This window comes from Microtus pennsylvanicus, chromosome 19 (genome assembly GCF_037038515.1).
Source record: "Microtus pennsylvanicus isolate mMicPen1 chromosome 19, mMicPen1.hap1, whole genome shotgun sequence".
Classification (NCBI taxonomy): Eukaryota; Metazoa; Chordata; class Mammalia; order Rodentia; family Cricetidae; genus Microtus; species Microtus pennsylvanicus.
Genome location: NC_134597.1, coordinates 8,972,462 through 9,033,409, shown reverse-complemented (window position 1 = coordinate 9,033,409; position 60,948 = coordinate 8,972,462). Strand labels below are relative to the sequence as shown.

The window sequence follows — 60,948 nt, the reverse complement described above, 5'->3', positions numbered from 1 at the left end:
AAATAATAAAAATATATGCATGCAACAACCATGGAAGTGTTGGAGTTTATTGAAATAAGAATTCCTATTCACTAAATTGTTTAAAGAAGAAAAGGTAAGTTAAACACAGGAAATATTTACAATGTGTACATACTCAAAACAGATTTCTTTCAGAATATAAAATGAAACGCTACTATTAGATACATAAGAGAAAACTCATTTGTAAATGATTAAATTTCAACAATACTTCCCATGAGAGAACAGCAAAACAGCACACACATAGACACACATATTGCCAATTGCATATATTATACATGTACTTCTTGAAGCAGTATATATATTTTTTTCTGAAACGCAAGCCAAATCCTGTTTTTGCCATAAAACTGATTTAAAATATCAAAGCATTAAGGATAACCATGGATGTGGAATAAATGGGAAGATTTGGAGCTCTGATTCTTATCTGCCTTATTCACATAGAATGGAGTGTGCTTTTAAAGTTGTATCTCCTAAGATACAGTTACATAACGATCTTTTAAATTTACTGTATTACAAGTGTCTACATAATAAGCCCTCATCTAGGTGGGCTTCTTAGAAATTTTATCCCTTTTCATTTAACGTATAGATTAGTGCTTTGCTCACAGTGCAAAGTGAAAAGCACTTCACTAGGTGCATTATTTAAGTACGGGTTTAGAGAGATTTCAAAGGTCACATAACATGCCTCTACTCCATTTCTTCTTTTATAGTATACTGTGGAATATTATTACTATACCTAAAAATTTACTCTCTCTGCTACCAAACTTTGATCCAATGGAAGGTATGAGTACCTGCTACATAATCAGATTCAGTCCCTCAAAATAGAAAAGAATGTGGTGGGCTTGGTGGTGCAGATTGGAATCACAGCTTTGGGGCTTGAAATCTGGAGCTGTTGCAGAAAGGTCTCAAGTTCAAGGTCAAAGCCTACCTGAGTTTCAGAGTGAGTTCAAAGCCACTATGGCAACATGGTGAGACCTTGATTCAAAATAAAAAAAAGGGGGAACAACTCTGTGGTAAAGCAGCCTGTGGGAGAGTCTTGCTTTAATTCTCACCACTACATACGCAAACAATAGTTAAAAAATAAAATGAGAAACAGCCACAAAGCTGGGTACTGTGGTGTATATCTTGGCACTTGGGAAACAGAGGCAGGAGGATAAGGAGCAGCCTAGGGCTGTGTGAGAATCTGTCACAATAATTCAACAAACAATTAAATAAAATAGTTTCTTTTTCCTTCATAGGAACAAATCAAGTTTCATAAGAACAAAAAATTAGCCAGAACTAGTACAATTCCAAAGTTAATTCCATTGCCTATCTAGAACACCGTGGGGCAAAGGTACACGTAGGACTGAGGGAAAATGGCTTCCTGTGTCTTTGTGGTATGCCTATAATGAACTTGTCCACATATGGAATCCTCTACCCTCATGGAGACTCTGCTGCTAAACCCATACTTGGCTTGTGTTTTAAAATCATAGAGCAGCATGAATCTGTGAATCAGGTTCTATTTCAGATTTTCCAGCCCCTTTGTCCTATAACTGAATGGAGTACTGACAGAATCTGGACTCAGACTCTACTTTCCACACTCATTATTTACACAGCTTCCCTCGTTTCCCATCATAACAGCATCCTAGACTAAACTTGGTCTCTTGCCAGCAGGACACTGTCAATGCCAAGGTCAGTGGTAACCTACGCTAACAGCGGTTTCTAGTGCATTGCATATGTGGACCATCCTTGCATGCAAGCTATCAGGAGACTCCAGGAAAGTGTTCATGGGGTTGGGTAGGGAAATGGGCTTGAGGATTATAAAACAGATATTCTGTAGTCCTAGGTTCTAGGCACTGATGGCATGATTAAGAAAAACTCAGGGTCAGAAATTGGGGTTCAACCTGAAGATCAGAAAAGGAAAACAGCCAGCCACTGGCTCTTACCTTGACCTCAATGTGAAATGCTGATCCTACCTCCAGGAATCTCAGAAGAAGACTGTGTGTTGAGAGCTATTTTTTCCTGTTTTATAACACTTTCTAGGGCTGGGATTAAAAGTGTGCACCACTATGATTAAAGGCAGGCACCACCCAGTTTCTATGGCAACTAGTGTGGTTGATGGGATTAAAGGTGTGTGTTATAAGCATATCCAGTGAACTGCCACTACCTGATGTATTTGAAAACTTGCAATTAGTTCAGGTTGTGCTTGACCAATAAAACATATTTTTTTCTGATGATTCAGGCAGCTAATGGGAAAAAAAAAAAGAAAGGTGTTTGTTTGTGTGTGACCATAACCTGGTCTGTAAGGCTGACTGGTGGGACTGTTTGACTCTCAGATCTTCAAGCAGTCTTTATTTACTAAAATACAAATGAAATGCCATTACAGTCCAGAAGTCAGAACACAGTTGTGGAGGTCACAAACCTTTGGACTATGTCCCCACAGACTTTTTATTGATGTCCTGCCATCAGTCTCTCTTGTTGTGTGACATTTTCCTGGAGACACACAAGTGTCTACACACTGCTGATAGGGCACCAACGGGCAGACTAAAGTACAATGTCATCCCAGTCCAACTTGGCAAACACATGAGTTTGTTAGGCTTGCATACAGAACACGGGTGAGGGGTTGCTTACAGGAGTGTTGGCGACCTTAAAACATACACTACCAAAACATCTCACCAAAGTATGAACAATGACTCTCCCACAGCTCTATAGATGGAGTTCCCCATTTCAGTTGGCTTCAATTTTCTGTAAACTCTGGATCCTCTTGAGACCATAAGACCCTGTGCAGGTAGGGCAGGGTTGCATATAGCAGAGAGAAGGAAATCGGCAACAGTGACCTATATGAGAAGACAGTCAACAGTTCCAGCACTGTCTCTTGCCTGGCGCTGCTTTGATGAAGTTATTAATTAACGGCCGTGAAACTTGAATGGCAGCAGTGTGTAACACCTGCCTTCCTGGGGGAAGACAAAATTCCTCCAAAACTTGGTACAGCGCTGTTCTAAAACAAATAAATCCCTCTCCTCACCAAATGGCGATCCAACTGTTTGTCCTTTTCTTTTCACCCCTAGAAGCTTTTTTTTTCTGTCTGGGTGGTAAATGGTATTAGCTGGAGAAAGGGGGAAAGGTACAGATGAAGATAGTTCTTGCCTTCACAGAATCCTGTTGGAGTTTCCACGTTACAGGATGACTTTTCTGGCCATAGTGAACCTTCGTAAGGTGAAAATGTGGGTGAAAAGATAGTTGCGTTCTCTGAACTTTATTTTTAGCTATCTCAGTTGAAATATTAAGCACTATTATAATTCAATAGTACATGCTAATGATATATAGGGCTGTGGATATATCTCCAACTGATTGGTTATGAGTACTATATATATCATATGGACAGTGTTAGTGATGGACGGTAAAGAAGCATGGTAGAAGGCATACAAGGACCAAATATGAAATTTATATCAAGTAATTAATTACACAGTGAAAACAAAATTTCTTCAATACAAAGAACTGCCAAAAACCCCTTCTGTCTCCTTCGTAAGAAAATAAAGTGAGTGTTTTTCCAGGGTCTTGCAGATATTTGTATCAAAATTTTTATTCCACAATCTCATTTTCTTGATTTTTGCAGCATAGAAATTACTTTTTAGAGGGAGCAATTAATGACCTCATTCACTTTCAATACTATGGCAGTATAATTATTTATTATTTCTCCTGGAACTACTACCATATATTATTCCATATTTTATTTCTCCCATTGCTTTTCATATAGTCCCCGCCTTATAAAATTGTCAGGAAAGATTTAATGCAGAAATAATAGTGGGATACAATGCCTCTACTTATTCATTTATGCTTATATAACTTCAGAGGTGCTCAAAAGGTTCCACAAATATTGAGTCATTAAAGTGTAGTGCCCCTGAGAGCTGCACTTGCTATTACCATTATGGTTTATTATTATTCAGACAAACCAAGTTTCCCCCAGAGTCCAGAACAACTCTTGCAGAAAGGGTTGGCTTTTTAACATCCCGCATCAGAGAGTCACGATTCAAGTTGTTAAAATTAACTCATTTTTTCCTAGGATTGTCTCTGGTGAGATGTCAGGCTTCATCTGCTTCAGGTATCATGGCTGAAATAGTGCTTAGTTGGCTCCTAGAAAATTTCTAGTTGAAATGCTATTTCTTCCCCTTTCAGAGCTACAAAGATGAGACAAAATGCTTTAGGAATTTAAAGTACTTGGTGCTTGAAATGAAAATTACTGAAGTATTTGCTTGACTACCATATGGAAGGTTGAGAGTTTAATCCTCACTACTGTGAAAGAACACACACTGACATACACGCTTCTATTCAAGTCTCTCCCAAGAACACGACTAGTCTCTGTAAAGCGAAGGCCTCCATGCTTCTTTAAATTGTTTCTTCTCAAATCTTGTTTCTACCATAATCACAGTCAGTCCCAGGATCAGCTCTAGACCTCATCATTACCAGTTTCTTGTATTAGTCATCCCCCCCCACACACATAATCTCAGTGTCCAATCTCCCCAGCACAATCTTTGAGCACCACCCACAGAGATTTGCAAGCCCCCAACTTTCTTATTTATAAATGAACATAGAGCACCTAGTGTTATAATTATAATTATGCTGACCTGCCCTGTCACCTGGGTACCCTGTCCCTTTAAGAGACAGACTCTGCCCACTCCCAATCTCCCCCCCCCATCTCAAGCCTCTTCTCTTCTTTTCTCTCTGCCTATTCTTCTGAAGAGGCAGCCTCTGCCTCCCTTCCTCCCCTTCTTCTCCCACTTCTTTCTCTGTTCTACTCTTTCTCTCTTTCTCTCCACCCCCCATACCGCCTATCCTCCCATACCCTCCAGTACCCACTAAATAAAACTCTATACCTAAGCTCTTTCCACAAGGCTTATCTGTCTGTCTCTCACTGGCTGTGGTCTCCTACCCTTAATGGAACCTGCCAGAGTCATCAGCTCCATAAATCCTAACACCCAGTCCCTACCATCATCCCCAATTATAGTGTCTTCTTGACTTTTGTATTTTTCTTCCTTTGTCATTTTCCCTTCAGAAACCAAATTTATAGTTAAATCCCTTTCTTCAATTACATTGGACTCAAATATATGACTGGAGAGGATCACTGAATGTGCCTAGGAGACAAAATATGTTAATTAGTTTTAATTTTATGAATTTAATTTCATTAGTTAATGAAACAAGTGATTGGGGCAATCAGTCACTTCCTTCCTGACTCATTCAACTTTCTCATTTCAAGTGAACTTATTACTTGTGGAATCTCAGGTCTGTTGGAGATGCACTGAGGATCTGAGTTTTGTAGAGAGAGCAGAGAATTGTTAATTTTTGTTTAAGGGGGAGATACCAGGCTTAAAGGACTCTTTTCTTAAAGCCTGGGATCTGCTTCCCCATCCACACTCCCTGCTGGAGCAAAATCTTTACTATAGCAAGGTGCTCACTGTCTTTGTGAAGCGCTGCCTCATTAGACTTATCAGACAATGCCAATGGGCAGATGATAGGATGTCAACAAGACATTCCTGCAAAGGGCAGCTGCCTTGTTAGTCCTTAACTGCTCTTTGCTTTGAGCTCACATCAATCCAAGAGCTGTAAAAATCCCTCACAGTGTCAGCATAATGCACCTGCATTATCTTGTTTGTTTATAATTCATAAATGACATACTAATTTTAACAAGCATGGTTCATGTAATATCAAGTTGCTTTTTCTACTCTTCAGTTGTCAGGCCAGTGCATCTCATGGTTTTTACTCTCTGAAAATCATTTACTAATATGGAGAACAAGCATCACAGCATTCTCAAGTAGAAAGCAGATCTTAGGCACCACATTGTTTGAATTTTATTGGTTGTGAGACCTAAGTTCAGTTGATTTATGAGATATTTCTATGAAAAATATTTTGTCAATATAGCCAATTTGAATCAGTTTTGATTGTAATTGTGAACAATTATAAAACTAAGCTTTAGTGACTCTGTTGCTTACACTGGATGGAACTAAATGATGATATATCTGTATCTCTCTCTCTCTCTCTCTCTCTCTCTCTCTCTCTCTCTATATATATATATATATATATATATATATATATATGTGTGTGTGTGTGTGTGTGTGTGTGTGTGTGTGTGTGTGTGTGTGTTACAGTATTAAAGATAAAATCCAGAGTCCCTTATATGTCAGACTAAGCTATACACTTATCTCAACACTTTTTCTAAACATATTCAAATGTAAAACTTTAAGACAACTCTGAGGCCATTTCTGAGGCCTTTCAGCAGCAGTGCTCCCCCCACCCCTGGGAACCAAGAACCTAACAACTATACATGCATGTACTGAAATGTTGGGAACTTTCCATCTCCCTGAGTCCTTGTGAATGTTCTCCAAATAGAACTCAGTTATTGGAATAGGGGCAAGATAACCCTTAGGTGTTGACTCAGTTCCTGATGTTTTGACTTAGTCCCTGGGAAGGGGTCAAAGTAACCTTCAAATGTTACTCAATTGATCTGGCAACCACCCTCCAGCCCTGATTCAGACCAATCATTGTTAATAGCCCTTTGAATAAGCCAATACTACTAGTTGAAGAACAACCCCTGAGTAACAACCCCCCCCCCTTGTTTTTATGACTTTTTGCTTTAAAAATGGCTTGTGACAGGCATTCAGGGTCGTTTGGTTTCTTGAATGCTGAAAGACCCTGTCACAACAGAATTAATTAAATCCTCTTGCTTTTACATCAACTGTGGTGTGAGAGTAATTTCATGGGGCGACTCCTCCTCAGTGATTGGACTTCAGGGTCCAACACAAATATCTTTCTCTGGAACATTTCTGATTTGTATTATTTGAACCTATTACTTTGAAAATTATATATAGCCATATAAAACAATAAACTATAAAGAATGATAAAGCAAAATTAGAATTATACATAATCACCTTACTGAAGATAGCCACTGTTATAAATGGGTATATATGCTTATGAATTTTGGTATTTACAACTTCCCCTTATGCCACATGGTTATGGCTATTGCTGTATTATTCCCTAGGTGAGATTCCTCCTGAGGTAAAGGAACTCTAAGATACAGGCTCTGGAATGGAATTACAGGGAACAGGTCATGGGTCTCCATAGGTGTTCCCAAAGACCCTAACTTATTCCCCAGAGGAGCTGGTGGAATCATTTCTGCCAAAATGGAATGAATGGCCAATCTCTACCAACTCAAAGGAAATTAAATTATTACATCCTACACAAGAAGTAAAACAAAACAAAATAATAAAAGAATTTTTTTCTCTTTCTCTGATTTCTCTGTTTTGAATCCTCACATCTTCAAGTCCAAAACCACGAAGAGTGAAGCAGATCAAGAATGTGAGTGGATGCTCCGCCTCCCATCCAGATCATATCATTTCTGATTGAATAAATGAGGCCCGAACTGGAATTAATCAGAAGCAGCTTTGAAGTCAGGATGAGACTGAAGTTTCCATTAAATGTTAAGAGATTTTTTATAATGAAAACATTTATTTATTTATTTATTTATTTATTTATTTATTTATTTATTTATTGGAATTGCTTGTATTTCTCCTAGTGACTTTTTGGAGTTTTAAAAGATGTAGTTATGTTTATGTCTCTATGACCAGATACCCAAGAAAAGAAAATCAAAGGAGGAATGAATTACTTTAATGGGCCACAGCTTCCAGGGTTTTAATCCATGATTGCTTAGTCCCTTAAGCTTGGACAGAATATCACAGTGCTGAAGGAGAGCTGCCCACTTCATGGCAAGCAGAAAAGAGGCCAAGGACACAAAACTCCAAGACCTAGAACCAACTTCCTCCAGTTAGGCACTGTTTACTAAACTTCTAGAACCTTCCAAAATAGTATCAACCGAGGACACATGGATCTTGGGAACATTTCAGATTTTGACTATACCAGCTATACCTGGGTATTTAAAATGTAATGGTTTCAGAGGTATTATAGAGTAAATGATCTCCAAAATAATTTCATTATTGAGTTACCTATTGTTCAAATTTCCTGGTTTATAATTTTGCTGATTTCTAGTTGTGCTGCATAGAAGTAAACAGCAGTCACCTGCAATAGTACATAGTCACATAAGCTATGCAGGTTTGCATTAGTAATAGATGTTATAGTAACATAAAGTGTAAAGTTCTGACAATGTACACTTTTGGGTTTAGGTACAACTTCCTGAGTTACAGGTTACCGATAACCACAACTATATGAGTGTTCGTTAACACTGCTTATTGGTCAGTTTCTCTATGTGTGACATCATTTTGCTTTCTGTATTTTAGGAGTGGGTTTGGCAAAACTTACTGTTTATCCAGAGATGACTACACTGAGTTTCTCTTGGGCTTCTCTATTAGTTATTTTTCTTGTTGCTGTGACGAAATATCTGGCAAAAGCAGCTTAAGGAAGGAGAGCCTTACTTTCGGCAACAGATGCTGTAAGAACATTCTGATAGGGAATTCATGGTAGCAGGGATTTGGGGTCACATTATGTCCACAGTCAGGACACAGAGAAATGAATGCTGGTGTACAGCTTGTCGTTTTGTTTTTGATTTTGTTTTTGTTTCCAGTCTGGGATTCCAGGCTGTGGAATGGGGCCACCCACAGTCGGGTTAGGTCTTCTATTCTCAAGCAAACATTTATGGAAACACTCATTTTATTTTGTTTTTTTCCAATGGTGTGCTCATCCATCTACATCAACTAGACTGCAGCCAGACTCTTGGGTGGAAGGAACATCAACTGAGCAATCGACTCCATCAAATTGGCCTGTTCTTCATTGTTGAATGATGGGGGAGGGTCCAGCCTAACTGAGCGACATCATTCTTAGGCAGGTGAACCTGAGTTGTATAAGAAAGGTGTTTGAGTAATTAATGAGGAGCCAGCCTGCATAGTGACTCGGGAGCCAGTCTGGGCCACTGGGCCAGTATAAGAATGGAAATACAGTTCAGTTGTAGTAGGCTTGAAGGACAATGGGAGTCCTCATTTCCACGCCTAACGTCCCACCACTGCATAACTCTTGAAAGAAATGGATTTGAATCTAGGTGTCATTTTGTAAATTTGGTCTTTAGTTTGGGCTAAAACTGTAATAAGCAAATAAGCACATGATTACATTACCTATTTCCTGAAATAAAAAGAATTGATCATAGTAAGAGCAAACACACAGGGTCCTATGCTGCCTTCATGTTCCAACCTCTAAGCTACAAAGTAACTTAGCCTTGCAAAATAATTACAGTTGAATACATCTGTTATTTGCAGGAATCTAAGTTCCAATTAATTCTGGCTACAGCCAGCTGACCTGGTTAAATGCCTCTGCAGCTCAGCTGGAATCCTATTAGAGTGAATGGTCTAAAACTTTAAATAGGAAGCTTATAAAGCAATTCGGAGAGGCTGCCTGCTGCCAGTATTTCTGTCTGTAGTTCTAGATAAACTTTAAAAAAAAATGCTTAATGTGGAGAGAAAATGCCATTGAGCACTTCTTCAATTTGAAAGTTAAAAAACAAGTTGAGTCTTTCTAGTACTTAAAAATCTTGGTAATGCATAGGACTGTTTTCTGTGGCTCACCTGCAGAAAGTCCCTCTTTCTGGGCTCCTTGTCGGTGCTCCTGGTGGCCGAGTGCCACCGACATAAAACGTGGATGTCAGGGAAATGTTATCTTACTACTATTTATGGAGGAATATATGTTTTAAGATATTTGCCTTTTTAATATCATGAAATGATAAAGGCAGGTTTAACACCCAGAGAGAACTGAAGAGAAAAAAAATCATATAATCTATTTCTAACAAAAGATGGAAAATACACTACACAGCTTATGTCAACTTTAGTAGGATTAGTAAGAAAAGTTATTTTCTCCACCATTCCGTAATGTACAGCCCTGCTCAGAAAACACTTGTTCAACTTATGAAGATAGACCAATGAGGATGCGCCATTGTAGATGGCCATCGGAAGGCTGGCACACTACTCGCTACCCATAAAGCATCAGCTGCTTGGAGAGCTGTTTGACGCCTTAGCATCTTCCTTACCTCGTATCCCTTTAAAACATTGCTTGAGCTCAGGCTTGTTCATCACAAGACGAATGTGAATGCGGTGAACAGAGGAGCGTGAACTACTTCCCAGATGGAAAGAACGTGGGTCACTTTATTTTTGTATACAAGATTGCTCCAGCCTCATTTTTTAAAGATTTTTTTTTTTTTAGATAAAATTCTAGTAACATTGGAGTTTGAATAAGAAGAAATGCATGAATTGGGAAATATGTGACAGACTAGAGGGCCAATGACAAAGGGTCAGAGTTATCTAGTCGGAACATGAGAAAGGAAAATAAATTATTTCGAGCTGAGGATGGAGCTCAGTGGAATGCTTGTCCAGCATGCATGAAGCCACAAGTTTAATTTTCCACTCTGCAAAAACAGTAAACGTGCCAAAAATTTATCTATTTGGAAATCCCCAGTTACATAACCATCCTAGTTGGCTACTTATTGGCTGAGGTTGTTATATTTATCTAAAATAAGCCTTTATCAGAAATGAGCTAACTTTTGTTTATATTTACATTTGTGACCAGGGGAGATCTTGCTTCTGTTTTCAATCTCAGTTAGAGTTCCCAACACCCTGTGTGAGGCTAGGGCTTGGCTCCATTCCCACCCCCGTAGCTGGTTTTTAAAACATTAATTGGTTTTTTTAAAGACATATGTTTTTAGCTCTCTTCATTTAAATTTTGGAATAGAAAATGTGCATTTTTTATTTGTGTATTACTGTAACATGCCACTTTGCCTTGTAGTTAGTTGCTGCTCAAAGGTCATTGGGTCAATCAAAATCTGGTATCAATATCTCACCATGTTAATTAAATTCTCAGTATTATAGTTAGGTAATATCAGACTGTCATAAAAAGGGAGATTCTGGTATCACGAAATACCTCCGCTTTTAATAGCTCTCACAGTGGTGAGATTTTTGACTTAAGTCAAAACCCATTTACCAAAGCAGTGCGTTATTTTCATTATTAGTAAGTTAAAATTGAAACCTCAAATCCAAAGGTTATGAAGTCACAGTGCTACTATTTAAGAAAGGAATGTATAAGTGTGGCTTTACAGGTAAGCTGAACCTCCTGATACACGTAGTACAAGATAATTTCCCCAGTTTTCCTTTTAGGATAACCATCAACTTTTTCTACCAAACTCAAATAGTCTCAATAAACAGGATACAAACACAAATATATTATTTCATCCATTGGAATGAGTGTGACTGATAGGACTCTATCACCGTCATCTAGGTGGCATGTTTGTAATGTTAGGGCCTTCTGACTTTGGATCACATTACAGATGCCACATTTGAAACTTTTTAAAATTGGGGGTGGGAGCTCTGAGGGTTTAAACGCCTACACCAGGTCTGGTGTTTTTCTCTTCCTACTGCCGGAAGATCAGGATGTAGTTCTCACCTACTTCTCCAGCACCATGCCTGCCTATATGCCCCAGTGTTCCCTGGCACGGTGATCATGGACTAACCCCCTGAAATTAGAAGCAACACCAATTCAATGCTTCTTTTATAAAACTTGCTTGGTCAGGTTTCATCCTAGCATAGTAACCAAAGACAATTACTGCGTAGTAGTATAACTACGCCAGCAAAAGACAAATAAGTCAACCACATTTTATATAGGGCTAAGTCTTACAAAAATGTGAAGCACACAAAAATTACCGGTATTCCATAGTCCCAGGGATCTAAAAGCACATATTTTCTGGAATTCTGTAGGTGGGACATCTCACTAGGTTGCCCAGACAGATCTCAAACACCCAAGATTGAGTGATCCTTTGGACTTGGTCCCCTGAGTACTGGAATGGGTGTACACTTCTATGATCAGATTTATTTTTATCTAGATATGAACTTACTCAAGAGTATTTTAATATTTTGAAAGCTATTGTTTGGAAGTTATGTTTTTAAGTTGATTTGACAAGTAATATTCAATTAATTTCATTTTAGAAAATTCTGTATTTGAAAAACAAAATAAAACCCACAAAACTAGCCAGGCAGAAAACAAGGAAGCAATTTTGGATTTTTAAAGATTTGTGTGTGTGTGCGAGTGCACGCGCCTGAGCTTGTGCACATGTGTCAGGTAAGCAGACTGCACGCACACGTGGAGATCATGCAAGGGCACTGGGTCCCACTCTACCACTCCCCACCTCTTCCTCTGGAGGCTGGGTCTTCCTGAACTTACAGCTTATTTTCTTGGTTTGGCTGAAATCTAGCAAGCTGCAGTGATCAAACACGATCCCGCCTGCTGGGATCAGATTCCAGTCCTTCGGGCAGCACAGTAAGCACTGTTTAACACTGAATCTCTCGAGCCCCAATTTCAGATATTTGAAAGTGTGTATTCTATAAACATCCTTAGTGAAAGAGACCATACGTGACCATTTTTAAAATCAATTTTAGATCATCAATGTCTCACTGATAGCTCATTTACATTTATTCTAAAGAGCAAAAATAATTATAAGACAAAATTGCTTTTGTTTCATTGGAAGAAACATTTTTTTTTTTACATTTAAGGTCAGGATTCATTTTGCAATTGATCTGTTCAGGGAGACTTTTAAAAATTCTGTAAACAGCCGGGCAGTGGTGGCGCACGCCTTTAATCCCAGCACTTGGGAGGCAGAGGCAGGCGGATCTCTGTGAGTTCGAGACCAGCCTGGTCTACAAGAGCTAGTTCCAGGACAGGCTCCAAAACCACAGAGAAACCCTGTCTCGAAAAACCAAAAAAAAAAAAAAAAATTCTGTAAACAGTGTGTCCCATTCCTAGTATTGGACTTACAAAGTAAAGATAAATTTTGCCAAGATTGTGATGGCTAACTTCTTACAGCACTGGATTCAAAGAGCAAATTTTGACTTACGATATCAACATAAAATATAATGCACTGTACAACTTTCTGAAATTTTTCTTTCCAAGACTAAACATTAAACACAGAAAACCATTTCTTAGAAAGTAAAAATCACACTTTTCATTGTCATTTGAAAAGCTACTTGTGAAGCATACATTTAAACTTAAATGTGCTCAATTACGGTGTATGAAAACACCTTTCTTGATCCTTAAAGCTGTCTGCAGATGTTGGCCTTTTGCTCCTCACTAAATTAAGGCAGACATGACGTCATGTATTGGGGTCCTAGACGACATGCTGTCTTGGAAACTAAAATTTACATCTTAAAAAATATAAAAACTTTGATCAAAGGAATTTACCAGAGTAAAAAGCTTCATCAACTTGTTGCTTCTTTCTCACTTCACTTTTTTTTTTAAATATCAGACTTAAAAAAACCAAAACAAACATCTTTATCTTCATTATCCTACCAACATACTTTAGGGCACATCTCACCTAACCTCAGCTCATCTATTTTTTACAACACTTTAAAAACTGTGCTTATAATAAAAACTCTATGCTGGGAAAGATATTTGAATACACACAGACCTATGTAAATATTTGAAACACTATTAAATTCAGTTTAAGAGAAGACATATTAGGTTCAAATACAACTTTTTCCTTTGTGATTAGGCAACTGATTTAAAAGTAGGCAACAGGGAAAATATTATCAACTGTGAATCCATTGGAAAGAAGTGGGATACGAGCTGAGCATTAGGCAAGATATAATGGAGGAGAGAATAAATGAATACAGAATTGTGTATAAATGTACGGGATGAGCAAAGGGCTGACGCAAGTTCCCAGTGGAAACTCAAAGGTGGACACAGGTGTAAAGTTAGGCTATGGTGAACAGATAATTAATGGTTTCAGCATCAGAGAAAGGACCTAGGCCTTTTTTTTTTCTTATAAAGAACAAGGGAAGAGGAGCAATAGAGATTCCATACATAAGAATCCAGAGATATTTTGGGTAGAACTTGAGTGATGTGGGATTCCCCTCTGTGTGCTGTGATTACCACTGATTAATAAAGAAACTGCCTTGGGCCTATAGCAGGGCAGAACACAGCTAGGCAGGGAAAACTAAACTAAATGCTGGGAGAAAAGAAGGGGAGGTGGAGTCAGAAGAAGCCACGTAGCCCCGCCAGAGACAGATGCCAGACGGAACTTTGCCAGTAAGCCACAGTCACGTGGCGATACACAGATTAATAGAAATGGGTTAAATTAAGATGTAAGAGTTAGTCAATAAGAAGCTAGAGCTAAGAGAGGCCGAGGAGTGATTTAATTAATACAGTTTCTGTGGGGTGATTTGGGGGGCTTATTGGGGAACAAATAAGCAGCCTCCATCTACACGTGAGGACAAAAACGGAAGCTAGAGCGGATCAAAGAAAGAGATGTCAAAGATGAGTGAGGCTCATGCTCAGATTCTACAAAGCTGAGGGGACTAAAATATCTGTATTTACAACACTTCAAGAGCATAAGCCAAATAATTCATTGATATAAATTTTATTTTTCATGCTAAAATGTTTTTTTACAAATTTTATTTTGTCATACACAAGTATAAGAGTAACAGTTACAAGTGAATTTAAAAAATAGCATTGAGGGGCACGTCTATTCTTTTGTTCCTATTACAACCACATTTTCCTACACAAATGGCAATCATAACTATAATTCAGAACTGAACTGTACAAATAATAAATTTAATAGATGTACCATGATGGAGACCACTAAAGAGCAAGTATACAGAACATATTTTACATTTTCTATTCCACGATTTGAATTGACGGTTAGAGTCTAGCCAGCCTCTGTGTAATGATACTCTGCATCTAGCACAGCCTGGCTTTGTTTCTCCTCATCCTGGACAGCACTAAGTATCACCCAAGACAGCTGATGCAGCATCCCCCAGACTTCTAGTTTCTAAAATTCTGAGTGAAGTGGGTCAATTTGGACTTCTACATGGTAGTAATATTACCTTTGGCCATTGGCACAATACTATTCTTTTGTGTTTTGCAGCATACAAAATATCCTGAAAACATTTTTTCCTAAACACATTTCAATTAATGTAATTAAACAGAAGGCAATCACTTCCTTCTAGGACAGTTAGACTCAACTATGAAAAGCTTCTCATAATCTTGCTAAGCTATCTCTGCAGTGCTTTGAGGGTTGAACACCAACCACTCTATGTTCTTCAACTTGGAGGTTGTGTTAAACGTGCAAACAAACTAGAAAAGGGATTGCATTAACATTTGAAAACATGGGAATTCCATTTAGTAACCATATCACTATTGATTTTACCCAAACTAAAGGTAAGTTTCAAAATTCCTCCATGAAACCTGTAACTAAGCAAACCAAAGACACACAATGTAGTTCCAATTACAAACTGCGAATGAATATTGCTATGTAAGGAAATCTTGGATATAGAATTTAAATTTTTGATCCAAGTATATCACAAATACATTCGTTTTAATCAAAAATAATACTTGAATAATGGTTCTTACCCAACTATCTCAGATATGTAATAATTTTTCTTAAAAAGTTAAATATCTCATTTAAAACCTAGTTTCACACACACACAAAAAGTGAGAGGCATAAAGCTGGCCCCTCTAAGATGTTCTCTGGGCCAAGCAACTGTTGTATTTCAGTGTTCTCAAACGCTTACCGAAGGGCACCCAGTTTACCTTGTGATTACATATCAACAACTTTAAGATCAACTCTTATTACTTGCCAAAAAAGACAAATAATGTGTTTGAAAACCTAAAGCTTGTATACTTTTAAAGTATATGAATGGAACAATCTTTTAAAATACGAAGCATTGTCTAAATGTCTATTAACTTAAGCACTTTAAAAACCAAAGAGAATGGCAAAGACTCAGCAACACACTTGCCGATAAAATATCCAACATTATTTCCCAATAAGGCTAAGAACCAAAAAGGACTCACTAGGGCCAAGTTTCAAGTCTTCTAAGACTTTACTTATCCTGTGTTTTGATGTCACCTCCTACCCCTTTGTACACTGCACTGCCATTTCATAAGTGCAAATTTCAAGATCTGAAGTGAGTTATATTTTACTCTTGTAACTTTTTTTTAAAAAATAAAATAACTACTTCATTAAGCCCAAGTAAACAGGAATCAAAAGAAAACTGAGCACAGAATAAAGTTATGGTCTATTAAATGTTACCTCAATATGGGCTTTCAAGCAGTTTCAAGGAATTATCTCATGTGTAATATTTTCACACTGGATTACATATCTCAAACAGAATAATCTTACTTATAAATAATTCACACTGAAAATGTTTTATTTTGATTGGAATTATTGAGGAGTATTAAATATTGAAACAAAAATTAAGTTCCAGGGTAGGCTTTAAAGTATTTAAAGTTTTAGAAATATTTTAAATAGCAATTTGAAGTTACCAAAATCTTAGCCCCTCACTATTAACTTCAAGAAATTTTATTCTACTTTTACATGCATTTGTGTGTGTTATTTATGTGTGCATACACATTTGTCCTGTATGTGTGTGGAAAACAGAGAACAACTTGAGGAGTTAAGATCTCCCCTTCTGCTATGAGATGTAGAAACTGAACGCAGGTCATCTGCCATGGCAACATCTTTATCCACTGAACCAGGTAACTGGACACTTCTAATTTTTAACAGCATTAAGTCATGGCTTCCTGATAGCTATTTTAAATAATAGGGCACAAATATGAGAGAGAGAGAACCTAGTTCTGGCCACAGAGAAAGTATTTGCTGAAATATAATTTTTAAAGCAACTCCTCTCAGCATCCTGCTGAGAAGTCATGTAAGAAAAGCAGAGAGGAGAGCGAGAGCAGTGTATTGTAAACACAATATCCACACAGTCTGGGAGAGTACCGGATTACAACAGAACAGAATTTACTTCCGAGAACATTGAGCAATGCTATAATGTCTTCATCAACTGTCTGGCTAGGTTATGAAGGTAGCCATAAAAATATACTCATACCTACCCTTTCTCCATGCCAGAAGTCAGACTCAGCACTGACCCAAGAAAAGCCAAAGTCACATTCATACTTCGACAGCTATGGTTTAGTTTCTCCAATACATGGGTTCTGTTGTTGATTGTTTCAGTTTCGTTAACTTACAGCTTTTTATCACCCTGGCTTACCCAGGAGTTACTTGATACCCCCTTGAATAGTCATAGGCCATCTGCATCTCTCTTCCTTTTATCTTTCACTTGGGTTTAAGTTCCAGCTGTTTTTTTTTTTTAATGACTCAAGCATCATCAAAACTTGACATTAAACCTAGATGTGTATACGTGACTGAAATTTTAAAAGTTATGAAAAAACTGCAATTGAATCACTCGGAGCAAAGTTGCTTCTGGTTGCTGCACTGTCCTGCCCGTCAGGCCTTCCACAGGCATTCTAGAAGAAGGTGAAACAGACTTGCTCACTTACACAGTGCAATCCCAGACTAAAACACACACAGAAGGAACACAGAAGGTGACTACTGCTACATGAGGCATATGAAGAAATGAATGGATGATGATTTTGTACACCATGTAATGAGGCATAAAGGGTAGGGAAAAGCACAACAGAAAGCATAGAAAGATTCCTTTACATTTTGTTTTTACACCTAGAAAGTCACAGAAGCATCAAAGTTAACTGACCAAACATTAAACTACATAGTTTACTGGTCAAGATGAGACACAGGCTTGGAGCTCTAACTACTGATAACAGTGATTTTCAAGAAATTGGATTAAAAATTTCTGGACAAAAGGAAAATCAGATGAGTCACAGCCACTGGTTACGTTAAAATGGGAGAATACAGATAATGAAGTGAGTTTAATTCAGAAAGAATAAGCCCAACAGGACATTTGTGCAATTTGTGCAGACTGGAGGAGAATAAATGTGGAAGGTGGTGGGGGAAGAGGATGACCAGCAAGCACAGGAAAGGAAAGCATCCATCAAAGACTGCTTTGACTAGAGAATGAATGACTGCAAAGAATGGTCTGGGTGTGACAGGAAGGCCAGCCTTGTAACCCCTGGGAATGTAAGACACACACACACACACAAAATGGACGCTGGAAATGTTCACTCACAGTGAGGAATATGGTATGGGAAAGACATAAATGTACTTAAGGGACAGGATTAAGCCATTAGAATTTATGTTTGATACTTGAGAACCAGACTGGTAAACGGTACACACCACAACTAAGGTAGGCACTTGGGGGTGTGAAAAGGAAAACCCAATTTCTTCAATGAGAAAACAAAGAGAAATTAATCTGGTGATGTGGTAGTTTCCTCTGTGTGTTGTGAATGCCACTGGTTAATAAAGGAGTGCTTTGGACCTATATATAGCAGGACAGAACAGAGCTAGGCAGAAAAAAGTAAACTAAATGCTGGGAGTAAGGAGGTGGAGTCAGAGAGAAGCCATGGAGCCCCACTGGACACAGATGCTGAAACTTTTCCCAGTAAGCTACAGCCTCGTGGTGATACACAGATTAATAAAAATGGGTTAAATTAAGATGTAAAGATAGCCAATAAGAGGCTAGAGCTAATGGGCCAAGCAGTGATTTAAATAATATGGTTTCTGTGTGATTATTCAGCCGAGTGGCTGAAATGACCAAGCGGCCCTTCTCCAACAATCTGGTATCATAGTTAGCTCCTATGATTAGTGTTAGGGTCTTAGAGTTTTCTGAGTGAATAAGGTAAAGAACCTTATGGAAAATGATACTCAAAATATGTCACAAGGTGAACACATCCATCATACTTGAAAACAGTGCTAGATGAAACTTAAAAAAGGAAGACTACATTAACTGCTAAAAGCATCAAATCAGTATGATTACAAAGACTAAAAATTTAAAAGCAAACTACAGGTTTTATTTTGATACCGCCATCAATGTTCAATGAAAGGATTTCTTGAATAATTTTTAGTAAAAAATAATTTCCCTCCATAAAGCATTCATAAAATTGATGATACCTAATCATTGTGAAAAATATTTATGTAATTTTTAATATGAAAAGCAAGATAAAAGTAAAGCATCAAACTGTTTTGTTATATAACTATTTTATGCCAGATCTAACAAGTAGTCAGAATCTACTGTTACTTTATAGATTTCTGAATTTCATTGCCCTGTTTTATTTTTTATGAACAACTTGCTTTACTTTTCAATCAGTACCACTTCATTTGACATTTATCAAAGCTGTATAAAAGCCATGCAGTTTATTTACAATATTGTACACAAAAGGAATATGATCACACAAAATTCACGAAGCACATACTAAGAGGTTCTTACAAAGTGTAGAACAGAATTTTGCATACTGTTATGGTTGGTACATATTATGCAACCATTAGCTAAAAATAAGACAAAAACATGCAAATGAGTAGAATTTCAACAAATTAAAGGCTAAAAACATTTAGCTAATAGTTAAGTTATCATATAGTCAAAAGACTACCATCATGTAAGAATGGGAATTTATAAAACAGGTTAGTTTTTAAAAGTCATCCATGACTTTCAGTAATTTCATATAAAAATCTTCAGAAGTTATTTTTCAAATTATGTTCATGAGTGAACTATATTATCAATAGAGCTATAGATTAAGTCTATGATTTTTATATAATTATTTATTGTATTTAGAGGAAGTCTCATTTTTCACCTTGGGAACGAATATAAGAAGAAAGCCAATCAGTTAACTTACAATCGAATAAGGGCTCCTGGTATGAGCAAATCATCAACACAGAACAAGAGTCCAGTAACCGCGTAAGGAGCAGATTCTGTCATCTGAGCCCTCAGTGTCCTAGGGTACACTTTAGACGTGCTCAATTCCAGAGTTCCTTCTAGGCAGTGCGTCCTCACAGACAGTTCTGAGCAAACCTCGGGTGTGTCCTTGCTCTTCAGGCTTTACTGTTGTGGCTGAAGGACATTTAGATACTCAGACTGGGCCAAATGGTAAGTTGTGTTCCTTCCACAGTCCACATACTGGTACCTCTCCTGAGATATTTGCTCAGAGTGTCCAAAGTACGTCGTTGTTACAGTTACTCTAAAAAGGAAAAGAATGGAAAGAATACTCAAGTTGTATGTAAAAATTATTCCAAGAAGATTATTTGAGGTTAAAAATCAAGCTAATATCAATTTATAGCTCATAAGTTAAAATCCTAAAACTACTTATCGCAAATTATAATGATCAGTTACCGATAATTTGGATTTGGTATTAATGATGACAATATGATAGACATGGGGTTCTTAGGAAACAGTTCTTCGCCATATCCAAAAATGGTAACTGAGCAACCCTGTCCAATTATCTGCATAGATAATATATAAAAATAGATAATAATATGTATTTCTTTATAAATATGTTAAACATATTTGTAAAATATATATTTAAAAATACAGGTAGTTATTTTGACTAAAAGTAGTTTATTATATGTTTAAAAAGAATCACATGATTCCCTCATGATAGGAAAAATGAAAATTAAATGTTAACTAATGACCAAAATACCAAATACAACCAATAATATTTTATGTACCTAAGTAACCCCTTATGGGAGAACTTGAGTACCAGCCTCGGTACCCCCTCAGGGCTCAGAATTGGATGTCTATGGCAAGCAAGGATCTGAGGGTAAAAAAATTTACTCAAGCACATTACCTCTGCATCTTCTTTACTTTTCATGTGAGGGGCAAAAGTGAAGTGAAAGGGTGCGGAAAAGAAGAAGCATAAGAAAAAGGAAAATAAAGAAGGAGAATAAGGGGAAGAAGTAGAAGTAGCGAGAAGAAGGAGAAGAAGGGATGATCTCCACAAAATTTCTAATTTTTACAGACATAGTTGGAAAATTCCACAGGCAAGGACAATGATAAGATGCATATCAAAATCACAAAAAGGGCAGGTAGAACCTGACAAAGCAGTACTCTGGAACAGGTGACATGATCCAGGAAAGAGCCAGCATCCAAGGGGAAGTACCTGACTTTCCAAACCATTAGATAAAGTTACTAAACACCCCTGAATCCTGGATTCACCCATTCTCCTCATCCACTCTTTGGTGATAACCAGCTTTGTGGACACCCAGATTTGGTTGTTAGCAAAGGTGAGGCATGCTCAGCACCTGTCTTTTATAGAAATTTCTATGTGGTCTATTAGCAGGTAGTTTTGTGGGATTGGCTCTATGTAAATTTGACTAAAGAGTGACTGTTATTGCTCTCAGGCCTCATGGTGTGGGGGAATGAGGTACGGTCATTCTGTTGCCTAGGCGGAGGTTACACTGCTGAGTTGTTCTGGAAATGAATCCCATTTTGAAGGGAAGAATCATAGCTTCACAAGGTTTCCACAGATATGACAGCAACTTTTACAACAGACAAGTGTTCTTGCAGTTCTGCAAGATGGGCGTCCTAGAAGTTGAGGACACTCATGGGTCTGCCTTTCTGAATCTGTCAGCTGTACATTTACTGCAGAGTCCTCTGGGCTCCAACAATACCAACCAACACATTATTCTTCTAAATCTGTCAGCTGCACATTTACTGCAGAGTCCTCTGGGCTCCAACAATACCCACCAACACATTACTCTTCCCTGGTGCTGTAAGTGTACTTACCAAGCAGAAAGGAACAGCTGTTAGCCCACACTCTCTAACCCTGCCTTCTTTCCATAAGGCCTGCAGGTTTTTGACTGTGTCTCTGAACAACCAGAGCTAGCTAAGTGAGAAAACATTTACATTTTACATAGCATTCTTGTAAGACTGAAGGCCCAGCTGAGATGGCTTTCATGGGGATACATCTTCTAAAAAACTTAATAAACTGAAGGTCTTAGCAAGAGCTATTTTTGCAAACATGACCATACTTACTGCATCATGAGTACTATGTTGTGTACTTTGATGGAGACCAGTGTACAGAAATCACTGTTAAAGAAATAAAAATGGGAAGAGAAATGTTATTATATTATTTACCAAATTTCCGGTAAACCTAATAAACAATGAATATCGATTTTTGTTTTATTTTTTTCCCTTTGAGATGGAATCTCCATACGTTATGTAGGTTCGCCTCAATAATCTTCCCTCTCTCATCCTCCTTTAAGAGCTGAAAATATGGGCCCATGTGTTCATTATTAAGAAGACATAAGAAGTGCTGAAGAGATGGCTTTTCGGTAAAACACTTGCTAAGCATGAGAACTAGGGTTTGGATACCAAGCACTCAGGCTGAAAGCCAGGAACGGCAGGATGCACTTGTAAATTCAGTACTAGAGACTGGGGACAGAATATTAGGTGCTTGCTGGCCAGGCAGCGTCACCAAATAAATGAACTCTAGGTTTTCAGTAACGGACCCTAACTTAAGATAAAAGTAGAAACTGATAATGGAAAAGACTCAACTTCAACCCTGGCCTCCACAAATGCATGCATGGGTGTGTTTATCCTCACACATGCAGCGCGTGCGCGCACACACACACACACACACACACACACACACACACACACACACACACACACTATTAAAAAGTCATCAGAACTACGAGTCCATAAAAACATCTCAGTACTCCTATATTAATATACCATGAATATATTGTAACTAAAAATAAGTAATAAACATATAATATATATTTTGCAATATATATGCAAAATCTTGGGAATAAAGATGACTTTCATGGGTACAGGTACATATGGACACATTATGCACACTGTAGACTACAAAGCAGCAAAGCACGCTTAGAGAGCAAACACTGAAAAAGTGCTCATTTGAACTGATAATGTTATAAAAATTCAGAAAGCAAAAGGTAAAGGAACTAAAAATCAACACTTACTACATGTAACTCATTTCCTCAGCAATAACTGTGGGCACCGTATAATCAATCTGAAAGCAAAAACAACAGAAGAGCCAGGAAAACGTCAACTGAGGAGAGGATTCAAACACTAAACATAATCAAAACTTTCCAAGAGTTAGAAATCTCTTCTTCAATGAACTTGGTTTATACTTATATGGGACATCTGTCCAAGTCTTTGAGGGCATCCCACCTCATTCCCTTTTACAACACACAGGGTGCAGAACCATTTAACTCTCTCAGACTGTCCGTGACTGAGGCTTACCTGCTTCATATCAAGTGGGCCAATATTAGTTATGTTGTTTAAGCGTGCCTTTCCAATAACTGTTTTTGAAAACTGAACTTGAGCAGTGATGTTTTCAACTTCAACGGAATAATAGTTATTGTTTGTTATATTTAGTGTGTTCTGTAAAAAGAAAGGAGGCAGAGAAAACATACATTATCTTTAAATAGGCACACAAATGTGAATTCAAAACTATAGATAAATGATTTTAGTTATGACTATGCCTCACTTATTAGGTATATTATAATATTAACAAAATATTAACATGTCAAATTAACAAAAATGTCAAAGAACATTTACAGAGATCATGTGTATATGAAACACAAAATCCAAAATTTTGAAAATCAGACACAGAAAATATATTTATTACATAAAAGTATGGAAAAGTAAATTTTAAAACATATTTTTTTAGTTTTAGCAGAAGTTAGACCATATGTAATTTTAAAATTTCATTTAAATGCTTATGCATTATATATAAGTATGCATTATATATATATATTTATGTGTGTCTCTACCAACTACATACTTAGTACTTAAAAAAATAAACAAACAAAAACCACAGTCTTGAAATGAAAATAATTGTTTTCAAATAGGATACCAAGTTTCAAGAAGTCCTGCAGACTTTGAACTCACTAGGTAGCAGCTAAGAATGACCTTGAATTTCTCCTCCTAGCTCTATAGTCCTCCTATTACAGGCATGAACCACCAAGTCTCGTTTTGTGTGGCAATAGGAACAGGAACTAAGTCAGATCTTTGTGCATAATAGGCAAAAGACACTACCAAATGAGTGGCATTATCAGCCTGTTTACATGAAAATGGCATTTTCCACTCTCATGCTTATAGAGATTTATACCAAATCAGCATGCAAAGAAAAAAGGTTAAAGTTTGTCACTCAAACTGGCTTCTACTTTCATTCTTTTGCCCTAACCTCCAGTGACAGTATCACGGACATATGCTACCATGGCCAGTTTTAGTTTGCATGTTTTAAATTCACAACTATTGTATCAAATTACTTTGGAAAATAGTCAATGAAAAAGTCTTTCATGCATAAAAATGCAGTGTGCTCTCAGCTGAAATCTGCATGAACATTCTACAGCAATCACTGATGCTTGACGCAGTTCCTGCATTTTGACACTGCACACCACATTTCTCCAGCACCTTTCTACTTTCATTTTTAATGATTCTCACTATTAACACCTTTCTCTTTAAGAAATTTCTTGCAACTTTAAAAATGTGTACAATGGTAGCTATAATGGTCTGTCCTGTCCCTTTAAGAGATAAGCCATGCCCATTCCCTCCCAGTCCACTGAGGCGAGCTGATCTTCAGCTTCCAGCCTGAGTCCCTCCCTTTCCACCTCTCTCTCAAAGAGGCAGCTTCTGCCTTGCTCCTTTCTCCTCCCTTCTCCCCTTCCCCCCTCCCTTCTTCCCTTTTCCCTCTTTTCCCTTCTCTTCCATAACCCACTCAATAAATACCCACTTTCTGTGCATGGCATGCCTATCTGTCACAGTCTTTCACCTGCCACGTGGCTTCCTACCTGGGACCCAACTGCCTTTGTAACCTGCTGTGGTCTCGGGACCTGCTGCCCACTGCCTGCCACCACTCAGGGACCTGCAGCATTTTACTTAAACCATTACATTGGTGCCATCTGACTCGGTAGACCCTCCTGCTCCTCTCCCAGGATCAGGATCCAGAACCGGGTAGTTTTTCCACAACCACATGTTCCATCTGCCTGAGCCCTTCGTTGCTCTCCATAGCTAAAAACATGACCAGACGACCTGGGGTCAGTCCTCCCGCACTAGAATTGCTCTCCATAGCTAAAAACATGACCAGACGACCTGGGGTCAGTCCTCCCGCACTACCATTGCACACGCTGGGCAGTGCATTAGACTGGGGGCCCAGCGTCCCTTGGATTTTTCTTTCTCTTTTTTCCTTTTCTTTTCAACCACTTATCAGGGGTCCCCATTGTGAGAGACTACTGGAAGAGGCCTCTAGCCTCTCTGGCTTCCAAGTTGCCCGGACTGGAGCCAGTCAGGCTTTAACACCCCACTTGTAGGTGTTAAACCATTACAGTAGCCTTAAACATAATAATTCTTTAGAAATAAAAAAAAAACCTGCCACCATAGAACGAGGAATTCCATTGTGGCCATCTAACTATGCCAAAAACAGGAAAGTTAGTCTTGATCCCAAGGATGAAATGCCTACAATTCAGATCCAGAGCCGAGGCCATTAAGGGCAACAATTCAGTTAACAAATAAAGAGAAATCAGAACGGTCCAGTATAAAGGGGAAGGAGTAAGACACCAGGACCTTCCCTTAAGAGGGGAAGAGCAAGACTAAAAAATTGTGGTATAGTGTCTTTTCTCCAGAAGTTCTTTTCTCAGGGTTAGGCTTTTGGATAAGAGTCTCCATTCCCTGAGGGCTTCAGGAAGAAGAAAGTCTGGCTTGCTAAAGAAGTCATTTTCCTTATCTCTGGCAAGAGGAACTTAAGGCCCTAGTTTAGTGCACACAGGTGCTTACCATCAAGGTCAAGATTAGCTTCCTGATTCTCTGATTTCAGGTCACACCCCAGTTTTACCTGACCTTTTTCTCCCATTTAATACTGTGCACAATAAACTGTGCAGTCTTTTTTCAGTTAGGTGCTGCTGGTCGCCATTCTGAGTCACCCTCAGATCAGTGTCCGTCTCCTCCTCCCGCACACCAACTGCACACATCCTCACTGGATGCCAAAGTAGGTTTCCAGAATTCATGTGTATCTGTCATGTAAAAATATCTGAGACTGCTTGACTACACATTTAAAGGTCTATATGGAGACTGGTTTATGTATTTTGTTAGCAATTGAATGCATATATTGTTGAGAGTTAAATCTTCACAGTAGAGGGCTGGAGAGATGGCTCAGAGGTTAAGAGCACTGACTGCTCTTCCAGAGGTCCTGAGTTCAATCCCAGCAACCACATGATGGCTCACAACCATCTATGGGATCTGGTGCCCTCTTCTGGCCTGCAGGTGTACATGCAGGCATAACACCGTATACATAATACATAAAATAAAATAAAGAATTATTTAAAAATTTAGGAAGAAAAAAAAAAGAAATCTTCACAGTAGAGTCAAGATCATGATGAACTACAGAAGTTTTCCTGTGTTTAGTAATAAAGATTGAAGCGTTTCATTGGTGCAGTGCTAGTGACTAGTGCTTTGGCGCTATGATACATACTGTCTTCAGTCCGGCTTATTTACATTAGATTATGGTTTTGTCCAACTGCAGCTGGCTGTCTTCCAATCATGCTGATGCAGCTAATGCTTCATAAAAGCTCAAAAAGGGCTCACTCAGGCCATCTCTTGACAGATAAAACACGTGCTGGGAGCATGACACACCCCAATTCTATAGAGAGAGAAGCCACACCTCTGCTGTTTACTCTGTCTTTTCATATGTCTATGGACCTGTAGCCCTTAAAATATCCTTTTGTAATGAACCAATAAATACAAGTATATTGCTGCCTTAAGTTCTATGAGTTGTGCAGACAAAGTAACCAAACTAAAACATAGGTTATGAGACTACCAACTGATAGTCTACCAGAATTTTGAGTGTCTGAGCCTGAAACTGGCTTGTGAAGTAAAAGTAGGACAGCTGGGACTGAATGTGTAACCCTGGGTCTGAAGGTTACCTGCAGTTGGCCACTGTCAGAGTGTATGAATTTAGAGGTTACTTGGCTGGTTTCTTCTACAGAACTGCCTGCCTGATGCTGAGGATAAATCCTCTATGTTGGGATCACAGAAGTCATGGAAGAGAGAACACAGTTTTGTTTTTGTCCAGGGCATCCCCATACATTCTTAGCTACTATAAATGGAAGTATTCATTATTTTATAAATTGCTATGACCAAATATCCAACAGAAAGCAGCTTGAGAAAGGAAGGCCTTGTTTCAGCTTCTATATGAGGGGATGATGGCAGATGCTTGAGAGCTGATAACATCTCACATTCTTAGTTAATATGCATAGAGTAATGACTATTGCTGCTTAACTTGCTTCTCCTACTGATTCAGCCCTTAAGATGGAACTGCCTACACCTGAGAAGGGTATTTCCCATCTTAATCAATTACAGACAATCCCTCCCAGCATTACCCAGAAGCTTGTTCACTAGATAGATGTTTCTAGATTCTGTCAAGTTGACAGTCAACACTAATACTCACACTCCTCATTTGAAGGGGCAGGAATAATACAACTCTGGTACTCTGAAAGGACCTCCAGCTTATGACCTATAGTCTGACAGCCTTTTACTTCAATGTCCTCAAGTGAAGCCTAATGTTCAACTTAACAGAAATTCTATTTCTGACCTAAAGGTCAAATTCCTTAATTTGATTATGAGGACATATCTAATACCGTGAGAATCCTTGAATAATTATTTAAAACACAGTAAGACACTATCATTTAAATATACTGGTATTTAAAAGCAAATAACATACTCATGAGAACTCTGCCAAACAGACCACAGCATACACTGGGCTTGAAGTCATAAACAACTATGATGGCACAAGTGATTATATAGCAAACCATGCTCTTCTTAGCCAAACGCTAATCTGTAAATGTAGATATAAGATCTGTAAAGTTTTTCTAAGTTTGGTGGATGTATAATCCTTTTCAAAATCACATTTATGGTAAACCCACAGGCCATTTTCACATATTCTAACTTGAAACAATCAAATCACCCCCTTTTTTTTATTTTTGGTTTTATGAGACAGGGTTTCTCTGTAGCTTTGGAGCCTGTCCTGGAACTCTTGTTGACCAGGCTGGCCTCGAACTCACAGAGATCTGCCTGTCTCTGCCTCCCAAGTGCTGGGATTAAAGGTGTGCACCATCACTGCCCAGCTTCAACTTTATCTTTAACAGGAACACTTCAAAGCTGTAGAACAAGAAGAAAACATACCCAAAAGGAGTAGACAGCAAGAAATAATGAAACTGAAGGCCGAAATCAATAGAATAGAAACAGAAAACAATACAAAGAATAAATTAAAGAGATGGTTCTTTGAGAAAATGAACAAGATAGACAAACCCTTATCCAAACTAACCAAAAGGCAGAGAGAAAATATCCAAACTAACAAAATTAAAAACTAAAAGGGGATATAGTGATAGACATTGAGGAAATCCAGACACTCAATAGGTCATACTTCAAAAACCTGTACTCCACAAAATTGAAAAATCTAAAAGAAATCGACAAATTTCTTGACAGATACCACACATCAATATTAAACCAAAACCATATAAGCAATTTTAACAGACCTATAACTCCTAAGGAAATAGCAGCAGTCATTAAAATTCTCCCAAAGAAAAGACCAGGTTTAACTACAGAATTCTACCAGAGTTACAAATAAGAGCTTATAAGAGTATTCCTTAAATTATTCCAGAAAACAGAAGTAGAAGGAACACTGTCAGATTCTTTTTATGAGGCTTCAGTTACCCTAATGCCAAACCACACAAAAACTCAAAAGAAAACTACATACTGATTTCCCTCATGAACATTGATACAATAATAAGAAGAAGAAAATACTGACAAACCAAACAGATCATCCACCATGCCCAAATGGGCTTCATCCCAGAGATGCAGGGATGGTTCAAAAATCTGCCAATCCACCAAACAAACAAACTGAAAGGAAAAAAACACACACATGATGTGATCATTTCATTAGATGCCGAAAAAGGCTTTGATAAAATCCAACACCGCTTCATGATAAGTCTTGGAGGGATCAGAGAAACAAGGAACATACCTAAAATATAATTAAAGAAAGTCGACAGCCAACATCAAATTAAATGGAGAAACTCAAAGCAATTCCACTAAAATCTAGAATAAAACAAGGCTGTCCACTCTCGCCTTATCTATTCAATATAGTACTTGAAGTTCTAGCTAGAACAATAAACAATGAAAGAAGATCAAGGGGGATAAAAATTGGAAAAGAAGAAGTCCAAGTGTTGCTACTGTTTTGCAGATGACATGGTAGTATATACATAAGTAATCCCCAAAATTCTGCCAGGGAACTCCTACAGCTGATAAGCATCTTCAGTGATGTGGCTGGATACAAATTAACTAAACAAACAAAAACTTAGTAGCCCTCTTACTTACACATGATAAAAGAGCTGAGAAAAAAATCAGAGAAACAACACCCTTCACAGTAGCCACAAACAATATAAAATATCTTGAGTTAACTAACTAGGCAAGTGAAACACCTACATGACAAGAGCTTCAAGTCTTTGAAGAAAGAAACTGGGAAGTTATTAGACGATGGAAAGATATCCCATTCCCATGGATCATATTTTAACATGGTAACAATGGTCATCTTATCAAAAGCAATCTACAACTTTACTGAAATCCCCATTAAAATCCCAACACAATTCTTGCCAGACCTTGAAAGAACAATACTCAACTTCATACTGAAAAGTAAAAATCCAGGATAGCTAAAATTATTATCCTGTACAATAAAAGAACTGTCAGCGGTATCACAATCCCTGATATCAAGCTCTACTACAGAGTTATAAGTAATAAACACAGCATGGTATTGCAATAAAAATAAACAGGTAGATCAATGGACTCTGATGAAAGACCCAGACAGAAATTCATACATCTTGATTTTTGGCAAAAAAGTCAAAATTATATAAAGAAAAAAAAGCACCTTTAACAAATGCTGTTGGCATGAAGAATGTAAATGTGTCCTGCACAAAACTGAAGTCCAAGAGGAACAATGATGTCAACATAAATCCAGTTACACTGAACTTCAAGGAAGAAAAAGTGAGGAACAGCTTTGAACGCCTTGGCGCAGGAGACAATTTCCTGAACAGAACACCAGTAGCATAAGCACTAAGAACGACAATTAATAAAGAAGACCTCAGGAAACTGAAAAGCTTCTGTAAGGCAAAAAACACTGCCTAAAGAACAAAATGCAGCCTACAGAATGGGAAAGATCTTTATCAACACCACATCCAACAAAAAACTCAAGAAACTAGACCTCAAAAACCAAATAATCCAATTAAAAAATAGGGTACAGATCTAAGCATAAAATTCTCAACAGACAAATTTCAAATGGCAGAGAAACACTTAAGGAAATGTTCATCATCCTTAGCCATCAGGGAAATGCAAATCAAAATGACTCTGAAATACCATCTTACACCTGAGAATGGCTAAGCTCAAAACCACAAATGACAGCTTATGCTGGAGAGGATTTGGAGCAAGGGGAACACTCCTCCATTGTTAGTATGAGTGCAAATTTGGAAAGCCACTTTGGACATCAATATGGAGGTTTCTCAGAAAATTGGGAATCAGTTTACCTAAAGACCCAATGATACAACTCTTGGGAATATACCCAAAGAATGCTCAATCATACCACAAAGACATTTGCTCAGCTATGTTCACAGTGGTTTTATTTGTAATAACCAGAACTTAGAAACAACCTAGATGCTCATTAACCAAAGAATGGATGAAGAAAAATGTGGTACATTTTCATAATTGATTATTACTAAGTTGAAAAAAAAAATCAGGAAATTTGAAGGTAAATGGATGGGACTAGAAAAAAATTGTCCTGAATGAGATAACCCAGACCCAGAAAACCAAACATCATTATGTACTCACTCATAAGTGAATATTAACTGGAGGAGGAAGAGAAGGCTGTTGTTGGTTTGTAAAGTAAATAAATTAATTAAAAAAGCAATGCAAATTCATGGAAAACACAGCAACAATGGGTCAGCAGCAAGCATTCTCTGAGCAGAGCAAATGCATCCCGGTTCAACACAAAGGATGGAGTCAAGGCCTTCAGCCAAAGTGTGCACTTACCGTGATATTTAAATATATGGTTCGCTTTTGAAAATCGTAACTGACATAGGCTGATTTTACGCCAATATACTTCACATCAATAGATCGAGGGAAAAGGAAAAACACAGCCAATCCAGACAGCAGCAGGCAGACAGACACAGATGCCATCACATACAGTTTTCTGAAAAGAAAAAGAGGGCTTACATATGTGCCATCCAAAATTACATAGAGCAACATGTAACAAGTTTTCATTTGAATTCTTCTGCTACATATTATAGCAGCAAAAAGAAACATTTCATTTTACCAAGTTTTCACTCTAGAATTATTAGCTAAGGTTGGTACTATTAAGAGTTAAAACAGTCTCCTTAGAAGATAAACTATCATTTTTGGAAAATGAGATTTCAGACTTATAATGAATTATTTAGAACTGATTTTCAATCCAGACTTTACGTTTGAATGAAGTGTAGGGCCCTTCACAAACATAGAATCCAGGTGCCCATCTGAATTCATGGAAGCAGGGTTTGAACCGAGAGTCTCACTTCCTGCCATGACAAAACCTGCAAAGCTCATTGCGTGGCATAAACACATGGCTCCCTACCCTCATTAACTCCAGTCCTTTTAGACTCCCTCCCTAAGTCCTCAGGTACTCAGTTCTAAAACCATTGTTTAATCTACTGAGCAGCGAAGATGTTATTTATTCTGTTTTGCTTAGTATTAAGCATGTATAAGAGAAAAAAAGATAAATTACCTACATGTCTTTTCTATCCATATAACTCCTCTGAAATATGTATTTTCTTTCAAGGTTACACTTAAACTGTGGTTTCAGATTTCTTGAGCACTTCCACGTGCGGTGCTCAAAGAGGCAATTTCATTCTGAGTCCGGCCCTCCCTTCACCTTCCTGTGACCTATCCTTTTGTGTACTCTCTCCTCCCCCAAACTTCCTACGTCTCCATCAAGTTAACTGCAGACACCTAAGAACAGCTGTTAAAAACCCCCTAATGATTTTTCTAGGTACTCTGGCTTCCTAAGAAGAAGAAAACTGGCTTATTAAGAAGAAATAAAGTAAACGAACAAAATTTCACTAATCTGCTACCACAGAGTTTATGCTGCTGTGTGGAGCAAACCAGCCAATTCCCACTCATTTGTGGGGGAATTTTTTCCATCTTAGTAATAATGATCCCTAAGTAACCAATAAACAAACTCATATTTGTCATGCCTACATATACTCATAGGCACAAAAAAAATATAAAAATCATTGTGATCACACATCCTAACTTTGTTGTATTTCCAATATTTCACTAGGTTCTTTTATTTTTAATTACTTGTGCACACACACATGCACACACATTTATTTGCTTTGCGTTATTTGAAACAGGTGTCTCAGAGAGACCCTGAACTTCTATATAGCCTCATGTTTCATATTGAGTAATGGGATGTACTCAGCCCTTTCTGACCTTCTCAAGGCCACTGTGGGTTTTCTGCAGTCTCTGTTCTTCTCATTGTAACAAGTTATTCTCAAAAATACTTGCTAGGAATGCTGGGTGTAGGCATCTTCTTTAGGGGTGGAGCATTTGATTTCGACACCAGGACTCTTGGGATCGTTAGAGACTCCCTTGGCTTCTCTTCAAATGTGCATGTATCGGCTAAACATGCTGTATTCTCTGTGGCCATTATGCTCTGGGCAGTCATTATCATTCTGTAGCCAGTGAGAACACAGAATGTCCTATGCCTGATGAAAATGGCCTGTGCACATGTGTGTTACTGCCACTATTTTAGGGTTCTTAATAAACACATCTCTGAAGATATAGGTGACATGAAGTTTTCAAATCCTTATCTCAATCAGTAATTTTTGTTAAAGACACAAGACATATTATGATATAATCTAAAAACTAGATACAGTTTTCTTCTTAAATGTCTTAACTAGTGTAATTACTTATACACAGTTTGAAAGTAAAAATATACAAATAACAAAAAAGCAGAAATCTTATAATCACTTACGTTCTTCTTGGCCGTAATCGCTGATCACTATATGGGATCAATGCCACCAATTGGTTTTCTTGCCCTAAAGTGATAGATGTACATTAAAAATTCAATAACACCAATAACTAAAATACCATGGTGTTCTGTAAAATCTGCCTTCAAAATATCAGAATACTGCTCTCCTTATTTCTTTAGGAAGCTGTGATTTATACCTTCAAAAATTAATTCAAAAGTTGAGTAATAGAGAAGATACTATGGTTTTTCATAATGTCTAATTAACCAAAAGTAGTATAAATAATGAGGGTTCTGCTATCCTTTGATCCACGGGTTCAAAAACCAAATTTCAAAATAAAGCAAAACCGAAAAGTCCTGACTTCAGGAGAGCTGAACTTAGGCCCGCGCCTTCAGGTCCACTGTTTTCCACTCAGTCCAGTCTGACGGAGGGTAGAAGAAACACTGCCGCTGCCTTTTCCTGGATTCCCAGTTACTCTAGTGCTGAACCCAAACTGCTATTTAAGTCTCACGCTCTCAAAAGCTAACTGTTCTCACCTGCAATCACTAATTTCAAGAGATTCCCTAAAGAGAGTATTTCCTTAGTTCACTCACTCTAAAAATCACAATCAAAACTCAACTCTTCAAATTCTCAGCATCACCTCCTTCATCTTCATTCTTGGTCCTTAATGTGATACAGGGAGAGAATGTCCCTAACAATGTACCTCGCAAAGGTACATTTTTACATTTCCTAAATTAACCTACAGGACAAAACACAGAAAAAGAGTTCACTCAGCTCATGGCATCAAACAAAGAGGCTATTCCTTGCCTGTATGTTAAAGAGGAAGCAACCAGACCACACTGCTTTCTGCTTTTGGAACCAAACAACCAGATAGCAAAACCTTCTCTTTCTAGCCTCTCCTACTTTCCATGGGCTTCTCTGTTTTCCTAGCATCTTTTCTAGACCCAGAATGTAAATAATTTATAGTTTTTCTCCCAGTATTTCACTATGGATTATCTTGGTCCCTTAGGTCCAGGGGACACTTTTCCAAGTGCTATTTGGCCATGCTGCTGATGACTTAGAGAATTTTTAATAGGACCAGCTTTTACCTTGGGCTAATATCTGTAACAGCTAAATAGGCCCTTTGTTTCATAGACCCCTCTGCCTCAGAAATTTAACAATCTCTACCCATCTATCCACCTATCTACCTGTTCCTATGTCCCTTCCTGAGAAGCTCCCTGTATCCTCTACAGGGTCACCCTTCTGCACGAGGTATCATCTTCCTGCTTCTACTCAAGGACACTGCTCCAATCACTATCTCATCCCGTGTGTTAACAGTGTGTCCTCTATGAAACGCTTTTACCAGCATGCACACATCTAGCACGCACTCTTCTGACTTTAGAACCTCCCAGCTACCACCTCTCCTCTCTCCGATTCTAAAGCAAAACTCACAAAACCTATTTCTCTAAGATGCTACATTACTGCCCCCACACCTTTTAGTGTGCATTAATTCAAGAAAAAAAAACGGTTTCCCTATAACACTGTCTACACATCCTCCTGCAACTACTCAAACTACTCTCTTAAGAAATCCTCAGTAGCCCCCACATCACAAAACCAACGGGCAGCCCCCAGGCCCCCACAACTTCATCAGTCATTGCATTAGCAATGGCTCTCTTTCCTTTTCAGGGCATTTTTCTACCTATCCTCTAGGACACCAAAGACAGATTTCCTCTTTCTCTTGCAACTGTTCTCAAATCCTGCACTGGCCCCGGAGTTCTTCCTTCTTCTTCTTCTAGCCAAACTCCTAACAACAGTGTCCCATCAAGTTCCATTTGAAGTGTCATCATACCTCAATGGCACCAGCTAAGATACACTCTTCAGCTCCAGACCCTTAGAACTACCCATTAAAAACTCACTTTGATGCCAAACCCACGTCCCCAAACATGTCTGAGCTCCTTACCTCACTTCTAACATGCATTCTTAAATTGTTTTTATACCTATTTTAGTAAACAGCTACTTCATTCTTTAAACTGTTGGATAGAATAAAAAAAAATCTTTCGGGTATTTCTTGATTTAGCTACTTTCCATAATCCAAACTCAGGCTACCAAAAAGCCTACTGACCATAGCTCAAAAGCATGGCTAGAAAGATAAAAATAGTATTCTTATCCTACCACTCTGGTGTATTAACTTCTTCAACTACAATACGTCTTTTATTCTTAAGAAGCTACTGCCTCCAGAAAGATAAAACCACCATTCAGCAGTCTATGCAATACACGCCACTTAACGCAAGGCACTTTTCAGAGACTCTGGAATTTCTCATGCAGTCACTTTGTCCTTAGGGTCTTCCCAGGGTCACCCAATGACGGTCAGCACACAGAGAAGTATACCACAACACACTTCATTATTTTCCTATCGGTGCAACTCAAGTACCCAAGGGAGAGAACTATTTCCTTTTGTCTTCCCCATGACAAATCACAACCTCTTTTTTTTTTTTCCTTACTTGGCTCTTCTTCATACACCATAGATTTCTTTTTTTGAAATGTCTAAGTGGGACATGAACAACTTATTGTTTAGATAATGAGTTACTGAATCATGTAACTACCAACATCCAGTATGGCAAAAAGACTCTGATATGGCTTCTAAAGATGTCAAAAAGGACTCAAATCCTCAGTGGAAATGACAGTGCATCTTGGCTATTACAGCAGGCAAGCATGAAAAATACCCCAGGTGTGGTGAAGTCATGGATAGCGATGATTTAAGAGCACTAGGAACTGTCTGCTTTTGTGTCTTTTTGACTCAACAAATCTGGTAAGTTTTAACTTCGAATCCCTGAAAACAGGATGGTGTAAGGCAACAGGCTCTACATTACTTGAGCAAATGTCTGGAATCCTTCTTTAAGAGGACTATCCATACAGTAACACGTACCCCTAGGAATTCTTCCTGTTCCTTGGCAAGTGGGACAAGTGACACTATCTCTTCCGGTAAACTCCACATACGGAAACTGAGAGACATCTCCGTTTCTTCCATCTTCATTATGCACTTCATTGCTAACCAATCCATTCCTCATATTGTCTGTCGATGTGACCCCATCATAACCATCTTCTTTATTCGAATGCAAAGGCAAATGAGAAAGAGACTTTCCCATGTCTAATGAAAGAGAAAAATCTGACAGTAAATTCCAGGCTCAAAGTAATCTCATGGGATATTTACAGGGTTAGGTAAGTGCAAATTACTTGTAGGATTAAAATTATACTCAATCAAAATTATGTCTGACATTAGGGAGCCATTTCCTCGGAGCCAGAAGTGTTCTTCTAATGGAACAATGTGAAATAAAATCTTGGTGATGAGGATAAGGGTCAAAAATGGTGAGAAACATTTGGTAAAAGTTTACAGCACAGACAGACTTGAAGCCCTCTTAGTGTTATAAGAGGTATATGTTCTTATTCTTAGTTTTTACAGAAACAAACAAACATGTTGTAACTAGAAAGCAGTTGGCTTTACTAAAGGTGAAATTAATTGCTGGCTTATTACAACCAATCGCCAGCTAATTTTACAGTAAGATTTGACTCATTTAAAATTCATATTCCTCTGAGTTCCAACTTTGGAATTCTTGCTTCAAACAAATGCAAATATTTACAAAAAGAAGAAAATCTCTGAATCAGAAGTTTAAGTCATGAATATTTTCCTCTAACAGTCTGGCAGTTAAGCAAATATTCAAAAATATTAAATATAATTTACAATACAAAATAGCACAATTTAGTATATTAAGGTCAAATTTTTAGGGTAACAGTTTAGATAACAGAAGCTTACAATCCAATGAAGAATAATTAATTACTCCTACAAGTCATACAGAAATAAGTCCTCCAGATAGGTCATGCAATACATTAAAGTCCTACAATTTCATGATGGAAAGGAACATGTAAAGTCATATAAAACAACATGCTGGCATTCTGAAAAAAAATTAATAGAAATTGAAAACAATTTTTAATGGTGCAATTCTATTCCTCCTACGGTTAACCATATATCATTTATCAGTTTCTAAATACCATTAAGCAATCAGTAAATGTTACTTTTAAATTATTTAATCAATAAAACTAACTAAATAATGCAAGTCACCACCCCATATGAAGGAAATTTAGCTTTTCAAAATGTGTACAGTGTTTGCTGAATACTCACAGTATAGATAGTAACATTAAACAAAACACTTGAATAGTAAACAAGAGTAAAAAGGATAAAATAATGTTTAGAAGTATTTCCAAAAGTTTTATGCACACATTGCCTACCTAATCTCAAATAGGTTGATGACTGTGACTTCCAAACAAACAGTATCCTAAACTTGGCTCAATGAAAGCAAGTTAGAGCCAAACCAACACACTTGCCAGCCACAGGTGCACAGGGATGAATTTTAATCATTACTGTTCCCAAACACTGTGACCTTGGAAGCTATGCAGAACACTGGGTGCTTTGGGACTGGCTGGCCTCGGCGGAAGCCATGGGGTACACCCTTTTAGCTCTCTTAGACAACAGGGGTGAAAAACTATGTCCACTGAAGACAGCTAAGTGGCTTTTGAGATCCACAGCAACCCTGACATATTCTGCTGAAGGCAGGTTTAGGCACGCACCAGATTAAGCAGTAACTTGAACCCTACGGTTCATGTCTAGTTTTTCTTTAAGGTACTGCCAAGTGTAAGTACTGTTATGTTGGAGACTTACTTGAGGTTTTAAAAGGAGTGCAAGATCCCCTTCGCCTCCTCCCTGGCCTCAATGTTTATGTCGCGGTCTTGTGAACTCAACACGGTTGTCACTCAGATGGTCTGGAAACGGAGGGTGGGGGAAAAGATAAATACAGTAGCACAGCATCCAACTGAGATGTGTCACCAGAAGCGGGGTCGGTTCTGAAGGGACCTAAGAGCCTTTCCAAAGGCGACACAAGAAAAATCCCCGGATGATATCAACACCCGAGCCACCTTGCAACTAGAAAGGGACAACCCCAGAGCCACTGGGCCGCCCAGATCAAGGGCCCTGGCGCCGCCCCAGCCGCAGCCGGCAGGAAGCCAAGGTCCTCGGGGACAGCCCCGCACCCGGCCTCCCCACCGCTCGGGCACGGGGCGAGGGGCCCCAGGGTCCCGGTCGCTCACCCGCACGCGGAGCGCAGCGCGGTCCCGGGATGCTCCGGCGCAGGAAGGGGGTCACGGCGTCCCCGGTCCCGGTGCGGGGCGGAGCGCCGGGCTGCGAGTGGCCGAGCGGGGCGGGGGAGGGGCAGGACAACAACCGCATCAGCTGAGCCCGGGAGCCGCGGAAGCCTGCGCGTGCGCCTGCGCGGTTCGCCCCCCTGAAGGCGGGGTACCGCCCGGGAAAGGGCACCACGCATGCGCTGTTCCTCAGGCCTGGCACTCAGGGAAGCTGTCGCCGGTGTAGCCTACCCTGGCTTTGTCACCTGTCGAGTCTCCAGACTGGAAAGTTTAGAAACAGTGCTACTTGCGCACGGCTTACGAATAATCGATTTCTTTTTCTCCCTTCCCAGCCTGATTTCTTTATGAAGGGGGAAAAATGGGCACCGTCGCAGTTTTTAGAGGCCCAGTCGCCAATGCTACAGTGGCAGCCACAAGCCTTCCTCCCTAGGATTAGGATGGGCTGGTTGGTGCTCATCTCTGACAGATGCACGCCTTGTTTTTCCTTTAGAAAATCCAGTCACTGGCAGAACGACCCCCACCCACCCCCGCCACCACCGCCTTTGTTTTAATGCGGTTTTTATTTTGTACTTAAGTTCACATTATTATGTGCTTGCAATAGGGCGTCAAGGCCCATAGTCAGGTGAGCAATGAATAGTCCTGAGGATCCCACCCCCTACTCGCTTACTCATTGCCCTGCCTTAAACCACCGCTGGTTGAGGCTTCTGTGGATACTGCCATTTTGGTTGCTCTTGAGACTTATCGTCAAAGGTTGTTAAATTTTTCTTTTTGATAATCGAGAAATACAAAAGATGTCTGGATGGAATTAAAATCTGATAAATTGAAACCAAGAGCCGATAGGTTGCTCCTGGGGTTTTGCATTATTCTGTAAATGGAGTTCCTGGTGAGATGCCTACAAAATTAACAGATTTGTGGCTAGAAAAGGGGAAGGGCCTTAAGCATCCACCAACTGTGCTGAAATTCTTGTTTCTCTGCTGGAAAAAGTCAGCCACCCGACTGGGTGAGGTGCTCTCAAATTGCTTGCTTTCCTAAACTGTTTTACTTGTATTTAGAAAGTAGCTTGGTTTATGACCATCTTCTTCTATGACTATTATAACGTCATGAAATTGTTATCGCGTTGGAACATCGTATGTGGGATAGCCGGAGTCTTTGGTTTCAGGCAATGGTCACTCGTATTTGGCTCCACAATAAACTCCTAGCCTTTTTGAGGTAAGAGCAGTGTTTTTTGTTTGTCTGTTTTGTTTTGTTTTGTTTTTTTTTCCATCCACACAAGCAGTAGGTTTCAACATTATTTAAAAGCTTCACTTCCTTAGGTCTAGAAAGTCCACTCTGGGGAATTTATCCCAAAATTTAGTAAGGATTCTAAAATAAAGTTGTGTACAATGTGTGACCAGTCACATAATCTAAATTCCCAACAATGGGAACTGTGATTAAATCACACCACCACCGGGGCGGTGCACTTGGTAAACATTGTACTGATTGCTTTTTAGATAGGGTTCATTGTGTCACAGGCCTACCCTGAAACTTCCTGTATACCCAGGCTGGCCTAGAACTTGAAGATCAGTCTTCCTTCCCTATCAATGCTTCCAGAGTACTGGGGTTAAAGGTGCGCACCACCACACCTGCCCAATATATTAGATATCACAATGACTGCTTTTAACTAGGTAGTTAGAGCATAGCAGGCTTGAGGATCACTGAGGACAAACCCTTCTTTCGTAATTCATAGTACGTAAAACCAAGAAGCACTGAAACTGTAGGACTTTCATTATTAATCAAAGAATGTTTTTTAGACCGAGTGTGGAAAACTTAATATTCTGCGCTGACTGCCTTAAAAAAATCATAAACTCACTGGAGGCTTGTTGATGAAGACTCAAGGAATACTGTCAGGGGTACAGGGGAGGAAACATAGCTCCATGCTCCTAGTAAAGGAGCCTGGAGAGTTCTTTACAGAAATCTCCAGTCAGGTATAATTGGATATACCTGTCTTTATAATAGGGAAAAATGTCAATAAGATCCAATATGAAGCCCATTCAAAGTGTATTAAAAGGCTTTTAAAACATACATTTTAAGCATAGAAGTTAAAAAAAATGAGTGGGACTCAGGGAAAGGGTAAATCTCATCTGAGAACATGAGTGTACACGTCTCAGGAGAGAGTCACACTTCATTGTCTTTACAGTGGCCCCATGGACATGTTGCACTGGGTTTTCAATTATCTTTCAATGCTCACTAAGGAATTTCAATGAGTTTACAGAGTAGCTCCTCCTCGAGTTTCAGCTGATAATGTGAAACAACTCACAGGGTTGTTACAAAGTCAGTTCATTGTTACCTACAACAAAAGTCTTTAGTGAGACCTCCACAAAATATCAAGGAGTGTGGACATACATGAGGCCTTACGAATTCAGTCTATTGGGGAGTGGGCTGTTGTTGTTTCATGTTTTAAGAAGAGTATTTTTTCTGTGTTTGCAGCCACACAGTGAATGTTACTTGTGCTGGAATCCTTAACTGTCAGCTCGTGAGAGCTTCAAACAGACTCCACAGCAGGGAGCCTGTCATTTTCTTTCCCATGTCCCCATAATTTCATCTGCCTTTCTGTATTATTTCTATACATTGCCTCAATAACTTTGCTACCACCATTCTTAAGAGTTAATCAAAATGGACCTGTCAGTCACCTAAATAGGAAAACACCTTTGAGAAGCTGTTTCAGAAAGTTGAAGCAAACAATCCCTTCCTAAACATGTAGGTCAGCACAGTGGTCTCCCTGGCTGTTGTCACCCTAACCTCTGATAGAGCCTCTCTTTACAGTGACCTTTTGGCCTTTGTCCATGCTTACTATTTGGAATGCTTCACACTCTTCAATAATAAATTGTATCCATCTTCTACACTATGCTCTGTGTGTGTGGGGGGGGGAGAATCTGATTTCTTTACATGGAGACCCAGAGCTAAGAGGAAGCTGGAAGGAGGATATGGTAATAACTTCCCATCTCTTATTTCATCCATTTTTTTTTAAAGAGAAACAGAAATGCCCATTACTCACCTTCTTAAAGGCTTCAAAATATATATATTGTATACAATGTTGGATTAGCACCTATTTCTCTAATTTGACCAGTATTATTTTCCAGCACAAGAAAGTCCTTACTCAAAAGAATTTCTAAGTATGTATTTACGCAACATTTTTTCTGTTGCTATTGTCATTTTGGCAAAGTCTTTGTCCACGTTACTAGAATTCAAGTAGCAGTGAATCCTGAGGAGACAGTTCCTGTGGATTCAGTGGTAACAGCCTTCAGAGATAGCTTGCCTGAGCATAAAATACTCTATACAGTATGTTCCCAGCCTAGGAACCATCGGGTAAGTACCATTCTTTACCCATGTGCTTGTTATTGTTAGGATGCAGAAAGCAATCATGCTTGTTTTAAATGGTAACTATAGCAACTATTAGATATTATTGTGAGAAAGCTTTTGTTCATAAACAGTGAGATATTTTAAAGATAACTTGAGTGATGGGCACGTTTTCTCTGATTCTTTTTTTTTAAATCATTAAAACACATTTTAAAGGAAAAAAAAAAACATTTGAAAAGTTTTTGGTTGATTGGCAGAGCTTTCCTGAATTCTGAGATGTGCATCTGCCCACTTGCTATTAGGTACCAGGGGCAGGAGATGATTTAATAGTGTAAGATAGCCAAACAGAAGTTGCAGTCTGGTTAGATTCTCATTGGTGTTGAAATTAAGGCATTTCTTCATAAGTTCAATTTCAAAGCAGGCTTCTTCCTTTCGTGGTTTTCCTAAGTTCCCCGGATGGGAATTACCCACATATTAAGAGCTGGCAGCCAAATTGCAAATGTCACTTTATTAGAAATTTGTTGCTAAAACTTTTGAGCATACAAATAACTCATAAATATTTTACTCTCCTAATTGTTCTGAAGTATATGGTTTATTGCTAATATGCAAGCTAGTCACAGTCTACACCTTTAAGTTCCAAGCTGGTTGGGTAACATTAGTAAGATGAGTTCACTTGCTTTCGTATGTGTACACATATATCATTTTAAACTTTAATTCTGAGCATAAAAATCATGCTCGTTTTGTCCTTCTGAGTCAGGCTTGTTTTACTTAACTACGTCTCATAGAACAATGGGACTTAAAGGAAGGAGCAGAGCATTTCTGGCTGCATTTCTGGGATAGTTTCCCAGAGACATAACAAAATTATTATTCCCTGTGGTCTTTCGCCCTACATTTACTCATAGCAAATTCTTGGTTCCGTGGCTACAACTTTGTTGTTCCCTTTCTTTTCAAACCAGTATCCTGTGTTAAATTTTACAAAAAAAAAATTCATCTCTTTAGACTTTTAATTCATATCTCTGAACAATCTTTTTTGCATTGGGATATTCTAGTTAGCCCCAGGTACATACATATTTCATGCATGCCTATATAGCCTAATTTCTCTCTATGTATTCAAATTTTAAAACTAATGACTAACTTTAAATTGATTTTCAACTTTAAAAGTCTGTCATAATCAACTAATAAGGAAGTGTGAATTAGGTGTGAATGTTGTGAATTAGGTAATATTTAACTAATGAAATGAAGTTGTTGTGTTCTGCAGTGTGTATGAAGTGTTTTAGGTCATCCTCTTTTAATTTCTATGGGAAGTCTATGGAATTCGTTCAATTGTAATCTCACATTTATTTTAAACAGAGAAAATACAGACTGGAGAGAGCACTCAGTCTGTAAAGTATTTTCCCCACAAAAATGACTAATCTAGTTTCATTCCCCCAAAACACACGACAAGGTTGGGCATGGTTGTTTGTATCTGTAATCTCAGCTCTGGGAAAGCAGATGCTGGCCTTGACAAAACGATGAGGTCCAGATTCAATGAGACAACTTATCTCAAGAGCTGAGTTGGGGAATGTTTGAAGAAGAATCCCTACATCCACCACTGGCCTCCACATGTGCATACTTGTGCACAGCAACAATAGGAAAGTAAGAAGATAGCAAGGTTCCAGGTTGCAAAGAGGAAAAGCACAAGTTATTTCCCATTGTGACATTGTCGGGCCTCATGAGGACTGGGCACGAGGCCCAGTGTAATTTCCTAAGGCTAACTTCAGTTGGATGAGGCCTAGTGTAACTTTCTGAGCCTAGCTCGAGTTTGGAGGCCTATCTTTGGCTACCTGACATAGGCCTGCCTCTTCTCAGCCACCACTAACATGGCAGAATATTATTGGCCCCTGCTCCTTGCTCTGGATCGACCCATCCCAGGCTTCCCACCCCCTATCTCAGCCTTTATAAGTTCCAGCCTGATGCAATTAAATGAGATCCTGCTTCAACAGACTCCCAGCTCAGTGTGGGTGTTTCTCCCCAGTGGCCAGGGGCGACAAGCCCTGTAACTCCATGTCCTGTATCAAAGATTTTAATTTCAAAGGGCTTGCCTCTCCAGCTTTGCTGGTCGCAACATACCTCTTTTTCTTAGGCTGCTTTTACTCACTGTATGAAGCTCTTCTTGGGTAATGCCCTACAGCTTTGTTGACTCTAGCATCTTAGGGTCTGTTCTGCAACCCATACTTTACCTTCATAGTGCCACACCATGGCCTCCTAGGGTATCTTAGCAGGAACTTCAACCCTGCCATACAGTGCCTGGTCTCAAGATCTCACTGAAGTCACTGAGGAAGAATCCAGAAACCCATTAATCTTGCATCTTTCATGTCTCTGCCATCAGTACCATGGGGATGACAGCCCAGGTTCTATTCCTCACTTGACAGACCCTGACTTTACTATTCTAGCAGCAGCTTCTCATGACTTTGCTTTATATGAACAAAAGACTCCTTAGACTCATTCTTTTCAAGATTTGAATGAAGTTTTAGATATCTTTCCCTCAGCTAACTTTTTCAATTTTCCCAATTTAGAGTTGGAGATTTTTATCTAATGACACTAATCTTCTTAACAATTGCAGTCTTTCTGCTCTTTTCCTCCCCAAACTGCATGTTTTATAATTCTTTTTGCCCCCACTTGCTGCTGTTTCACACTGTAAATCTGCATAAAAAATAGTAGTAGTGACCATGTCACAGATTCAACATTAAGTTTCCTTGAAATATCTGCCGATAAAGAAATTAGCATATTGACTTTATTTTAACCTTGGGAAAAATTTTTAAGATCTGAGCAGAAACTAGCCAAATTCTTTGCCAAAAGATCACATGAAAGGCTTCTTACCCAGTTGCTTCTGAAAGAGTCTTTGTTCTCTTGTGAAACCTTATGAACTATACCTCCATTGTTCAATTACTTTAAACCTTACTGATTTCTAGGCTCCTTTTAGAATGGTCTATTAATTTCTGCATACAGTACCAAACTGCTTTTCTAGTCAAGTTCTAAACAACCCACACTACTCATTTTCTTTTAGAAACACAACAGTAGCAACAACAAAAAAACATGGTCAGGTTCTTCACAGTAAAAACACCACTATTACTACCAAATTCTGTATTGCGTACTTTTCTGTTGTGATAAAAATACCATTACCTGTTGTAGAATGTTCTTTTTGTACACTATGAAAACCAGATTAAGAGAATGCTTAGCGGATAAAGGGCAGAGTCATGGGAATCAGAGGAGAGTCACCAGTCAGACACAGAACAAGTCAGACACATAAAATGGGATAGAGGTAAAAGCCACAAGTCTTGGGACAGCACATAGATTAATAGAACTAGGTTAATTTGTGAGAACTAGTTAGTAAAAAGCCTGAGCTATTGGCTGATCGTTTATAATTAATATAAGCCTCTGTGTTGGTTATTTGGAAACTGGCAGTCTGTAAAGAAAACTCTGCCAACAATTACTAAAAAAAAACCTGTAGAAGAAATACTTTATTTTGGTTTACTCTTTTATAGGGAGAGTCCCCAGTGGGGTGAGGAGAAAGGTGTAGTGGCAGAGAGCTAGAGCAGGAAGCTCACTGATCCATTTTTATCTACACATAGAAGTAGAGGAAGCAAGTATGCTATAGGGCGGATTATAAGTCCTCAGATCTCTCCCTTTCCACCAAGGTTCCAACTCTTCAAGATTCCATAATCATGCAAAACAGCACTACCAACCAGAAACCAAGTATTTAAGTACATGAACATATACCCAATGTTCCTCATTCAAACTACTAAAACCACCCTGTTTGTTTCAAATATTGAAAATTATTCAAAATTTAAGTGTTTCTTGAAGATTTTCTGTTAGGACAATAATTACATCCCAGGGTAGGCATCTTGATTATTATGTTATAGTATCTTCCTTATTGTGCTAGTCTTTTATTACTGTAGCCAAATATCTGAAGAAGACAGAACAAGAAAGATTTGTTTTGGCTTATGATGTTTCAGTCCATGGTGGTATGTTCACTGTGCAGGTGAGACAAAGCATCATGGTGAAAAGGATGTAGGAGAGCAATTATGGCTGTATGCATGATAACTAGGAAGCAGGGGAGGAGAATAAAAAAGGAAAGATATAAGAACACGGGAATCTTCAAGGTCACACCTTTAGTGACCTACTTCCTCCATCTAGAGTCCACTTCCTAAAGTTTCTATCATCTTCCAGAATAATGCCATCAGTCACAGACTATATCTGTAGCACATGAGTTTGTGAGGAATAATTTATATTTTAACCATAGCTTGGTCAGAGAATAAGAACAATCTCAGATGAGATAGCCAACTTAGTAAGTAAAAATGATTTGCTTAATGATGGGGGTACAGTTGAAAAAGTGTCATTAGCAGCTTTGATTTTGTATGAACATGATAGTACACACTTAGAAAATACTACAAGACAGATTGCTGCAATCTGTGATACATGCTATTTCCTACTGCTCCTAAGCCATAGTCCTGTATAATATGTTACTGTCCTGAATTCCGACAGCTGTCAAACTATAATAAGGAGTATTTGTGTATAGATCCCTATCTAAACATAGAAGAGACACAGTAAAAATAATAAGTGATTAGAATCTCTAGTTATATTGTAATATGGGGTGGCTCATATATTTGTTGTTGACCAAAATGTGAGCTTGATTGCATTCAAGTCGGAATTCAAATAGTTGATGGAATGTGTACAGACAGGGCAAAGGTTCTTCTGTCTTGTATTCTTAGATTTAACTATCTAACCATCTCAGATTTAACTAGAATTTGAACTCATCGATGGAGAATCCCATGGAAAATTAACCAACTCTACTCTAGGGATATAAGGTAAGGATATACTAGATAGGTTATATTAGCCTGTTTGTATAGAACCCCTTATAGCTATCCTCTCATCTTAGCTTCGGTTCAATTCCTTCTTTCTGTGAAGCCCTGCCCCCTGAAGCTGCTGAGCAATATACCAGGACTGGTTTTGTGGTTCTGCCTTTAAAAACCCCTGTTCTGTGTTCTGGACACTCAGAGTCACACCCTGGTCTGTTCCCAGCAGATAAAACAAAAACTATCAATTGACTATAAACTATGTCTGAGTGCTCATCTGTGGTGGACCACCGTTAACAAATGGGAACTGACAAGGTTTATTCTCCCAAACTATAACAGTTCAGAATGTACTGAGAGCCATCTGAGAAGGTAGAGAATAATGGAAAGCTTTTATGTGTTCATCTGGGTAATTCAGTAAATTCCCAAGTTTAGCAAAAGTACTTTCAGTTTCCAGAATTAAGCAAGATTGTTACTATTAAGAAACAGAAGATGTCAGGAAGAGACAGTCTAGAAGACAGCTAGAAGCTCTCCACAAAGATCTATCCAAGAAACAGTTAAGATCAAGGCAACATGTTTGAGCAATGTTATGGAGTAAGAACCAACCCAAGAATCGAGAACTGTAGCTAACCAAGAGCCTGCAATTTTGATGTATGGAAGATCAGAGTCATTGCTTGAGTACGGCGAAGTTCAGAATTCATGAAACAGAAAATGCTGAAAATGAAGCATTTGTGGAAGAAGACGCATTACCAGATGTGACACTCAAATCTGTCAAGTAGATTTGTACAGCAAGAGCAGATCACCTGATGACAGCATGAGTGTAGGCGGGGAAGAAAAGAAAACATTTCCATTCTTTATCTGTGATTATCAGCCCTGCGGATTAAGAGAAACAGTAGGTACAGAAATCCCGAGGAAAGTGGTTTGAAGTTATTATAAAGTAAGAAAAACACAAAGTCCAGCTTTCTAAGTAACAAGACACTGTTGCTTTAATCTCAGATTTTTAAACTTGATTTTCAGAAACAGAATCAGATCCAAGAGATGGGGACACAGATAAATAAACTCAAATCCAGAAAGCATTGAGAACTCCAGGGAGCTAAGAAATTTGTAGTTACTTTAATCTTTAGAGCAGTGGGAGGCAGAGGGACGCTCCATAAACTGGCCAAGGGAGACTGATGGAATGTTTACTGGCTATGTGTGGGCTGGAATGAGGGATGGCAAGTCCGCAGAGCACCAATCCTAGCAGCCACCTCCCAGACCTTTCCTGGAGGCTTTCAGAAAGGAAGTGATGAGCTGTGTTCTGTCAAAGGCAGGGCTAAGGCAGGATGACGGAGCACATCTATCATCTGCAGGTCCCAGCCCTTCAGCAATGCTTCCTGTCTGAAGGCTCGGGCAGGGTGGCAAAGCTCAGAAATACAGGCAGGCGAGGATGCACGGTGGGCATGTTTGAACCTGAGGTTTGCGGTAAGAATGTGTCAGCAGTAGAACATAAGGTACAAAGAGAACTCCAGCGTGCTGGCACCGCTTCCGAGAAGGCAAGCTTTTGGAACATACGGCTAACTGAATCAAATTAAAGCATCAACAAATCTAAGATTCAGCAAGTCTAAAGGTTTGATTGGCTCAACTTTCCTAACAAGAAGCCTGATTTAAAAAAAAAAAATGGGGTGGGGGATGGTCGCACACACCTTTAATCCCAGCACTCTGGAGGAGAGGCAGGTGAATCTCTGTGAGTTCGAGGCCAGCCTGGTCTACAAGAGCAAGTTCCGAGACAGACTCCAAAGCTACACAGAGAAACCCTGCCTCAAAAAAATAAATAAATAAATAAAAATAAAAAAATGAGGATATTTTTAAAGACACATCACTGATGGAGGAAGGTCATTGGTTAATTAATAAAGAAACTGCTTGGCCTGATAGGTTAGAACATAGGTGGGTGGAGTAAACAGAACAGAATGCTGGGAGGAAGAGGAAGTGAGCTCAGATGGCAGGCTGCTCCTCTCCAGGGCAGAAGCATTGTACTAATACTCTGACCTTCCTTGTGTGTTCTTCTTGGCACAATTTTATTTCTGTTCTCTTTTCTGCTTGGAATATGCTCATCATCTTCTGACTATGCTTCCCCTCATCTTTTTTTTTTTTTACTGATTAATCATCTCTCCTAGTTAATGTCACACACACAACAGATCATCAGTTCCTCATTTTATTATTGTAAAAATTAATTATCTACATGGAAGTACATTTTCCACATTTATGTAGATTTTCTTGAACAATTTACTTGATATAATTACTCTTATGATGTCATCAGACCTATTTCCAGTGACATATTTTGTAGAACTCATGGACTGCTAGGCAGAATGACTTTGAGTCGCAAATGCAAAAGTAAACAATGCATAGAGAATATTGAACAGACTTTGGCACCAGCCAAGCAAGTCAGTCAGAAGGAGTAATCTGCTGTTTGAATGTACTACCCAGTGACTAATGGAAAATTACAGAGATCACTTCTCACTTTGACATTCCGACAAGGTGAGAGTTTCACAAGGGATCAGGCTTAAGTATGTAATAACTAGAGCACTCAGGCAGAAAACAAGCCTTGGAAAAACAATATTGGGTCAGGAGGTTCTACTTATTCTCTCATTTCTATTCTTGTCACTAGAATTTGTCTGGAATAACCACTCACAGTATATTTTTATAACTATATCTTGGAGGGTTTTCTCTTTTTTTCTTCTTTTCTTTCTTTGGTCAGGAGCCTATTAGAACATGTGTAGCAATGTGTTTCAGGTTTCCATTTTATTAGCAACCTTCTTCTTACAATAGATGATAATTAACACAGAGACCCACAGCTGGACAATGTGATGTGAGAGACTTTGCACAGCCCTAAATGGGATGTTTTATCTAGCATCTTCCCTCAAGTGTCAGGGTTCTATTTGTTCTAATGCGGCCACTAGTTAGTTCCCAGTCACTCAGCCCCAAAATAGTCACACCGAAAGCATATTATATGCAATACTGTTTGGCCAATAGCTTAAGTGTATTTCTAGATAACTCATACTGTAAACCAACCCATCTCTATTAATCTTTGTATCTCCACATGGCTGTATCTTACCCGGTAAAGTTCTGTCCAGCGTCTGTGTCTGGTGGGGCTACACGGCTTATTCTTTACTCTGCCTCCTTTCTCCCAGCATTCAGTTTAATTTCGCACACCTACCTCTGTTCCCCTATAGCTCTGTTATATGCCCAAAGCAGTTTTTTTATTAGCCAATGGTAATCACAGCATACAGAGGGAAATCCCACATCACCTCCCCTTTTCTCTTTAAATAAAAAAAAGGTTTTAACTTTAATTTTGACTTTAACATAGTAAAATTGCATAGAACAACTCAGGTATCAATCAAGAATTACAGCTATAATATTTATATCTATTTTATCTTTTATCATAAGCAAGAGAATCTGTAATTATAAATATCTGTTCTTCAACCATATCAAAGACTCAAGAAGGGTATAATATTACCTAAGTAAACATGAAGTACATTGTAAATAACTTCCAAAACTCCAGAAATGACAGAGACATCTCACTTCCTGGACAGTCACCCAAAGTTCTTCTGTACCATTGGCACATCCATCCTCAGCCTACTGGCCCATAGTACCCAGGAGACTTTTCCATGAAGCAGGAAATCTCAAAGACAGTTCCACCTATATCAGTAGTTTGTCAGACACTTTCTTCTTTGTTCTGCAGAATGTCTAGCAGTCACTTTCATGAAGCAGGAACCCTGAAGGACTGTCTCGCCTTTAGGCAAGTTCAACAGTCATTACTCTGCAGGTCCTGCATGTTCAGTTCATCAAACAGTCCAGGCAAGAGCATTTTCTTGCCCAAATGGTTAACCAACTCTATGAGGAGCCTCTTCAATGCCCATCATCCTCTTGAAGTAGATTGGTGCTGCCAGGAGCAGATGTGTCTCATTGTTACAAAGAATCCTAAATCCTTAAACATTTTAAATGCCATATTCTGTAGATTTTGAAAGATTTGAAGAATACCTGTCTATCTGAAATACATCTCTATACATCTAGAAAATCTAACAAACATGACTACAAGATTGACTATTAAAGACAATTATCTATTAATCGTTATTTCTTAATTATACATACATTTTAAATGAGGTACACAAATACCATACTTAATCAAGAGCAGAAATATACATATAACAAAATTTACCTTAAATTTGTATCGATAAACCAAGATCCATACCAATGCAAATCTCTGTAGTATATTCCTCTTTATATGTAAACAAATATTTATAGACAATATTTTGGAATATGAGCATAGTTCTCCTCAAAACTTCTTCCTGCTGTTTATTGGGTGAAGTATTATTGTGGGTGTATTTACAGCAACCCTTTAGGGGGTCTTGGTGCATAAACATGCTGGTTTAGCTTACCAGTCCATTTAATGAAATGTCTCTCTGTACTTAGCTACTTCACAGGCAAAAATTCAAAGAAAAAACAATAATATGCACAATCCAGACTCTGTGAAATTTTCATCTTTACAAGGTTTATTTTTCTTTACTGTCTCTTTAAATGTTTTGTTTTATTTTTTTATAAAATATTTACTTTTTTTATGACTCCTTAAACTATTTTTCTTTTCTCTCCCAAGTCTACATATATTTTTTAAACACTGTGATTCATTTAGAGTTAGTTCTTTTATGTCTGAATCTGTCCTATTGTGTATCTGAAATTCTTTTGTGTCTTGAAGACCTTTTTAAAATGGTAAGCAACTTGGTTGCAGTAGCTCTGGATGCTAGCTCCACCTCTCTCCAGTTTCAAAATGGTGGAGGTTCCATTACTGCCTGCTCTGGGACTACCAGGTAGGAACCACACTCAACACTTTAACTCTGAGAATGAGCATGAAGCACATAAACCTCTTTTATCTGAGTAATAACTAGATATGCCATGCAGAGAGCATTGCACGGCCTGGAAATATCTCGGTGTATGGTGGCATGCTCTCCTTCCTGTGCACTCCAGGCAGTCCTGATCCTGCCACTTGCCAAAGCGGGGGGCCCTAAGCTGCAGGTATGGTCTTAGCTACTTTCCCAAGTGGGCATACAAGCACTTGGGCCTACAAACCCCAAGTGCTCCATAGCTGAACCTTCCAAAAGAGCCAGAGCCGTTAGTGCTGGCTAAGCAGGAAGCTGCAGCCATTTTGAAACTGAGGCTTTTTTTTCTGTTAACATTGAATCAGGAAAACTTTTCTTAAAGCAGCTGCAGCATGCCGCCAGCAAGCAAAGCCCGTTCAGGAAAAAAAAAATGCAGTTAAACTTTGTTATTTAGTGTCTAGAGTTCCTTTGCAGGACTTCACAGGTTTTACATGGATTTAGTCAACCACGTTAGAATGCCAATTTGCTGGAGGAGGCTGCTAGTTAGTTCTTGGCCACTCAGCTCCAAAATAATCACACGAAAACCATATTATATGCAATACTGTTTGGTCAAAAGCTTAAGAGTATTTCTGACTAACTCATACCCTAAACCAACCCATCTCTATTAATCTGTATATCTCCACATGGCTGTGGTTTACCCAGTAAAGTTCTGTCCGGAGTATGTCTCTGGCAGGGCTACATGGCATCTTCTTTACTCTTCCTCCTTTTCCCCAGCATTCCGTTTAGTTTTCCCTACCTACCTCTGTTCCCCTATAGCTCTGTTATATGCCCAAAGCAGTTCTGTTATTAGCCAATGGTAATTATAGCATACAGAGGGAAATCCTACATCACAGAAAGAGTCAAAGAGCCATAGGTGATGTGTGACTCCAGGAAAATGACATTATTCAGATAAAATATGGTTGATATATGAACTCACAGAGACTATGACACAGCATACACAGTTCAAACCAGACAAAATCCCACAGAGAAGTGGGCACAAAACCCCACCCCTAATTAAGATGCTATTTCTGGGAAAGGAAAAACGGTTTTTGTCAGTAGAATTTGACTAGGTATATCAACCACACTCCAGGTCAGACCCTTTGCCCAACACAAAATAGACTCTGTAATACATTTTTGTGAACATACATAATTCAAGTCCTCACTCATTTAAATCAAAAATTAACAATGATTTCTATTTGATATTTTATGATATAGAATATGAACCATTTAATTCCTTCTCTTCCAGGTTCTGAAATCTTTCAAACAGGTTTTGTTCACATATAAATATTTTTTTTCATTTTGATATTTTACATTCTAAAACAAGTCAAATATAGATAACATCAAGAAACATATACAATAGAAGATATTTCTAGCAAAAAATGACATACTAAATTTCATAGAATAATGATCAATTCTCCTTTTAATATCCTGGCCCTTAATCACCTTTGTTTATCGGAGAAAGCAGAATAGGAGGCAGGGAGTTCAATTTTGTTCAATATGTAATTATAATTTAAAGTCATGTTGTGGTGTAGTAGTTAAGCATAATTTAAAATGAAATTGGCTATTAGGAGTGTTTAACTTGTATTCTTGCATGCTAATCAGTGGGTGGGGCTTAATCCAAGATGTTTCCATCCACGTACTAATGTTATCTTCTGAATGAGAACATTAGCCTCTAGGAACGCAAGCAGAAGCAGGGGTTAACCTCCTCTCCATTGAGCTTATACATGTAGCAACGAGGGCAAACTGATAGAAGCAGAACAAAACTGAGTACTGCTCTGAAAATGTCAAGCACCGGTAAGCTCTCCAGAATACTGGAAGTCAGGGCAGGAAGTTAAAAAGAATTATGAATAGATTACTATTTTATGTGAACTTTGGTGAGAGACACTGGTACTTCAGTAGGGATCTGATTAAAGGGAGGATCCTGACACATACTTCTTCGGAAAAGAACACCAAACAGAGGAATGGTGATGCCTCCGAGGTGGAGAATCAATACATCCTTCAGCCTGGGACTTAGGAAGAACCTAATGTGCTTGATGAGTGAGTGATGGGGAGAACAATCAAAGCTGAAGCCAAGGTGTCTTGTTACTACTTATTACAAGTTGACCAGGCCGTATTACTACTGGGGCAGTACAGCGGGAGGCCATGAGAAGATTTAGTCTGTGGAGCCGGGCGGTGGTGGCACATGCCTTTAATCCCAGCACTCGGGAGGCAGAGGCAGGCGGATCTCTGTGAGTTCGAGGCCAGCCTGATCTACAGAGCTAGTTCTAGGACAGGCTCCAAAACCACAGAGAAACCCTGTCTCGAAAAACCAAAAAAAAAAAAAAAGATTTAGTCTGTGGAATATTATAATCTGATCTACACTTACAATAATGAGATGGTTCTTACGTATGTTGTTATGTTCAGTTTTAAAAGGCCATTTGAGTAAAGTAGCTGTAGACGCACACAAGGGCTACATGTTAGATAATTGCTGGTAACTACTTCATCCTCAGAGCAATCCCCAGTCAGAACCCTGTAGGAGCTGCTCCATCCTTAGACCAGCCTCCATCCAGCATGCAGTGAGAGCTGCTCCATCCTCAGAGCAACCTCCAGTCAGGACATAGTAGGAGCTGCTCTATTCTCAGAGCAGTCTACAGTCAGTATCCAGTAAAGAGCTGAGTTCTCAGTCACAGAGATGAAAGAAAATGAATTCTGCTCACAAACTATTAAGTTTTCAGAAACATTTTCCCAGCTCAAGAACACAATCAGTTTGAAATAACCTTGCTGACATGTTCACTGAAACATCATAAAGCCCTAAGCAAAGAGCCAGATAAGCCATGCTTGCGTTCTTGACACAGGAATGTGGCTTAACTACTAAGCTGTGGTAATACTTTTATATTGTAGATGACAGGTGATATAGTTTTCATCAAAACTATAAGTAGTTTTAGTGCACAGAACTAGATAAGAACCCATTTAGAATATAATGTTGAAGAACTGTCAATAAAACTCTGAATAGATTCCTTTTAATTTACAATTTTTTTAAAAAGGTCTTAACTGCTGTCTCTAAAGCCTAAATCCAACTTCTTAGAAAAGAAAATCTTATTTTCCAAGAATAGATAAAATGGCTACTTACGAACAAAATAAGTGTAGCCCAAAGAATTCAAGGTACCTAAAGTAAGCATATTGGAAAGACGCAAGAGAGGGAGTGTACATTAATCAGGGAAGAGCCAGGCCTTGTTCTTGGTTTGTCCCAATCATATTGATCATAATACAAGACTGATGGGAAAATGACAGTTTTCTTTACCCTTGACCTGTAAAGAATGCACTCTAGCCTCACTAATATAATATGCATGACCTCACAAAGTGATAAATGTTAATATACAGAGTAACACTCTGAATCCCCAAGGGAGTCAAAGCAGGGATGTTTCATTTATCAGGAGAGCTGACAGACTTCATGGTCCTATCTCTGTGAGGAGTGGAGCACTCCATTTAACTTTGTAATAGAACATCACTATTATTCTGCCGAATTTCCATCTATGAATCGTTTTGCTTTATTCACAGTACAGTAAGGGTCAGGCAACAGTCTACCCTAGTCCAGGAAATACCATGTACTGTATGCTGTGCAGTCACAGTTGCTATAACGTAGTATGCTTGTGAATAAAGTTAAGCTAATCCGGCTTTATCATGCGCTAGCCAGTGTCTGCAAGTTGGGACGAAGCAGCAGCAATTGACCTTCTCAGTTCTCTCCTCTGTTAGCTGCAGGTGTAATGTGGGAGGCTGAGGAGTTGGGGCTGCAGTTATTTTTTTTTTCTGGATGCTATATATAGTTGCTCCAAGAAAAGAAAGAGCTACAGACCAAGTAGGGGCATGTTGAAAGTGTACAGATAGAGATACACTGCTTGTTTCTATGGAATAAGTGTGCTTCATCAATCAAGAAAATGCTTGGTTCCCCTGTACTAAATACAGTATGTAATGGATTAGAAAGATTTATATATCTGAAATTGTTCAAAATAGAATAGTATATTCATTTTCATGAATAGTGAAATTTTAATGAAATTGTAATCAATTAATTTAAAAGCCATTTTTATGTGATTGTCTAACAGAAACAGGACATGAAGGTGCATTATTCCAGGAAGCAGGCAGTGCCTGCACAGTCTCAGCCAATTAGTTTACAGAGGATGACTCATATGTGTAGTCAGTCTGTCTTTTATATTATCTTAGCACCCTTGTTTGCTATATTTGATAACATCCATTTTGACTTGGTGTCCTAACGCTACAAGATTGTGATACACAAAACAGTGGCTAGAATGTGAAGAGGGGGTTGCTTGAGAACCTTGGGAACATGGACCTTGACTAGATGATCAAACCACTGTTCTTCTCCCCCACACCCTGGAAACTTTTTACCATAAAGGTATTATTTGTCAATTAACTATAAAGATAAATGTTTTGTGTTTTGGGTGGGATGTGATGGTGTGTGCCCATAGTTGCAGCAAGTCCTACGGTGAAGGTAGGAGGATCTCCAGGCTTTCCTGACCCTGTCTCAAAAGCCAAGGACAAGAGATCTATCTCAGTGGTAACTATTTTTTAGCATATTGAAGGTTCAATGTCCAATCTTCTAGAGAATAGTTTCAATTTTGTTTTTAGGTGATGAGTTAACATGTGCCTTTAAAATTCTACATTTCTTTTTGCCTTATGTCATGAAACATTTGAAATGAAAATGTCTTATAATCGGAAATACAAAATAAGCTTTATTTTAAACTACTTTGATAAGTACTTTTCTCATTGTTTTTAAATATAAAGCAATACGAAACTTAAATTTCAAAAAAATGGGGCTTTATCTAATATTACAAATAAATCAACTTATTGAAACCATACTTAAAGGACTCTGCAGTAATATGGTGAACAATCACACAAAAATAGAAAAAAAAATCAGATGCAGAATTGCAAGCATGTCATACAGCTCAAGACTGCTAGGGTATTTTCCAAAATACGAGGTGGCATGCTGATTGTTTTCTGTACTTTCATACTTTTAAAGCAATTCTAACATGCCTTAAAACAAATTCAATATGACAATCATGCCAAGATTGTAAAAGTCAAAAATTTAAAACTACAGTAATATAAAAATACTAGGAGTGTAATTTCACAATTAGAGCACTTAGGGATTTTTTAAGTACAGACTCTAGGATTATAGAATTGTACTTTAGGTGACAGCTTCAGTTACATTAACTTTGAAGCCTTATTTCCTTGTCTTCTTGTTCCTCCCTTCTTTCACATCTTTTTTTGTTTTTTTCTTTGCTTGTTTCTTTCTAATATTCTCTTTCCTTGTTTACATGTAATGTGTACTTGTTAGTAAGAGTGTGCAAAGGTGTGTGGGGGAGGGGGGGCGCATGTGTGCCCATGAGGTTGTGTTAATGAGAAGGTTAGAAGTGGGCCTCAAGTGTCTTCATTTACTTTTCCACCTTTATTTATATAGCCAGAGTCTCTTGTTGAATCCAAAGTTGTTGTGTCAACATTCTCCCGTCCCTTTTCTCTCTTTTCTTATTATTTCAGCTCAGTTTTCTTGACTAAAATTATGTTGAACCAATTTTCTGTGTTTTCTTTTTCACTCAGTACAAATTAATATAAGAGAAATTACAATGGGAATGGGTAAATGATTATGATGCTGAGAGTATATGTTTTAAAGATTCAGTGAATAATACTACATTTCATATTTTTTATGTTGGGTAGAAATATAAATTGGAATTTCCAGGGAGACCTTTGATTTATCTCCATCAGCATAAACATTATGCTTAGCTCAATCAAGATTCTAAGGGTTAATCATGTTATCGACATTATTATTTTCTATGAAGTAGCATTTATCTTACAAAGAAGATGTAACATTTCTACATGAAAGTGCATAGGACACACTGATTTTGACTAGTCATTTTGTCTTTAAAGATTGATGAATGACCCATCACCCAAACTTCTGATTTATGGTTTTGATGCAAATTCACAGTTACATGTGAGTAATTTATCTTGATCAGATGGTCATACAATATCTTCATTCTGCTTTAGAAACTACCTGTTTTAAAATGTATAGTTTTTAAATAAACTGTAACACACAAATATACAATAAAACTGTAATTGTGTTCTATGTTAATATAAAGGGTTATTAACTGAATACTCACCTATTCATTCTTTGCTTATGCTTGGTCTTTAACTAAAAGACTTCTTTTACATTGATGGGCTGTAGTGGTTTGAAAGAAAAAGAATCCCAAAGGGAGTGGCACTAACGGGAGATGGTCCCTTGTAGGAGTAGGTGTGGTCTTGAAGGAAGTATGTCACTGGTTAGGTAGGCTTTGAGATCTCATGCTCAAGCCACACCCAGTGAGATAGGCCACTTCCTGTTACCTGCAAGGTGCACGTGTCTCATCTGCTTTTCCAGCACTATCTCTGTGGGCATGTAGCCAGGTTCTACCATGGTGATAATGGACTAAGTCTCTGAAACTGTAAATGAGTCACCCCAATTAAATGATTTCTCTTATAAAAGTTGCTGTGGCTTTGGTGTCTCTTCATGGCAATAGAAATCCTAACTAAAAATGGGCAAAATAAATGGGAATCAAAAATTGTACTTAATATTCTATTTTCTAGTCAGATTAGAACTGATAGAAATTTGCCAGATTTTATTATTGTATGTTTATTGTACATATTAATGAGATTAATTATGACATTGTCGTGTATGTGTGTAACATACTTTGTCATACTGAGCCACCCATTATTCTCTCTTATCACCCTCTGAAGTTATTTTTTCCCCAAATAGCTTGATTTTACTTGCAACTATTTTATTTCTGAATTCTGCATTTGCTGGCAAATATGAAATTATTTGTCTCTTTAAATCTATCTTATTTCCCTTACAAAAAGTTTCATCATCAATACTCTACATTTTCCTGAAAATAGCATGGTTTTATTTCTTAGAGATGAATTATACTCTATATTTTTATTACCTTTTGTTTTTTCAGCCATTAATGGACATGCAGGCTGATATTAGGTTGTCTAGTATGAATATTGTCAAAGTAAACATGGGTATGAAGGAAACTATTATATGTAGAAGGAGCTGCGGGCTGCATTCCTGCCACACAGCTCCCGGCTGCCTGGCTAGCTTATGCCCCAAAATAACAACACACAAACTGTATTCATATAAACACTGCTTGGCCCATTATTTCTAGCCTTTTAATGGCTAATTCTCACATCTTGCCTAACCCTTATTTAGTAATCTGTGTAGCACCAGTCTTACTGGGAACGATTCAGCATGTCTGACCTGGCAGCTTGTTTCATCGCATCTGCCCTGGAGAGAAGAGGCATGGCATCTGCCTCACTTCCTCTTCCTTCCAGCATTCTGTTCTGTTTACTCCACCCACTTATGTTCTAACCTATCAGGCCAAGCAGTTTCTTTATTAATTAACCAATGAGAGCAACAGATTGATATATGACACTCCCACATCAATTATAAGCTGAATTTTATTCTTTCAGATAGACACACTCAGGAATGATGTAGTTGGATTATATAAAAGATATATTTTTAACTTTTTTTGAGGAGCCTCATACAGATTTTGATAGTGACTATATCATTTATATTCCCCTAGTAGTATGTATACAAAGGTTCCTTTCTTTTCATATCTTCACTAACATCTGTTTTCTGTTTTCTTGATGATAACTATTCTAACTGGGGTGAGTTGGAAGCCCAGTATAGTTTTTATGACATTTCTTTGATGGCTAATAACATTGATTCCCATAAATTTATCAGTCCTTTGCACTTCTTTTGAAAACTGTGTATTCATTTCTTTTCCCCTTTTATTGATTTGATTACTTGCTGTTTTATAAAATAATATAAGACAAAACAAAAACAAACACCTTGGAGCTTGACAAGGCACACACCAACAAGGAAAAGAGCCCAATAGAAAGCAGCAGAATCAGAGAGCCTCTTGTTAACACATACAAGGCTCCCATAAACGCACTAACCTGGAAATCATAATATCTATGCGGAGGGCATTATGCAGACTCCTGAAGGCCCTGTGCATGTTGTCTCAGTCTCTGTGAGTTCGTGTGAGCTTTCATCATGCAGACTTAGAGGGCTTTGTTACTTTGGTGTCCTCCTTCCCTTTTGACTGCCACACTCTTTTTGCCTCTACTTCCATGGATTCCCTGAACCCTGAGAGGAGGGATTTGATATAAACATCCCATTTAGGACTGGGTGTTCCAAGATCTCCATTCTCTGTACAATATCTGGTTGTGGGTCTCTGTATATTTTCCCATCCACTGCGAAGGAAGCTTTTTTGATGATGGTTGAGCAAGGCACTGATATAGCAGAATGTTATTAGGGGCAATCATTTTATTGCAAATCTTTTAAAACTATTTGGTTTTATCATAGGTCCCTGGACTATCTAGTCTCTGGTTCTTGGTCACCAAAGCACTGTCAAGTATGGGTTTTATGTTGTGAGGTGAGTCTTCAGTCAAATCAGCTACTGATCGGTCACTTCTGTAATCTTTGGGCCACCACTGCACTAGTATAGCTTGCAGGCAGGACATCACTGTAGATCAGAGCATTTGTGGCTGGGTTGGTGTCGATGTTTCTCTTTTGGTAAATGAAGAGTACATTCCTAAGATGCTAGAACATAGGGTTGAAGGCTCTATGGGCATAAGCCTGACTCTCTATGTTCAATGAACTGTGTAGGTATCGTCTTCATCTGTTGGTGCTTGCCGTCTTTTTAAATGTTTGGGTTTTTTTTTTTCAGTTCTTTACCATGGTTTGCACACTTTTTCTGTTTTGGAAAAGAATCTGGCAATGATTTTCATCTGTCCTGTACTCTCTATTTACCCTGGATGTTGTTTCCTTTGCTAGACAGAAGCTTTTGATTTCACACAATCTTATTCATCAGTTTTTATTGTCATCTCCAAGGGGATTGGAATCTTATTCGGAATGTGAGTTGTTATTCTTAAATAATGACACATTTTTCTTAATTTTTTTGTACTAGTTTTAAAGTTTTTAGTCATTTTGAAGTCTTTGACCCATCTTGATTTGAACTTTTCTGACGGGGACAGGTGGAGATCATGTTTAATCTTCTAATTTTAGATCTACTAACTTATGAGATCTGGAAGACTAAACCAGAAAACTCTTATGTCCAATAAGCACTTCCAGCAAAAGGGAAGAATGCAAAATACTCATAGAGCCATCAGTAGTTTTTCTATACAGCAGTAATAAGCATTCTGAGAAAGAAATCAGGAAAAATATTTTTCATAATAATCTTTAAAAAAATGAAATGGACATTATATATATATGCTATAAAATACATAGGAAATTAAAGAATAGAAGATGGAATGTTTTCTCAATTCATGGATTTACTTCATAATATTTCAAAGAAGGCCATATCACCAAAATTGAGCAATCCTTACTGGAGGCAACCAATGCTAGAGTAATCACATTAAGTGACTCCAAAATATACTACAAAGTTATAATAACAAAAATATCACGGTACTCCTCCAATACAAACACATATACTAAAGGAATAGAAGATGCAGAAACAAGCCCATGTAACTACGGATATATAATTTGTGATTAAGGGGAGGTGATGTCTATTTTAGGTTGTCAACTTGACTATATCTGGGATGAATTGGTAGGCACACCGGTGATAGATGCTCTGATTGGTGCGAAGTAGGTGAATCCATTTCTTGTCCAGACCTTTGAGGTAGGAAGACACAGGCTTTTGATCAGGATCTTGAGGTGTAAGACACACTGTTAATCTGGGTCACACCTTTTGTTGGAAACCTTTATAAGGACAGGGAAGAAAGGTTTTGATCTTTGCCTGCCTGCCCTTGTCTTGCTAGCACATCCTTTCCTTCACTGGCTTTGGGATTGCAGCAAATACAGAAGACCAGTAGAGATACCCAACCTTCATGGGACTGAGCAATTACTAGATTTCTGAATTTTTCATTCATAGCTAGCCATTGTTGGATTATTTGTACTACAGCCTGCTAATCATTTCAATAAATT

General features: G+C 38.4%; 1 protein-coding gene across 1 annotated transcript; it reads right to left on the bottom strand.

Annotated features, from left to right (window-relative positions):
* Positions 1-15,962: 15,962 nt before the first annotated feature.
* Positions 15,963-37,975, bottom strand: Tmem106b (transmembrane protein 106B). The gene is made up of 9 exons (XM_075953922.1): positions 37,835-37,975; positions 37,410-37,510; positions 35,622-35,843; positions 32,722-32,785; positions 30,744-30,903; positions 22,914-23,054; positions 22,631-22,680; positions 21,681-21,734; positions 15,963-19,887 (listed from the first exon to the last, which is right to left on the bottom strand). Exons 3-9 carry the CDS (start codon positions 35,839-35,841, stop codon positions 19,749-19,751), a joined length of 828 nt encoding a protein of 275 aa, XP_075810037.1. The 5' UTR covers positions 35,842-35,843; positions 37,410-37,510; positions 37,835-37,975; the 3' UTR covers positions 15,963-19,748.
* Positions 37,976-60,948: the final 22,973 nt, after the last annotated feature.

Coding starts and splice junctions, on each gene's coding strand:
- Tmem106b (XM_075953922.1), bottom strand. CDS start 35,841: ATGGGAAAGTCTCTTTCTCATTTGCCTTTGCATTCGAATAAAGAAGAT. Junction 30,904..32,721: donor CGATTACGGCCAAGAAGAAC/GTAAGTGATTAT, acceptor TTTTCTTTTCAG/AAAACTGTATGTGATGGCAT. Junction 19,888..21,680: donor AACATAGTACTCATGATGCA/GTAAGTATGGTC, acceptor TTTCCTTTTTAG/AGTAACTGTAACAACGACGT.